We start from the raw sequence: 72089 nt of genomic DNA, 5'->3' as shown, positions 1-72089 counted from the left end.
AAAATTTGGAGAGACCTCAATCAAAGCATGTTAACAGACCTTTTCTATTTATTTATTCCTGTTTTCCCAACACTGAACAACACTTCTGCTTTGAAATGCACTTCACAGTAGTTATAATTTTAGAACATATTCTGCATTAGATTTTTGGCATGCATATCTTCATTCTCCCCTCAGTAGAATATCATGTGAGTAGCTATCTCTCATAAGAGGAATAATAAAAATTACCTGTTAGATCAATTCTCAGAATTATTTTTTGTTTGTGTTATTTCTCCAGTTTAGCGTATTTGAAAAGTTCCTAATCTGTGCAGAAGGAAAAAATCAATACACTGACTAGGATTTTCATGGGAAATAGAAAGGTGTGTAAGATTAGGTTCAGATGGCAAAGATTTTACTTTAGGGAGTTCAGATGGTCTTTGCAGAAAGATATTAATGTGTTCCTAGCAGTACCACAGTATTGTGTCCTGAAAGGGCTTTTGAGCTGACGTTGCTTTGGAGACACAAGCAGTAATGTGTGTGTGTGTATATATATATATATATATATACACACAATATCAATACCTGCCTCATTTTAATGAAAATTCCAATTTATTACAATTAGTTTATTTTGGATACAGATGACTCAGTAGGCTGTTAAATATATATACACTGCTGTTGTGAAAGGAGTAAACCATACAAGTGTATTATAAGGCAAAGCCATACTCTTGATGAGGAAAGGAGTATTTGTGTGATACCAGCATGAACTGACAGGAGACAGTGTTGCAGGGAGTTTACTGAGGTGAGTCTTTTTCAAAGTCTATGTTGCCCTCAATTACAATATGACTTCTGAAAAGACCTGGCTTCTGCTGTTACTTTGTGAAACCACCTGCAAAGTGGCGAAAATATTGTGCTCACTCTTGCACTTCTTTTCCACAGATAAATTAATCTGACCCTGCAAGGTGTCTTTGTTGTATTCATTAGTGGTTCAAACTTACTGCTCAGACCAGGTGCTGCCCCTCATGCTTATTTTAGTGACAAACAACAGATAAGGCATGATGTGCTACATGGCTCTCTTATCTCTGTTATCATGTAGGCAAACAGTCAGAAAAAATAATTTTGCTTTTACAAAGTCCTTGTCAGAGTCAACTGGAAATACTTTGTTAAAGTAACTTCCTAATAAGTGCAGATTTGTTGAGTTTCTACATTCAGACATGAAAGCTGCAGTGAAAACAAGAAAGCTCTTGGATACACATCAGGCTGTGGCTAGATTGGGAAACATCTATTTGCAGCCCAGGAAATCATTACTTTTGTGGTAGATAAACACAGTTTTGGTGGTGAGGACCCTCAGGGAGGCTTTCCGTAAGCCCATCCCTACTGCAGGCCCTCTCTGCTTTAAACTGTTACAGAGTTAGGACTAGGCAGCCTTTGGACAGGCAACTGAGTGAGACTGCGAAGAGCACCTCAACTGCATGTCTTTCCTTGCAGTTAAGACTTCTTAAACAATGCACCATTTATTCAAAGAGAACAAGAAAGGACAGAACTAAGGACTCCTCTTTGGGGTTTTTCCTTGCTTTTTGCCTATGCCATCCTTCCTAGAGCAAATTCTTTCCTGTTACTCCCTGTTTCTCTGAAGAATTGATTTTTTTCCCCCTGATCTTAAGGTTAGTGATGGAAAGAGCAATCATCATTACTCTGGCTGCGGTGAAGTAGCTGCTTCCAGATAAATGTTGCCAAGGTTGGCATGTATAATTTCAAAGACCTGGTGGTTATTTTGCTTGGTTGTGATTTTTTTCCCATCCAAACTACTTTTGATTCCAAGAAGTGGAGTATACTGAACAGCTCTAATTTAATATTCATTGGACCAAGGTGCTCTAGGAGGTTTACATAAACTTTATTTAAAATAATGTTATTATGTAAGAGCTTATTGCTGAATATAAACAGTTCCTGGAAACTTTTTCCCTTGCAAAATAGCAAAGCTCTATAAAAATCCTCATTTTGGAAAGCCTTCTCTTGTTATGAAAGAAAGAAATAAATCATCTAAGATGAAGCAATATTTAAAATAAGGGGGAAGGAAATGAAAAGCTTATTAGCAAGTCTATAATCGTACTTCTAGCACTTTGTAATTACACACTGCATAAATTTCTCAGGCATTTTCAATTACTTTTAATTTTTGTAAGCAGAGTTCCAAATATGTAGAAAATTCATTTTTAGCTGTAGTTTTCTACTTAGCATATTGTAGCTACTGTTCTACACATACAACATGCAATAGAAACACAAAACCTGACAATCAGATTTTTTTGTTTAATAATAAAATACTGCCCAGTTAAATTTTCTGTTAGAAAGTAAATTAGAATGGAGTAAAAAACTCTGTAATTTAAATTTGGAGCAACTGAATTAACATACTATGTTATAATACATATATAATGTACTATGAACAGTATTGAAGACACAGTTTTTGGACCCATTCATTGCAATAAAATTGCTGGGAAAGTGGTTGGAAATTATAATATTAAGATTTGTATGATTTTCATGAGTTTAGTAAATTATTTAGGTTGCTTGATTCCTTGTACATATTAGTATTATAGCTTGTAGTGCTTAGCCACATCTTTAGTTCATAGCATTCTTTTTTTTTCTCTGCAATTTTATAAAACAGAAATTATATGGTTAAGTTCATAATTTCTTCATCTAATGTCATAAATTGCTTCATTTATTTATGTGTTTAGTAGTGATTTATACATATAATTGCAAGTATAACATTGGTAATTTTACCATTGCATATTAAGGAGGTTCATAGCCCTTGTCGGAGAATTGCATTGGGTTCCTTAGACAGTGTGCAGCACCCCCAGCATGGAAGCATCTGAGAGCCATTCTTCTCCCCATTCCTATTAATATCAGCTAACTTTGGGTCAGATTCTCTTTTAACAAATTGCTGCAAGATGTTTTTCTGAGTACAAACACCTTTTAACAACAAAGGAAGCAGTTACTCATTTATGCCACATTTTCTTTTTACATCCTCTAAAAATTAACATTGCTGCTGCCTTGCTTTGCTTTGCTTTTCATCATGGCCCCTGACAGGTGTGAACTTCTTAGCAGGTGGATTGCAATTCCTAAAAGCTTTTGCAGCACGCCATAAATGACAAATTCCCCTTGCAGGAGCAGTGGGAGGAATTGTGCAGAGGATGCTGGAGTCTCCTAAAAGTAGACAAGAGAGGAACAGAAGAGCAGCTGACACTTCAATAAAGAACATGTTACTTCATTCCATTGTAGTGGTAGCATGAACTTGATTGAGGCAGTTCAGAAGACAAGAGGAAATGCACAGTGAAGCCTGACTCTCTGATAGGGACATGTTAAAGACCCTGAAAAGGTAGAAGAAATCAGTTTTGCAGAGCACCTGTGAACTTGTAAAGAGAGATTGATGGGATGACTGATAGGGCAGAGGAGGAAAAGAAAGTCTTGACTTAACATCTTCAGTGAGCAACGTCTGAATTTGAGAAAAAACAGTGGAACCTGGACTTCCCCAGAGCAGTACGTGAGATCTGTCCTAACTGTGGAGTTATTCTGAAGAGTTAATTTAATGTAGCATGTAGGTGCTGATAATAAAGTTACATATTGGATGAATACTGGCATTGTATATAACCCCATTTGTCTTTCACATGCTGTGATAAACTAGAATAGGTATTCATCCTTGCTTTAGGGATTTCCCTATCCTTGCCCTCTGAATCTGGTGAGTGGATGGAAAACATTCCCTCTCTGAGTAGATGTAACTGGTGAATGGAATTGGGCCCTGTTGACATGCAATATGTAGGGTCATCTGCTCACCTCTTGTAGATTGCTAGAGAGTTTCTGTCTTCTCTTTTGTTATTTTTCTTCTCAAATTTCAGTCCATGTTTTGGAAAGAAATCTAAGTTTATCCATAATTTGCTTTTCCTACCCTTTAGAACTTCTTCCTTTGTCCACTTATTTCTTTGCTTTAAAGAGACTAGTTTTAATTTTATTATGACCAAAATCTTTTCGTCAGTGTTTTGCAGAATGCCCAACCCAGGAGAATCCTATTGGCCCACTGTATGCTCTCATTGTACAAATAATAAAAAGAATTGTAAAAGGTTTCTATTTCTGCCTTGCCAGATTTAATTCTGACAGGTAACAATGTTTGCCACCTGCCCACACACATTAAGTAATAATGTCCTTGAAAACAGCTGTGCATCACCACATCAGGAAACATAATATAGGATCCATTAAAAATAGACTGATTGACATGAGAGACCATTGGTTTGATCCAGAATGGTAACTCTGAAATAGAGGATTTGTTTCAGCATTTTACAATGGATATTATTTTTCGTCTTGAATGCTTCTGGCTACAGTACTGTGACTCAGTAGTTATGGTCCTTGAAAACATGGAAAAAATTAACTGTGTATTATAGCCACTGAGAGCCACCTCATTTACTGCCTAGTCACAGAGGGATGGAGACTGGCCATCTCAGATTTAATCAACCTTGAATAAGAGTCCTGTAACTGATACAGGAAAAAGTTCAAAATATGTTTGCTAACTCCACTAGGGCCTGTTAGAGTGATTTCTGCATTGGTTCTCCTGTCATATATTCTGGTTTGACTTGGTTTATTTAATTGCGTGCTAAGTTATTTATACCAGGATTAATTTATCTAGATGACATTTCTTGATGTGTTTTTGATTTCAGAGGAGTTTAAGTAAGAGTCAGCAGAACTCTTTATCACACTGAAAAAGTTTGTCAAGGGAGTTGAAGTTTGTTCTGTGCTTTTTGGGAATAGCAGTTTTTGAGGAGATGTTTAGCATTTTATTATTCTCTTTACCACATATAGCCTCTGTGAATGAACAAGAACATCAGAGAAGTATCAAAACTTTAGAAGAAGGGAAAGATTACCATAATCTTTTGCATCTTTTCCTTTTAATACTTCAGTGCTCCTTAGAAGACAGGGGTTTTTTGGTTTTGGGTTTGGTTTTTCAAACTGGTCAAGGTATCTCCAAAAATGAGAGCTAGGTGCTTTCTCTCTTTATAATAAGTTTACATATTTTGTTGTCCAAATTTCTCATCACATGTTGCAGCACCACAAACCAACAATGATCTGTCACACAAACTCTTGCTGATAGTTGAGTAGCTTTAGCTCATCACAGAGAACAAATGCCAAACTCTAAGGCCCATCAAATATGAAGACAATAGCTTCCATAGGTACCTAATATAAATCACATGGTAGTTTTATATAGCATACTGCTGCTATGTCACTATGCCAACCAGAAATCAGCCTTGTTATTTCTTTAGCTGAAGATCCATTTTGTAACACAGATTCAGGGAGTGAGGCATAAAAGCCCATGCACAATTTTTCAGGTTCAGTTTTAAGGTGAATCTAATGCAGAAATGAAAAGTACACCTTGGGAAATACATGTCTCTCCTGACACAAGGAGGGAAGCAGGCTCATGGTCCTCTCAGTGTTCCAGGAGACCAGTGTCCCCAGAAAAGTAAGACAGTGTCTGTCTCTGTCAGGTTGCAAATTCTCTTGTGAAGCTCTTAATTTTCTGTACGTGGGTGAATGTCTACCACAACAACCCAGACTACTTAGGATCTCAGTGCAACCACAGTATCAGCAGAAAATAACAACAACCAACCAGCACCTCCACTATTCTAACATTTTCTTACTAATTTGGGTTGGCCTCATTAGGCAGGGATGTAATGCAGAAGAAAAGCACCTCAGAGCTAGAGCTGAGGAGTGCTAACCCACCAGGTGCCAGGTGGTGTAGCCCAGATTTCCTCCCACAGGAAAGGGATCTGCTGCCACACGGGCATGTTGTATGACTGCCATGCAACAAGAAACATAAATATACACTGGAATATTGAAGGGAACTGTAGCAACACCTGAGCCTGTAATATTCTATAAAGACACATTACACTGTTAGCTATTTATTTATGAAAATCACACTAACTGTATCCAAGCCCATTGCCCTTACAGCTCCTGAGAATTCTGCCAGATATTTAAATTATTAAGCTGCTTGCTCCTTACTAGAATCATACAGATTTTCTTTTACTTAATATACGCCTTAAAAAAATAAAATATTTTGGACATATTTTCTCTAAAGAAAATCCCCAGTTTTGTTTAAGGACTTGAGAGTTTTGGTTGAGAATCTGTTCCCTTACTGATCTGTCTAGTGTCTGGACTGAAAATTTGAATCTAGGAGCAAAAAGGAGTTTTAATCTAGGTTTAACCCAAACTACTCCTATGCTTTCAGCATACTTTATTCAACCAATACTTGTTAGAAAGTACTAATCTCCATTTAAAAAAAAATTGTATAAGAATTCATGATATTTTATATATATTTGGCAATAAAAAATTCAGTATATTTTTGTTTCCCCTTGCTAATTTTTATTATCCTCTAACACAGTGTCCTAATTAGTGCTCGGGAACATTTTATTTTAGTCTTTAACTCTGGTTTAGGAAAACAGTGATGGCTTGTCAGTGAAGAACCAGTGCCATCTCGGGGCTGAAAGCTGAAAGGAGGGGAAGTGTCCTAAACATTAAATACAGTGTGGGGATAATGGGAACCAGGGACAGCAAAAAGGCAAATGGGGAAAAAAATTCCAGTTAATGAAAATAGGGTGAAGCAGAGTACAGAGACACACAAATCCTTGCCTGGAGGCAGCTGGGGCTGCCCTTGTTTGAGGAATGGTGTGGAGGAGAGTTGGCCTCTGCCTGCTGACACAGGCTCTGCTTTATGTCAGTGACACCTGCCCAACACTCCCCCAAACCAGTCTCTCTGGGGGGCTGATTGAGTGGGAGTGGGAATGTGAGGACCTGCTGTGTCCTCAGCTGCATCCAGACATCATTCTTAGTGAGAATTGTTACTATATACTGGAAGAGGATGCTTACAAAGAAACAGAAAAATGGCAAGCAGCTTTGGGATCACGCCTCTACAAAATCCTGACCTTTATTAAAGCTATTTTGTTATAGTTCTGTTTATCATAGAATAATAAATTTGAATAAAATTTGAGGAAAATATGTCTTACATAGAAAAATGCATGCTAAGTGTCAGGCATGACAGCAGAAATTTGTTTCCATTCAGTACATTTGCTGAATAATTTGTCTTTGTACTCCCTCTGGTGGTATAAAGGTTTTGTAAGTAAAAAAAGATTCTGGAACCATTTGTGTAGCCTTCAGAGAGCAATAAGTTGGTGGTTTGTGCTTCTTCTTCATGCTTCCTAAAGATGAAAGTGAAAAAAGATGGGGAAAATGGAAAATACATAAAACCTATGCAGAGTTTAATTAATTTTTCTTTTACTTTGTAAAGCAGAAGAAGAGGTTGCCTCGTGTTGCAATCATGCTTTAAATTGGCAAAACAACGTAAAGAACTTGCTCTATTGAGAAAGAAAATTTTTCTATTGTCCACAAGGGAACTATTTTGAAGCAGAAAGAGGCCAAACAAGCTGAAGGGGCTGGGGACCACCGTAACTGGGTTGGGCTTTTCTGCAAGATCCTTACTGACACTGGTGAGCAATTAGCCCTCAGACAGGGTTAAGAACAGAAATATTTCCCTGTCATGACTGGGCTGCTCATATAAGCTGCTTACCAGAAAAAGAACCACAGTGTCTTTTAATACAAACTTGCCTCCTTTGCACATGTGAACATACAGGGGTTTTACCAGCTGCATGTTGTGCTGTGTGCATTAGACAACAATGTTGGTGTTAGACTAAATGTTGGTCTGTTAAATTCCAGCCTGTAAACTGCTCTTTCATCTGCTGTCTGCACTGGGTGAATAGAAGATCCTTTTTTCTCTTTGATTAATTAGAAATTAATTTAATTATGTTTTATTTTTAAAACTTTTGGATATCATGCCATTGAATTGGGCCTCATGGGAATAGTCTCTGGAAAAGGAATGTTTATTTTATTTCCAGGCCCTGAAAATTCCAGAACTTCTGAACTCATAGGGGGAAACTCCATCTGCTCAAACATAACTAGGCAAAATTAGTGTATTCTTCATTTAAGATAAAGTCCTTATGACAAAAATATTACTAAAAATAATAGACCTAAAAATAGAGTATTAATTTTCTTTAGAAATGGGAGTACTTATTTTGGAAAACTGTTGAAGATTTTGCTCACAAGCATTTTATTAGGAAAAAAGGATCATTTTCATTGATTAAAAGGAGCAGGCACTGGAAACGTTCTGGAACCAGAAATGTAGGAGTGGTGGTCAACATCAGCTTTGGGTTTAGGGCAGCTGGCTCAGGAATAGTCAGGCAACTCTGCTGTTGCTGGGAATGTATGCAGGGTGATTTTTAAACACAATTTATAGAAAACTCATGGTCCTGAAGGAATATTTGTTTGCCAGAGGTCTTTAACCAGAGCTCCCAGGATGTGTCTGAGCCACCAAGGGACACATGGACTCAGGTTCCTGGTTGAAGGGGGGCTTGACAGTCACACACAGGATTACCCTCGGGGTCTCTATAGCTTGCTATATAGAGACTACAGGGAGATGTTCATGAGAAGCAGTGCATGTCTTTTAGAAGTCAAGGTATTGAAAAGATTTGGTGCTGACAAGTCTGCCACAAGCTGGAGGCCTGGTTCTGTTTAATCACATTATTTTGGCACGTGGGAAGCTGAATACTGACTTAAACAGAAAAAAATGACACTGTTCTCTCCTGCCTTGACTTAAGAGGCTTTACTGCAATCAAACCAGCAAACACCTGTTGTCCTCCTTTGTGTTTATCCAAGGCTCAGACCCTTCTGTGTCCCAGAAGTTTTCCCATCCCTGCTTTCTGCAGAGCAAGGCATCAGGCATTATACAGGTGTATTCTCCTTGTGCTCTAACCAACCACAGTCCCGAGAATACAACCCTTCCTACCCCTTACACCTTGTTCCCCGCCAAAAATCCCCCTCACAGACAAAATTTGAGGCATGCTTTTGGGCAGTGGCCAACAGTTCAAAATGCTGAATTCAACACCAGTCAGAGGAGTATAAACAAGGGAAAGGATAAGGCATAAGTAGCCAGAAAATTTAATTCTATTCTATTTATTTATATAATCTGTTTTTCTATTTTCTCTGCTTTCCCTCTGGTAGTCTGTATCAAATATCTGCAATATCAGTTGCAAGTTATAGTTATGCTGTGGAAAAAATGAATTCATTTTTATTTTAATAATTTTCATACATATAAAATACTTCCATGTATATAAAATACTTCCTTACAGCAACTCTATTGTCTCCCAATGTGACACTCTTAAGTTTCATTATTGCTGGTTAAACATGGGCTGAACAGGAGCAAAAACTCCTCCTCCAGAAAAAAGAAAAACGAAATGCTTAAAGGGAGCAAATGTATTGTTATATTATCATCTATTGCTGCTCTGGGAGCCAAAGTTTAGCATCTATACAACACCAAGCCATCCTTGCTGACCAGCAGGATTGAAAATTGAACCTCTCCTGCTGAGTATTGGTTTGGGTTACATTTAGGCTCTGCCAGAATGTTCTGTCTCCCAAACAAAACAGGCATATGCTAAAGCAAGAACTAAGTATTGTGTTTTCATATTGAAGCTCTGCAAGGTGCCAGGAGGCCTTACTTAGCACTCAGGACCCTCCTCAGGCTCTCCAGACTCAACTTCCTCTGCAATTCCTACAGTGGGATAGGCTCCCAGACACGTCACAGACACTGCAGACAGCACAGCTGTGCAAGGTGGGGGCTGCCCAGTGCAGGAAACTGAGCTGAACACCCCTGTCAGAGCTGGGCATTGCTCAAGCCTCAGTCTGCTCTGTGACCAACAACCCTGGGAAAACTCCAGCATTTGGAGAAACAGTGAATTCTTCTCAGATGTTCACCCTACTGTGAAAATAGGTAAGATGTGGCTTCAGAATGAGAAGGAATTTAGGGAAGGATTGTGCTTACAACAGGTGGTATTCTGTTTGCATTTTTATGATTCTACTAGAAAAAAGACAAGCAATCCAAGTTACTTTGAAGTGAAATTTGCTAATAGATAATTCTTCTCATATTTTCCCTTTAGGAAAACAAAAAATGAGCATGGGGAAGACAATGAAATGAAACATTGGCTAAGAGAAAAGGCATACTTTAAAATGCTTTCCCATTTCCTGAGAAATACAAAGATTTTAAAGAACCCTCTCCACACTGATCTAGACTAGAAAGTTGTTTATTTATTTAAAAACTTGAACCAGATTATATTTTTCAGGAACAGTTACAATTTTGATATTCAAAGCTAGATAAAAATGGAATACAAATCTGACTGTTCTTATAACTTATTGTAACTATCAGTCGGCATCTCAGAGATGTGTTTGATGTATAGGAACAGAGTAGGTTTTTCAGAAGCACAACAAAGCTACCAAAGTTTCAGTAATATTTCTGGGGTAAAAAGAAGCCCTGACAGGTGATGAGACAAATGTAACTGCATAGCAGCATGACCAAAGCACTTAGGTGGTCACTATCACAAACAATGTTCAAATCTGTGCCACTATGGTCACTGTTTGACAGAGAATTTTATTTCACTGGCATTCATCAGTTTCCAGGGAAGGACCACCACCAAAGAGGGCACAACGGTGCTGCAAATGTCTTTTCGGAGAATAAAGATGCTTACTTTTTAAACTGCATGCAGTCTTTAAGCAAATAATGTTGTTGCGGACATGATGACTGAAGAATAAAAGAGAGGTGGTGTGTGTAGCAGCAGCCTAAACAAAGAGAGATTTTGCTACTTGGCCCATAAAGACTAAATTCTTTCTCCATGGCAAGTGACTGACCACCAGGCAGCTGGTGGGAAAACTTAATTACGCTTTGTTTCAGGCAGAAAGATAAAGTGTGGGACACTGGTTCTCGAAGCACATTTTTTTCTATGCAGTGTGGAGATGGGTGCTCCACACCTTTTGGGCTTGCTCTTCCAAAGGCCAGCTTCTGTGTGTGATGGAAGTCAAATCATCCACCCTCCAATGAAACAGAACAACACTGTCATTCCCGAAAGGAGTCCTTCCATTTCCATAAAAGCTAGCCTGGGTGTTGAACTTAGCATTGACTGTCCCAGGGAATATCAATGTCTTATAAGGAGAAATTATTTAAGTGTCAACCCAGTTATATGTTATTATAAAGTATCAGGGTGCATAATTGCTATAATCTGCAAGTAAAATTTTTATTTGGAGTTTCTGTGGAAGGATTTCACAAAGGAAACTTTCCATACGCTTATGGCAGATCTTTAAACTGCAGCAGTGGGAAAGGACCTGGTGCAAGGTCTCCCAGGAGCAACCTGCAAACTTGAGCATGTGCCATACAAATCCTTATGCACCTCCTGAAAACCATCATGCCCTCCTGTGTAAGTGGAAATGCAATTCCTTAGCCACATTCCCTATCTCTCTGTTTTCAGAGGAGGTGAAAATATGTAAAAAATTGTGCTACTTTGATTTAGCATCTGCTGCAGGAAGTGCAGTGAACACCTCTAAGAAGAGAAATGTTAAGTGATTGCAGATATTTCTCAGTCCTCAACATTTTTGTAGATTTCCTTAGAGGACTAAAAGAGGAGATGAGACAGGAGGAGAAAACCTCCTCATGCAGTGTTTGGACATATGAATTCTAGTGAAACTTTCACCCTCTCTCTCCTGCTTCAGGTAAAATTAAACCTTCTTTTGGGTATTTTTTTATATTTTTTTTTTCACTTCTCCTTCTTAAGAAAAATATTAATAAATCTTACCAAAAAGTGGAATACAAGTATGTGAGGGATAGTTTAAAAGTAGCCTAACCACTGCAAGTTATTTGTGATTTCTAAGGGAAGAAGTCAGGATATTCTCCATGTTTCAGAAGGATCTTTTCAAACCCTTAAAAGGTAACTGGTTCTGAAGATACCCTCTGATTCTGTTTTCTAGGACCACAAACTAAATATCTGTAAGTGCAATAGCCCATAAACACATGACAAATGATAAAGTATTCACCACTTCTGATATAAACAAAAGCTGCATTTTTTTGCAAACTATGACCAAGTGCACTGTTAAGCTATTTTCTGCAGCAAGTGGCTCCAAACCCACACCTGTGTATTTTATTCATTAGGGAGGACTTGCTCTTTTTTCCTTAAATCCAGACTGATAGCTCTGTTACATGTTATCATGGATTTTGACTACCTTATCTTAGTCCCCTGTAAAACGTAATGAGCTCAATACCTTGGTTTATTCCTTATCCTTTGGAGTTGTGCCTTTTCAATATTGCTAAGTTTGCAAGACTTTGGGTAAGCAGGTCCTGCAGGTACGGAAAGAGACTGAGGAATCATTAAGCAGGACAGTTGGTAACACACTTTTATTGAGCTTTACAAATCACCAGTGATTGAGACAGTCACGTGTCTTGAGTTCACAAAACAATGCCTTGAAAAAGGGAAAAGAGACCTGTGGCAGCTCCAAACCTAGGTCAGAAAGCACATTAGAGAGAAGGAATGTAAAAAACCCAACAACTAACTAACTAATTAACTAACTAACTAACTAACTAAGTAACCAACCAACCAAAAACACAGGGCAAGGAAAGCAGTGCTAAGGAAATGAGTGCAGGACAATTGAGAAAGACGCACCAGGCCCCAATTCGTGTCTTGGGTAGTGAGACAACCTGAAGCCCTGTGGGCCATCACAAGGAGACTGGAGAGAAAGCACTCTCTAGACTGGAGTCACCCAGGAGAAGCAGGTGACTCTAGGAGGGACACAGGACAGGGCAGAGGGTTGGGCTGGCTTTATGAGGCGGATCTGCAATCTATCAGTTTGCGAAAGTTCCTCCGGAAACTGTCATCCAGAAAGGCATACAGGAAAGGGTTAAAGCAGCTGTTGGCATAGCTTAGGCTGGTGATGAAGTAGGAAATCTCAATGACGAGTGGAGTTTGTGGGATGTCCATGATGAGGGCCACCACCGCACTAAGGTGAAAGGGCGTCCAGCAGAACAGGCACACAGCCAGGATAACAACCACCATCACTGTCACCTTCTTTTTGGCTTTGTCCAGGGCTTTTGCATTGCAGTGGAGCTGCAGATGTCTCAGTCTGCAGAGCATAGTGGTGTAGAGGGTGCAGATGGTGGACACTGGGATGACAAAGCCTAGAATAAGGGTGTAGATCCGACTGCCTTTCCACCAGACACTCTCGGGGTGGGGGAACACGAAGACGCACTGGGAGCGCCCCTGCTCCTTGTGTATCTTAGCAAAGACAGTAAAGGGCAGGATGATGACAGTGACAAAGGACCAGACGCAGAGGCTCACAATTTTGGCTGCTCGGTAGGTGCGGTAGGACATCTTCCTGGACTTGGTGGTGGCCACCACAACGAGGTAGCGGTCAATGCTCATGACAGTGAGGAAGTAGATGCTGGAGAAGGTGTTGTATTGGTCTATGGAGATGATGAGCTTGCACATGAACTCTCCGAAGGGCCACTGCAGGAGCAGGTAGTCAGCAATGTTGATGGGCAGCACCAAGGTAAAGAGCTCATCAGCAATGGCCAGGTTGAGGATGAAGATGTTGGTTACCGTTTTCATCTTTGGTGCTTTGAGGATTACATAGATGACAGCAGTGTTGCCTGTCAGTCCCACAGCACAGATGACTGAGTAGATGACAGGCACCATGATGTAGTACCTGGGGCTAAGTGGAGGAGTGGACATATTCAGACCCCTATGTCCTCTCCCAGTGCAGTCTGCACATGAGGAATTGATTTCAGGGAGGGAGGAACTCTCCATGGCTACAGGAGAGGATGGCTAGGATCAGTGGTGGTGAGGATGACCTGGAAGTGGGGAAAAATAGGTGAGACCTCTGCTCTTTGCAAGGCTGTCTCCTCTGGCACATCCAAAAGCCAAAATCTCACATAAACTGCCCACCACCACCCTGTTGGGAGCAAAGGAAGATTACCAAGGGCTTATCCAGTAACCAAGTGACCCAGAGGCTGCCCCTTCCCTCCTCCCACACAGGTGAGGGCTGTGCAGGGTCAGTGCTCAGCCTCGGGTTCCTCCGAAGTGACCGACCATCGCAGGGTGACAGCGCTCGCCTGGGAGCCCAGAGGTCCGACCCGGTCGCCTTCCACGCCGACCTCGGGGCGCCCACGGCAGGAGTCCTGCCCTCTGGGGGAGCCGGTGTCCTCGGTATGCTCCCCAAAAAGCAAAACCCACCCCGTTCCCGACTGCACAGAGCACTTTGAAAATGGAGCAAGGATGCACTGACCTGTTTCAGCCTGGCTGCGGCGGTGCGGCTCCCTGAGCGGCGGGATGCGGTGCTGGGTCCGTGCAGGACGGATGTGCCGGTGCCCCTCTTTGCTCGATCCTGAGAGTTACAGCCGTGTCCGTCTCGATCTGGGCAGCAAGAGACAGGTAACGCGAACAGCAGAGAGGATGGTTTAAAAGTCGGAAGCTGGGGCGCTGGAAAGAGACTTATGCGTTTGTTTACCGGAAGTCACATCTCTTCCCGAGGTCTGGCAGTGCAGCAATGGGGAGAAAAATCCCAGCTGCAGGTGGCATCTGCTGGTCTCGCTGTCTCTGAGACCTCAGTGCTCAGCGCCTGCCTGGCCCCGGGACCGTCCCGGCGCGGGGCGTGGGCAGCGTGATGCTGTACATCAGGCTCTAGCAACATGAACGAGAGGAAGATGCCCCTGCTTATTGAGGGGGGGTTGGACTAGATGGCCTTTAAAGTTCCCTTCTGACCGAAACTGATCTATGATTCTGGCATCTTGCCAGGAAAAGGTATTTTTCACGGGATTCAGAGGCAGGATGGATGAACAATAGACCCTATGCATCTGCCTGACACTTTGACTCCTTCATGCTGTGCTAGCAATAAACTGGAATATAACCCTGGGAAGCCAATCTTTTTCAAGAGGATAATTCAGCTTTCCTGATTATCATGTTTGGGGTTTTTTTTTCTGAAAAGTACATGGTATAAAATCTATCTAACTTTAGTTTCATTTTTGTTGCCTTTTCAATGACAGAATTCTATGGGCTTGCAATACATTTGACAAAATTTTTGCATCCCTAAAATCAGAAGTGCAAACAACTTCTTTTTTTTTCTTTTTTTTTTTTTTTAATGCTACAAGCAATACTGACCACATTCATTGTCAATAATTACTAAAAAATTACTAATAATGTAATATATGCATCTTTTGGCAAACTGGCATAACTGTTTATTATCTGTAAGCTAATACCATGGAGAGAGATAAACACAGCCTGGGTCTGATTGTCCCATATTCTGGTGCATAATTACCTAGATCAGCAGGATATCACCAATCTTAAAACCCAAGCAAATAAATTATTAAGTAAATACATGAAAAAGGACAAGAAAAGTACCTTCGATTCATTGTAACTATGATTTTTTGTAGCTGTCTTATTTTATTTCAGATTACTAGCTACATTGTATAGCAAATGATACTTCACCATACAGAGCACACTCTCTGCTCTGTGATTCTTTATTTCCTTTACAGAAATACTTGAGAATAAAAGGTGTTCACACTCTTGTGTGCTCCCATGAGAATGACATAAATACTGTGCTGCAGGCTCCTCATGGAGTTTTGCTTCCCTTTTTTGCCTATAGTTTCACAATCCAAGTAATGAAAATGTCACTTTTGCTATGGAGTTTATTAGAAGCTAGCATTTGAGTCAGGTTTTGTGACCTAAAGTCTTAGGCACAGTTGTCTGAAAGTGAATATAGCTTTGGAAACTCAACGTGCTTATTCCCCATACTGCAGCAGTAGTATGACAGAGGTGCCCTACCATGCTGACTACTGAGAAGTTTCTTGGGGAATTCTTCCATACTGGTCCTCTGTAGGCACTTTCTTGGTAACATGCAAGTGCTGGAGGTGACCTAACCTTAATGTGTGCAAAAATTTTTTCACAGTAGTGTTTGTACCCACCTTTCAGTTTATCATTGCCTGAACTGGGAATCTTCTTCTTCCCAGAAAAAGATCCCCTAACTTTAGCAATAACTTTACTCTGTGGAGTTAATGTCTGGGTTTTTTGACTGTGTCAGGTCAAAAATGCAATTCTAATAGAAAACTGACTAGGAGGAATCTGCATTTTTCCTCTCTCTTGGTAGCCAAAGAAATAGATTTTGGGCCTAATAAACCTCCGATGCTTATGTGGACTGCTGTCATTACTCAGGGAATTGTAGCTGTCTGTACAGCACACCTATAAACAATTTGCCTCTACTGTCATTGCTGATACTGATGTAATGTTTGAAGGCATCAAAAGACATCAGGTTTTATATACAGCCCTCAAAGTAATTATTTTCCCCTTTTATAACATCAGTTTCCCAGAAAGGCAGTCAAAGGGCTTTATAAGTTTATAGCTGACTACTATAAACCTAGAAATTCTATTTTTCTGTGAATATGTCCAAGCCACAGCATGTATCTCAATGTCTCAGCAGGTGCACAGACCATCTTCCTTTCAGCTGAAAGCAAAGAGAAATGAGAAATGTTAGGAATAACCTGATGACTTCTACAAGTTGAGACTGTCAGGATTGGGAAGTTTAGACTGATAGCCACAGCAGCTTCTCTAGGAGTCATTAAAAACTGTAGGCCAAATCCAGCTCTTGGCCAATTAACTATGACCCCATTACCTCTGGTGGAACTGTGCCTGCTGACAAAGTTGTACCAGATGGTCATTTGGCATGTTCACAGTATATGAGAAGACAGTGATTTGTAATCATCATCATATGTGTGTACAAAATATCTCTGACTGTGTTTCCTTCTGAATACTTTGAGCAGTTTATGCTGTCCTAGTTAGAAGAAGTCATATGTCATTTTCTTTGAGCAGTTTAAATCATAATTGGCTCTTTAATGTATTTAAGTATCGTTATCTGGTGACCTAGATGAGCAACAAACGAGAAAATGACTTCATGAATTGCCACTAAGAGCTGAGATTTCATCATAATGATGACGTACCTTCTCTGTTCATTTGATCCATGTTTGAATTTTAGAGTATATCCTTTTCTCCTGTGGGCTAAATGCATGTGAGAGAGATCCATTTTAGTGGTGAACTGGGTCAGTTTTGAAGAACTTCCATCATCTCAAGTGGGGAAAAAGGCGCCACATAATTTTCTTTGCAGGAGTGCCTCATCAATCAGTACAGAAAATAGCTCAGTAGTGGAGCTAGGGTGCAGCTTCTGCAATGCACTCATTTTCTGCCTTTGGCACTGACTTATTTGCCAACACAATGCACAGATGTGGAGGAGCTCAAAAATTTTCACATGAGAGTCTCCTTCTGTGACTCCTGCCCTTGAGGGAGAAAATATGTTGGATTAATAGAGCTATTCATTAGGTATAAAGGACTAAGCTTGCCAGGTGACATCAAGATCAGACTTCTCTACACCAATCTTCACAAATTCTATCAATCTTTTCAATCTTGCATGAATCCTTTCAAAAAACATCCAGTGATGGCAGAACCACAGCCTCTCCAGATAATTTGCTCTATAAAATCTGTTCTTCAAACCCTGACGTTTTGTTGTGATTGTAAACACTTTGGTTGTTTTCCTGCCCCAAATGGAAGCTCAGAACAGAACATTTTCTGTCCCCTGTGATGAGCTTTTCCATGTGTGAACACTGCAGTGTCTTTTCTCTAGAGCTGACAAACACAGTTCTTACTGTCTTTCCTTTTGCCTCATCTGTTTGAGATCAGAGGACCAGTTATTTTCATTTGGTCCATGGTTGGGTTTTTTTTTTTGTTTTGTTTTGGTTTTTTTTTTTGGTTTTTTTTTGTTTTGTTTTGTTTTTTGTTTTTTGTTTCGTGGTATGTTCTATTGGGTTTTTTTGGAATTTATTATATGCCCTTTGTCTGTGATAGTATCAAAGCAAAGTTTCGCATCAGTAAACAAGGCCTGTGGCAAAGCTTCAGATTGTTTTGATTTAGCCAGGGTTGGTAGGCTTCTGCAAACTCAGTATTTGGAGAAATAGAGAGTCCTGTGAGGTAGGACTGGAACACTGGGAAGCTGTTATGGGAGGATATGTGCATGGTGTCTTTTGCACTGCATTACTCAGCAAGTAATCAACCTGTGTCTATCACATCTTACTGGTTTCAATTCAATATCACCCCAGTAAGATGAGCTTGTGTCCCACAGACTGAACTAATCTCTCTGCCTGTGTTCCCCACAGCTGCATTCTGTGGGAGCAGCTGACTTCTGGCACTGCATCAGTGTGAATAAGTGTTAGACCTCAGTGTGCTGGAAGGGCACGCAGGTGGTGAGCAGCTGAACCATGCAGGCCTTAGAAATAAATTCTGAGCTCTTTTAAAATGTGATTGGTAGCAGTGAGTTTTTTAAAACAAAAGAAAACTAAACAGCTTGTTCTAAACCCAAGTGTGTGTGTGTATATATATATCTGTGTGCGTATATGTAGTTAATCAGTACAATATGAGTGAAGCATAACAAGGGTAATTGAAGAGAAGCAAAAGCAGTAGCTGAATAATAATAAAATAAAAATCCAACAAAAACCCCTATGTGCATGTTTTTGTTGCCTTTGGGGTTTGGGGTTTTTTGTAATAAAAAATTCACTAAACTTCAATGTATTCCTCACATGTCTTTGTCTTTGTTATCTATTTGTGAAAGAGAATGTCCTGCCTAAGTCAGATGAACTTAGCAATTCTTTTAAATCCATTCATTTCAATAGGTTCTTACAAACTTATTGATGGGCTTATATTAGACTCTGTGCTTGATGTAGTGGGAATCAGTTCCATAAATTCCTCATTGACTTTGCTATTCTAACATGAGAATTGGAAGGACATTTAAATTATCAGGGAAAAGGAATCCACTTGCAAGACAAAAAATTAGCAACAGAACAGAAGTAACTGCAATACAAAATGCAGCTGTCCAAACTTGATCAAAACTTCTGGAAGACTTGAGTGCTCTTCAGCCTACAAATGATGAAATAGAAATTCTGCTTTTTATCTTTGCTATTAAGGTCACTAACTTATGGAATTACTGTTCTCCAAGGCAGATCTTTAATAAAAACCCAACGAAACTGTAAGATATTTAAGATCCTCTGTACAAGCTCCAAAAAACTTGTTCGAATTTTTAGCTTTGCCGCAGTGAGACATCACAGCCAATCCTCTTACTGTTTTCAGCACACAATCAAGGCTCCCTGGGCAGGCTCTCCGGCATTTAAAGAACACTGTTGGGCACTATGAGGTTTCTTCTTATATACCAAGTCTATCATGATGCATCACCACTCCTCCTACCTGATGGAAACACAGTCAAATGAATTTGCTTTTTCCTTCTGCCAGACTTGTCAGTGCATGCAAACTCGCACTCTTAAACTGTTTCTCATGTGCAGCTGGGTTTCTTAGCTCGCTATTAAAGCTCTCAGATTATAGGACTGAATTAGTGTGTAACTGTCACATAACCTTTGTAATTCTCCTAAGAAGAATTTTGCTGCTGAAATGTGGCAGCTATTTGGTAAAACTACTCCAGAAAGGTCATAAACTTGTTAAAGATTGATCAGCAATTGCTGAAGTGCAGCTCCATAATTGATAGCATACCAGATCTTCTTTCTTAACATGCTGTTTAAATTTCCACAGCATGCACTTTGATTTGTCTGATATTATTCATAGCTGGTGTCTTCAGTCTAGAGTTTCACATACATCTTCTTGATTTTTATATTGGCTTTTATTCCAAGTATGTCTATATTAACTGAGTGTATAATAAGGCACAAGGACCAACAAAGTCAGTACATCGTATTAATGAAACCAGTGTGGTGTGTTTTGGATTAATCTTTTAAAAAGCAATCTGTAAAACTGAGGGTAAGAGGTAATAAAATCTCCATCTGTTAACCTTGGAATGCTGATGAAACATAGAGAATGGGACATCCTTTTATATATGGGTGTTACTACTACAAAGATTGTTCTAAGTTAATAAGTCATAAAAAGGAGTAAGAAAACATGTGGGAGAAACCTCAGGTTCAAGAACACCCTTTCAAAGACAAGGCATCAAAGAATACATTCAATGTAACCTTCACAATATTTTGAATTTCATTTTACTTATACAATTATAAAAAATTTTCTCAAATAAGGAACAAAGTATTTTTGGACTGGATTGGGAAAAAAAATCCATATATAGATATGTAAATCTTGTTGGAAAGGATAAATAGAATTTTGATATATCAAAAGGATATATGACAAGTGTGTCAAATGCAAATATTGAGCCAGAGTGGGGAGGGGAGTGGTTTTCTTTTTAGTAGGAGTACTAAACTGGGAAATACCATTCCTAAACCACAACATGTTATTGAGCCAAGTACTAATGTGGCTGCTATTATTGAACTTGTCCATGTATTTTGGAAACAGTTCTGATCTTAGGTTTATCACCTGTGTAAGGCCCATGTTTCCGTACTTGCTGCATTTAATGTCTGTTTTCTTGATGACTCCCCAGGCAGTCCAGTAGGTGCCAGCTTACACCCTCTCTCTGTGTTTTTTTGCTGTTCCAAGCATGACATTTAAACCTCAGTTTCCTGTGGGACAAGTACACAGCTGTCTATGAGGAAAGCCCTTCTTTCAAACTATCTAGAAACTATCCCTAAGTGTCTAAATAGTGTGTTGCACTTTATATAGGGAAGATTGCATCGATGTCCATACAGTCTCAAGAAGTGGTGCATTATCTCAAGGTCCACAGTGTGATGATGCTGCCTGCAGCAGGAAAGCCAGCCAGGAGGGTCTGCGAGCTTCTCTCTTTCATCCCTGTCTGTTCTGCAGCCATGGCTGCTGCTTTATCATTTGGTTTTTAAGTAAGCGAAGTTTCCCACAAGTTCCCACCACTGAGCTACATCATCTTCAAAGAAAACACCTAAATTAGACCTTTGGCAGCTGTGGTGTCCAACTTCACACTAAGACTAGCTGTTGGTGAGCCTTTGCTCTTAACCATTGGCTGGCTGCATTAAACACGACACAGGAGCAGGAAGACACCAGTACTTCATATCTCAATAAGTAATTTTGCAGGAGAACAATTTTGTTATTGCAGACATTTGTTTAAGAAATAGTGCAAATAATTAATAATATCTTTTAAATATACACATAATAAAGATATTTAAGTGTGAAAAAAAACATCAGTGGGACTGCTTGGGGCTGAAGGCGAATAAAAGCTTCCTACTGCAGAAAAGCTTGTTGAAATAAAAATCAGAGAGCTGGGCAGAGCAGCAAATACTGATTATTGGATATAATGATGAAACTACATGGTGTGGGTTTTTTCTTTACAACATTTATCGAGCCAAAGTTATCAGTCTCAGAGAGTTGAGTTTTCCTTCAAACCTTTTCTACCCCACTGCTCTCCCATTGCTTTCCCTTTAGTTAAGTGTTCAAATAAAATACTTCCAAGCTTTTTTTAGTCTGTGAACCACCGACATCTGGCACTTCGTGAGTTGTTTTACTCCCTTTCCAGAGGCAAAGACAGTCATCTCTGCTGGGGCAAAGCCAACTCTGGTCTTGGGGCTGATGCTTAGCTTTCATCTGCCTTAGCCATGATGTGTTTATCACCACTTTCAGGCTACAAAAAGCCTTCCCAGAATCAGGAACATTATCAGAAAGCCCATGCTATTCAAAGCATCACAAAGCATGAAGAACAAGTCTATGTACCTCTAAGGCAATGCTTTGGCAATACAATGTAGGAGAAGAAGACAAAAACTCTTGTAGGCTTTTAGCGAGAAAACCAACCTCAGAGATGCTTAAAAGCAATCCAGAGATTCCTTTTTTGAACTACCCCCCAAAGTAAAATAAAATTTAAAAAAAACACCAACCCCCCCAAACAAACAAACAAGAAACCTCCCAAAAAAACCAATTCATAGGCAGAGAGGACTGGAAAAAAACTAGAAGAAAAGAGGCCTATGAAAAGAAGTTATCACATACAGTCTGATTTTTGTGGGATGGGAAAGACAGAAGGTCAACTTTGTAAAAGACATCCTATTAAGAAATCATTTAAACAGTGAAATGAAGAAGCAGCATCTACATCTTAGACAAACATAAAACAGGAAAACAAAGAAGGAAGGAAATCATAGTGCCTTTATATATACAGAGGAACTTACAGATAGTCTCCATTTCCTGCCTAGATTACTGCTTAGATGCTGGTTAATTGCGGGGGTACAGGTGATTTCAACCACTGTCTCCTCAGGAAAACACAAGCAACCAGCTGTGGTGTTAGCAACCCACGTTTAGCACGTAACTTTCAATCATGGTGAGAACGCATGAGTCCCTTGTTTTGTCTTTTGCATATTTTCCCCTCATTGGTTAGTATTTTGCCTTCCTGTTTTATGTATGAAGTTATGTATATTCATGTTCCTTTTTTAATATGTATTAGTTCTAGAAAGTTCCTTGTTCCTCGACGCCCCATTGGATCCTTCCCTGAGTCCCTCCTATGTGTTGTCCCCATTGGTTCCCTTCCTGTCACCTGCTTGTCTCTATCCCATTGGCTGAGATCCCTTTCCCCGCCTATTCTGTACCCAGTATAAGATCCCTGGACCCTCCCACCAGTTGGCCTCTTCGTCCCTGTCGTTTCACTGGAGTAAACCTGCGTGGAGCACATACAGAGAGTCCCCTCTCTTTCTTGCCTTCACCTGTGTGCCTGCCTGACAGCAACAGGGAGATCCAGCCCCTTTGGGTGAGGAGCTCTGCCCCGTTTTCATCGTGTGCTGGGCACTGAGTGCCGCCTTCCAGAGGGGTTTCAGCGTTGACCTCCGGGCTTCTTTGTGTCGGCACACGAGGGGTAAAACCCCCTTCTGTCAGCTCCCAGTGGCTGGAAACCCCTATAGCTAATGAATGATTTCTGTATGTGAGCTGAAATGCAAGGACTTTCTAGCACTTCACTCAGAAAACTAAAATAATTTCTTCTAAACTCTTCATGTTACCATTAAACTTTGTGCCATGCAAATAGCAAGCACCATACTTGTTGTTTCATGCTTTGCTTGTGCATGCACTGTTGATTACTTACGTTTCCAAGACTCTGAAGTTTTGAAATACTGTTACCTATTTTGTGACGAGTGCCCTTGGCTGAAAACTTTTCATTACTTCTTGACTGCAATTCTGTTGTCTGTCTGTGGCTTCAGCCTGGCAGTCACAAGTTTAATTGCTCTGGTAAGTGACTCATGTATTTGTCGCCTGAGGCTGCTTGGTAACTAGGCCCACATCAATTTTCACTTCTTTGAACAGTTCTAGGTCTATGCCAAGCCTAGACACAGACTATTGTTCTTCAGTTTGCCATATAATCACTGGAACACTGGCATTCTCAGCTGCTGGGGGCTAGGCCAACGCAGCCTTGTGTGCACGACGGTGGTTTTAGGTAAACTGTGGTTTCTATGGGATACATTATTCCAACCTGCTGTTCTTCCCACCATGTGTAAACACAGAGCAATATGCTTGCTGATGGACTAATATACCTAAATTGCCAGCTGGACTGCCCTAGCCTAGGAATACTTCTATCCCCCCCCCCCGTCCTATCATTTGAGCAACATGGAAGGTGTCCCTGCCCATAACAAGGGGGTTGGAACTAGATGATCTTTAAGGTCCCTTCCAATATAAACCATTCTATAATTCTGTGATCAATTTTAAGTTGTGTTTCTTCTTGTGCTGCCTGTTTTAATGTCTAAATAAAAGTTAAAAATTTTCAAGGTAGAGTGGGGAGGGTTGCAGTTAATTGTGAAAACTAGTATATTGTAGAGAGCCAGAGGAGTAGATTTGGACCATTAGCATTTCTCAGAGACAGCTCAAACAGGAGGATCTGCCTCAGTCAACCTCTTGATACAGAAACAGGAGTATGTTCAACCTGTGTGCTGCCCTTTCTGCTGATGACTCTTTTTACAGGACAAGGAATGAGACAGTTCAAGCACTTCCATCTCTAATCATGGTAGCACTAACACAGATGGAGCTTCCCAAAATAGTTGGCTTTTTCCTCTCTTAGTAAAAAAATGAGAAATTCATGACATCCTCAACTCAATCTGGATAGCGCCAGGCAGCCAGGAATTCTTCTGGAAAGAATATCTCAGGGCTAGCAAGCACAGAATTGATTTAAATCTGTCCTTAGGACCCATAATGTTGCCAGCCAGTATAAGGAGGCAAAAAAGTCAGGCTTGTGGCCAAGACTGTGAAAAATGGGTACATCATTAACTATTCTGATTTGCAGTAGAACCCAGCATCCAGCTATTTCTGCCTCATATTGAATACTCAGGTTTTGAATACTCCCTTTCTTTTTTTCCCTAAGTACTAAAATATAAAACTTTAAATTGCAGAATGCAGTAATTGGCATGCAAGCAAACCTAATGTGGGACTTGCAATGTGTAATTTTTGTGTCTGCATGAGGAAAATGAACTGTTATCTGGAGTTATTTATTACTTTTCAGACACTGAGGCCTGTAGGAGTGAACAGTGAGTATCCTTAGTGCTAAATCCTGTCTCCAAATCATTGGCTTGAGGAGTGCTGCCCACTAAGAATGGTCCTTGGCCTCTTCTGAGCAGTGCCAGGGAATTGCTTTGGAAAAGTGGCTGGCCCAAGTGGACAAAACATCAGGGAAAGTTCATAATGATGCATCACATCAGGGAAACTTCAGATTGAAAAAATAATGTTGTTGGTGGAACTATTTCCCTTTCTAAAAGGAATAATTAATTTTGGTGAGATTACTGTTTTTCTGGGTGCTGTTTAGCTTACATGTGTCCATGTGTGTGGAGCCATAGGCCTGGAGTCCATGTCTGTCAGCAATGAACCCAAGTGAGAAATCTGACAGTTCTGTCTCTTTGCCAGCCGAACTTGTTCCTTGCAAATTCTGATCTGTCATTTATTTCAGTCACAGGAAGTGGGATTCTTATATGCCTGGAATATGTCCACATCATATTTTAGCATTGTAAAGTAGGTAACATGAACTTTTCTTTCCTTTTTCTATAGTGAACAGTATGATAACTATAATACTCTAGAGCACATCAATGGTGCCTTGTTTAGTCAACTGCAATAGCAGAAGTTTTTTTGAGGTTACTTGAGAGTGCTTATGTGAACAGCTTAAAAACAGCTTGAAAATTGTATAGGGAGTAGGTAATGGGAGCAGCTTGAACTCTGAAGACCCAGGCTGATCACAGTTGGGATTGTGGAGGAGGTGGTCTGAAAGCTTTCTCATGCCAAAAGAATCTGTTCGCACCTTTTTTTTTGGTTGCAAATGAAGCAAGTTGAAGGCAGAAGAGGTGCCAGAGTGTCTCAGAGTGGGAAGTGGGGATATAGGTCAGGGAGGAACATGACTGAGCAGGCGGGAGTATTTGCTCCAGATCTTTCTCTCCAACATGTCCATGGCTGTTCTTGGTCTCACCTTCTTAACCTGCTGCATGAAACTTAGATCAAAAGTCAGTGAGAACAGTAAGTCAGGTTTCTCTGTGAGTCTGAGGCTCCTTGGAAAAGCTACCTTCACTCTGACAGTCCTTGAAATCTGCTTATCTTCCTTTCTGGTTCTCATTTTAGCACTTTCTTTTTTTCATGTATTTTCACGTGTTCCGTGTTACCAAGTCTCAAGTTTTTCATGATTTCTAAAACTTTGCTTCAGCCCCCTCCAAGTAATCCTAAAGAGGATATTCCCTACTCGATGCCCACAACATTGCCATAAGAAACTCTTAATTTTCTCTGGCTGCTAATTCTAACCAGTAAGACATACTTACAGTCTTTGGAACTTCACCAGGAGCATAAAAGAACCTTACAGACCTCTCAGATTTGTCTCACCAGAGGGGAAAGGATATATTTACATATATTTAAAAAATCATTACCTTATTTCTGCCACTTTTTAGCCATGTTTCCAGTGAGCCAGAGTTCCACAGGAATGCTCAGCTCTCAGTTCTGATGGAATTTGATATGAAAATTCATAAAGAAGCCCTTTGTTGCCATGTAGCTTTGGAGACATGGAGTACACTGCCCACAAGGGCTGCTACGTTGGCTTGGCTGGTGCCCAGCGCAGCATCAGTGCTCTGGCACTGCAGGGTGTGGTCTACCCAATTCACTGGGGCAGGCAAGACTCGTGGCTTTGCACAGGTGCTGATAACCAGGGGCCTGTCCCACAGAGCTGCTCATCAAATGGTATCCTGTGAACTTGAGGAAGTGAAGGAAGATGGCAGGAGACTTGGGTGAAGGCACAGAGGGAAAATGGGGAATATGTTCAGTTTAGCTGAAGCTGGGGATTTATTCTTAGAATAAATTACGTCTTAGAAGGGGAAAATTAAGCTAAGGTGGTAAATGCCAAGAGTTTTCTTCATTCCAAGATCATGTATTTTTCCCGTGGTCAGGATGCCAATTCTCAAGGAATCTTCAAAAAGTGTTGCTACTTAACATGTCCACTGGGGCATCAAATGTATCACACAGAAGCAGATGAAAAAATCCAGCATTTTTTTTACTTTTTGCCAGATTCAATATGAAGAGACATCTGTTCCATTAGTACCATTATCAGCAACTACACATTTCATATGTTCACATTTGCCAGCTGCAGAATGAGAATACCAGTGAATAATCATTTTTGTTGCTTGAGTGTGTCCGTGGCATCTTAAATTTTAGCTCCTTTGGAGTGTGTGAAGGTAGGGAGAAAAAAAATCATGCTTAAATTTAGCTTAATGAAAAAAATTACTAATGTCTGTGACTTCAATGAGGCACAGATGATCAGGTAAAAGTATTTACCCTGCACTTCAGCAACTAGGAAAATTCATGATTTGTTTAATCTATCAACCAAACCAGCGTTTCCAACATAGGCTGGTAGTGACTTTAAGGCCAACATAGACTCTTCCAGAGGACTTCTTGATAATAAATTATTATTATTATTATTTTTATCTGATAAAAATAAATCCATAAACAGCTGAAAAAATATTGACAAGCACCGGCCAGTACATCTTTACATAAAATGTGAAGATATGTGAAGGCATAATATTGTGCCTTTTGAGTCTCAGTCCTTATAGACTGCAGTTGTTCAAAGCTGTTTAAAAAGCTTACCCTAAATCCATTCTTACTTTTCCCAAGAACCCATCCTTGTGCTTGCCAATCTTTGGGAACAAATACCAGAACAGACTTATACAATCCTCAGGGAAGGGGAGTAAGGATGTAGCCTTTAATACTTGTATGATTATTGAATGGTGGTTAAAGCTAGACAGTCTCTAGTTTTATGCTTTTGGTTAAATAATGCTGTGAAATGCAGCAAGACAGTGCCTAAGAAATAAATCCACAAATATATATTGATCTTTGTTTATAATACAGTAAGATATCTTTTGAGACAGAACTGTTAAGGTGTGATTTCTCTGGCTTAGTGTGTTCTAGAGGTAGAAATACTAAACTGTGGATCTGCACATTGACTGTCAGTTTCAGATATTGCACTAATTCCAGATAACAGTTAACTTTCCTTCTGCAGATGAAATGATTACACACTGCTTATCCCAAATCAGTTTTGCTTGCATGCCAATTTCTGCATTCTGCAAGTCATAGATTTTAGTACTTAGGGGGAAAAAAGTCCTGAGCCAAGTAGGAATTAGCTACTTGCTGTGAAGCCCCACTTCCATCAGTACCATTTCATGCCTGGGGACAGGGCAATGGACTGCAGTGCTGAAAAGCCCCAGGATGCAGTTCTTGTTTCTCTTGAACAATACCCGTTCCTAAGGTTAATAATAGTAATGACAACCCTAACTGCACTAGGTGGTGAGCACATCTAATTTGGACTAGAAAATCCATGAGATTTCAGGAAATATGGGAAGAACTGTGCAGTTCTGCAAACATTTCTACATCAGGAAAGTAGCATGCATTGTACCATGCTGGCTCCTGTCAGTAAAACTGTGAAGGAAGACATTAGACCCCCTTAGCTTCACTAGCAAAGCTACATCTCTTCTGAAGCTAGCCTTTCTGTTAACTAATTAGACATTTCTTACTAGTTCTGAAGGTATTGATTTTCATTTCTTAACCAAATCAAACCAAAAAACCTTGACATCTTCAAAGGAGAAACTATTTTAAAAATACCTTGTTTAGGAATTTGTTTCATATTTTGAAACCACAAAGAAATAAATAATCTTTCAAAACATTCTTTTTTGCACCATTCAAAACAACACAAAGCCTTAACAAACAAAACTCAAGAACTTTATTATGGGGACAGACATTCTATACACCTGTAAAAATCTCCAGTGAACTTCACTGAGCTTCACATGCCCACTGAATCTCAGTGTACCCTACTTGGATTGAGGCAAAAGGAAATCAGTGGGATCCATTCTTCAACCAGCTTTTTTTTAATCCATTGTCCCCCAGTGCAGTGACTGTGTGCACTCTGTCATTGTCCATCCTTATCACCTTGCATGTGGACTGATGGAGTGCTTCCACAGTTGCCTCCTAGTACACCATTAATCCAGGGTGAGAACAGTCAGATGCAATGTCCCTCATGTAAAGTGATTGATAGTGACATTTGTTTACCACATTGCCAAGCTCTTTTTAATATTCTGCAATTTGATTTTCTCTGTGGTTTTTATTGTCTTCCACTCTGATTTATTAATTAATACTTTTGATAATGCTCCTTCATGTTAGTCTTCCACAGAGTGAAATAAACAATAATGGAAACTTTAAGGGTTTCAGTGAGTCTTGAGGAGGATTAGCCTTAGATACAGAATATCAGAGAGCCACATTCTGGGACTATTTCAGACTTGGCCCCATTCATGTCTTATTCACCTTGCACAGATGCTCCCCATGTACACTTTCTTTTCTACACCAATTATGATGGAAGTGAAGTTTGCTTGCCTTGGAATGCACTGTGATGTAAAAGACCGTACACAGCTGGTAAAGCAGATAAGGTGGCCTGTGTAAATCCATTTGAATGTCACAGTTACCCATGCCATGCATGCTGGGATTCGTATTTCCAGGATTGGAAACAGCAAAAGTCCTGGAATTAGCTAAGTCAGTGTGTGTAAAAACACATTGCAGAACTCATCCTTGGCTCAAGGCAGCACGAGACCTACATTTAAAAATTCACTTTAGAGTGTGTTGTACCTTCTCTTGTCTTTAATACATCTATTTTTTTTCCCTTTTATGAATAAAATAAGGAGGGATTCATGGCATTAATCATGCCCAAACACAGTGCTGTTTGCTCATCACTAACAGGTTCTACTTTTTCAGTTGGATGATTTACACTAGAAATAAATAATCCTCTTGTCCTGAAAAGATTGCAAAGGAAACTGTCATGTGCTAAAACCAACATTATTCTTTAGCAAGAAGCAAAGTAGTCCATAACTACTTGCTGTTGGATGGGACATGGCTGTGCTTACTTTTTTGTCTTTGGAATTTTCTTTTCCTGCTGGAAAATTTGCCTTCTCTCATGTCCAATTATTTTAACATAAAATCACCTTTTAAAATATAAAATATTATAGTCTAGGAAAATCTAGAACTCTTCATAGGGAGTGTTTCTGTTTCTAGAACATCTAGATTGACCTTACCCAAAAGCAGCAATACTTAGCTCTGTTAGTATGGTAATTGCATACCACTGGAATTTTTAATCTAAAAAAAAAGTCAAATGATTGAAAAATCTTGAAATCCTACCCACCCGCCCCATACATCTCAGAGTTTTTCCACTCACCATGTTGTGAAAAATAATTTATTCTTGGTTTCTTGAGGCTTAGGGAGATGTTAAAATTTTGCCTTCTTTTCCACCAAAGAAAAGCATCTTATCAGAAAATTTACACTTTTTCCTCAAAGGGAGTACCATAAAAGTATTGTCAAGGGAGCATGTATCCGTGATGATCAGCAATTTACCATCTTTTGTTCTCAGTTTTCCCTTCAAAGAAAGTAAAATAATTGTTTTGCCTAATAGCTAACTTTTTCATGAGACAAAGATAAACTGCAATATATTAAAACCAGGTTTTTAAAATACTTAAATTACTTAATTAATACCATAAATGACTTGTTAAAAGTATTAGCTAAACTCATTTCTGGCAAACCAACATCTTCAATGGAATCATGTTATTGATAACATATTTTCATTCTAAATGCAAACAAGAAATTGCGAAGTATTTTATAGGGAGAGGTAAGTTACCGATATCTTTATTTGTTCTTTTTTTGGCTTGTTTTAAATTAAGAAATTAAAAGCTAAAAATTAAGAAATCTGTCAAGACTGAATTTCACAATCTGCACGGGATTAAGGAATACTCACATTAATATCTGCAGTTTCCTCCTTTTAGCTGCAGAGTGGTTGCAAATTCTGAAGATGACAGTGCTGAATCATCCTTTCAAGTCCACATTAATTTTGTGGTCCTATTGGAATTATATTCATGCAAAGATTATTTTAAACCTTTGGTTTTTGTTGTGTGAGAACCACAGGATGTCATTTCTTTACTGTAACTATGGCCATGCTGAAGACACGTTACCAGGCTGAATGGGCCTCCGAGCAGACCCAGACCAGCTGCACTTACACTCCTTGTTCCTAAATATCCAGTTATGCAAATAAACATCTCTTCAGCAAAGCAACAGAAACGAGGTGTTCTTCAGAATTATATAACCCTATTAATATTTTTTTCATTAATCATAGATTAATGTTCAACTATGGGTTCATAGCATGAATATCTAAAAAGGATGGTGGTGGTTGTGAAGTTTATGTATTTTCAAGGGAAGCGAAACTTCTGCCTTTTACATTTTCTCACTCATTATTATACAACCAAAAATAGCTTAGAATTTGAGTAGAAGAAAGTATTTCATGCTGCAATTTTGAAGTATTCTAAAAAGGGGAATTTAGAATAGGTAATTTTATTATTATTCTTACAAAAATAGAGATCAGTATTGATACTAGTTAATGAGAAATTGTCACTTTTACATCAGTGGATGTTGAGAAAATAAAGATATGGCTATACTTTTTGCTATTTTATTCTTCCATAATTACAGATGATGTTGCAGTGAAATAGAGCAGTTTTCAATAGCAATTGAAATGTCCTTTTATTTATTAATTTATTAATCCAGAATTTAAACAAGCTTTTCTGTAAAATAAAAATGCAAAAGTGAGGAACAAATACTGTTGCCCTTGATGAAGCCTAGACACAGGACTGTGTTTTTGAGTCTTATTAGTCTTGCAGGCTGACCACTCCAATTTAATCAGCCTCCTGAGTACAAAGAGTAGATTGCTGCCAAGCAAAGGTTGTTAAATCTGCACTGTCTGGCTTGCAACTCTGAATTCAATGTCTGTGTCTAGATAAACAGGGCTATTTGAACCTGACAAATTTATCACCACCCAGCTACATATGTTTCTAGCAAGCTGTACCTTGATAACTAGAGCCCTTTTAAATCACTTTTCAAATCAAATGAATGATTTTCTATCTCCAAAACGAAGATAAAAAGGTAAAGATTGGTAAAATACAGACATCAGTCTTTTAGTGTAGGATCTCTCTGTCTGCACTTAGATTACCTTTTTTTCCCTAGTCTTTTGTTATAGGATATTTTAGTGTGGTTTTGATTAAAAGTAATTTGCTTCCTTGCTCATTCTATCTGTGCAGCAAATGAATGGTCCTCTGAAACTTTTCATATGCTCTACAGTGAAGTATTTTGCAGATATTCTCAATTTCTTTACAATAGCTCTCAAATAGCATTTCATGGAGAAGTTGTGATGCTGGAGATGCCCGAATAGGCAGCTGGGTGATGACAGTTCTTCAGACTTTCAATGTTTTTCTCTCACAGTGATATTCTCTAGTAGCATTACAAATTATTTTCCAAAATAGCATTTGCCACAGTTGTGTTTTCTGGCATTACTTATAGCTGGATTTTACTCAGAGCAAGTTGAAAAGCAAGGAAAGCAAAGCTTTGTTTGAATGTTCTTTGTAGTGCCCATAGCTGTTCCACAGGCTGCAAGTTATCAACACCACTATGGAGCTGTATGGGAAACCAAACCCTTCTTATCCGTATGCCCCAGAGAACAATTGCTCAGCAATCAACTGTGGATAGAAAATAGTTAAAATGGAAACCTGGTAAATAAAAAAGAGTTTGAAAGTCAAATACACAAACCACTCTATGGTTAAAAATGAAGGCTTTTTCCTTTCAGGCTATTATACTGTTATAGAACTGAAACCAAGAACCCATCATTCAAGGTGTCATCATTTCAGTTTGGTTTGCTCTTTTCCAGATATGCAAAATGTCCAGAGTCCAACAGCAGCACCTAGAGTGGGGTTGTTGGAGGAAATTTTTCTTCCACACCTTTACCTGCACACTGGTGCAATGTGTAGGCATTCAAGTGATGCTGGAGCCTACTCTAGACTGCTTGGCCAACACTTTAAACAGTGTGCTCATTCTTCCTCTTCATGGCCTCAGAGGGAAAAAAAAAGTAGGTCATAAAAAAGTCACTAGAAGACATCTTCCCAAAGTATTTTGACAAAGAAAAGAAGTCTTATCTGGTTTGATACTTCTGGGAAGAGTATTGGGATATCTATAGAGAATGAATGGCATATTTTTGTCCTCAGGCCTCAGAACCAGAATAATAGGACAGTGACTCATTTTTAGAACAACAGCTTGTCATATCTAGCCTTCCTATTGTTGAAACAAACTACTGTTTTGTTATATGATTAAAAATGAAGAACACTTGCCAGAAAAGAATATTAGTTTATCATACTAAATACCAGAGCTTTAGAATCACGGAAATAGGTTTCTTTCTTTAATTATGAAGCTAAACTTGACACTGAGGGATTACTCTGAGTCCTGTGAGGTGACCAGTAGCAGGTGTTTTCTAGCAGGAAGATGCAGAATTCTTCCTTCAACTTCAACAGATTAGTTGCCTGAGTGTTTTTTTCTGAGGAGCATCATATCTGTAGCTAGGTGAAAGTAGTACCCAGGTACTCGTATGGGTCTGGAAAAGACTGGCAGTCTGGATTTTCTACAAGCAATTATATTAAATCCTGGAAACTCCAGTCGGAGTCAGTAAGTCTGGCTGTTTTGGTAGGACTTGCAGCCAACCTGGTTGTTGGGAGGCCTCTTACACAGAACCAGTCAATAAACCAGTGCTGCTGTTTTTAAGCTGGAATAGTTCATTGACATCTTCCTGGATGTTCTGAATTCTCAGTGAGTATCCATCACCAAAGCAGGAGTTCCTCTGAATGTTAGCATTACTTTTCTCAAAGGATCACCTGAGTTTTCAGCATAAAATACTTGCAATATTTTTAGTGTGGCAAGAATATAACACCATAATTTAGTCAGATACATATTTGTCTATTGCTACATTTATGTGTCTTTCTATTCTCTTTATTGCCCAGCTATAAATCTTTATATTTACACTTTTTCTTTGTATCAAAAATGAAATTTAATGGGACTTCCTGTGAAACAGAACACCTCACTGTGGCTGGGGCTTTCATGAACATTCTGCTTTTGCTGTGGAACAATTCCTATGAACAGATTTTTCAATATGACTTGCAGGAACAGATTGTACTATGTTGTTTGAGGAAAAAAGAAATTCTCATTAGAAGCCGAAGTAGTTCATGGGATAAAATTTAAAAGGTGAAAAGCATCACTGGGTGCAATGCTGAGATCTATTGCACTCTCCTCAGCTAATGTGAAAGTTACTCTGATGTGCTCATCTCAGCACTCAGAGCTCAGGCACCAAACCATCATTTGGTTTAATTTCTCCACAGCCCCCATCTGTCACAGCCCACTCTAAGGCTGAACAGCACAGTCACACCATCTCCTGCTCCACAGGTCAATAAAGTACTGCCTACAGGCAGTGATTTACCATGTTGTTATTCTTCAGTAATTCAAAAGATTCAGTCATGTTTTCATAGGCAAACAGATCTGTTGCCAGAGTTTCATACTGTTTTCTAAGCCCTGTGCTCCTGTGAAGCATAAACTCAGCTCGGCTTTAAATGTTTGCTCTTCAAGCCTTTCTCCCTTCTGGGACTGGAGTGTCATTGGGGGGAGACTTGCACAGTTTTGAAATGGCTGTATGATATAAATTGGCATAAATTGAGCTGGTGGCTTGAAAGAAATATTTGTGAATAATGTAGCATGCTTTACTCAGTATTTTGAAAGTTCTGGAGTGTTTCTTATTCTGACACAAGAAATAGAACTAGATACATAATTTTCACGAGCCTCAATTACTTTAGGGGCGTTGTTGAGGGTGTAGTGGTATTAGATAACCACATTGGGAAGTAACTTTTGTTCATTATATGTCAATATTAAAATCACAGAATAAGAATTACGAGGTATCTAATGGGACAAATGTTGGAATAAGTTTCTCATTATTTCTATTTAATTTCTTTTCAAATTTAGTTAAAATTAAAGTACAATAAATCTGTACAACGCACACTAATGTAATTTTAATTTCCTTACAGTATTGTGTCTATCTGTGTATCTAATATAGGCACATGTAACTCACTAAATACTTTGAGACTGTGTAAAACCGGTGATCTTTTGATCTAGGCTGTAGATACAATATGTCTTTATTTTCTACTCACTTAAAATCTGAAACTTTGAATGTGTGTTAGCTTGCATGTTTGCTAGGCATATATCCTGAATTTCTTGGGACTCGATTACTGTGGCTGGACATCAGGAGCCAAGGTCTAAGTCTCACTGATCTATGCTGCTGCATCAGTGGTTGTACACTAATCTGTGCAATCAGTGTCACAGCAACAAGCTCTTTCACTACACGTCAAAGAATTACTTCACCAGGCTAAAAACTTAGGGGGGTTAGAGGGGCATCTCAGAACCTTTGTCTTCTTCTGGGTTCCACAGTCTGCTGGACTTCAAAAAAACCCGTGGTAAATAGATAACATAAACTCTCTGGAGTTAAACAGTCAACATTTGAAACGCCAATTTCTACTCACATCTCTCTTGTTGGTAGCTACCCAATTGTGTGTGTATGGTCCCACCAGGGAGCAAATGAGGAAACATGCAATTATCATCTGTGCCCTCAAACCAGTTCTCTGCCTCTTTTCTCTCTATTTTTATTAAAACCTTTCTCAACTGTTATCACAGGTTTAGCAGCAGTAGAGCAGAGAGCCCTGAAGGATTTTTGAAACTAGGACATGCAGGAATTTCAGTCTCTTAATCATCATTTGCAGGAAAGGAAATTCCTGATGCGTTCAAGAAAAAATATTTTGGCAATGAGATAGGACAATCACTGGAGCAGGTGACCAGAGAGATTGTACAACCTTCATCCACTGGGGATGCTTAAACTTGCTTGGACATGGCCCTGATCAACTTGATATAAATTGGAAGTTTGATTTACTTTTAAAGTTATCCCTTATATATAACCTTATATAAGGTTTTGAATGGGGAGTTCTAGTGAAATCCTCATTTTTCTTTAATGAGGTAATCAACTTCTGCATTGAAACCTCACAGTTCTGCAACAAGTTTTGAAGAATATAATGAATTATTGAGAAGCTTCATAGAAAATGGCATGCTCCATTCAGGTGCCTTTGTAATTATATGCTATGTTTAGGAATATTTAACTTTTTGTGTGTCCCAGTTTTCATAGTTTCCATAGTAGAGGAGTAAATGGTGGTAAATTGTCCTCTTACCCTTTTCAAAAGATCATAATAAAAGGTCCAACTTTTTCATAAATGTAGTATCTGGAAAATTCTGGGGCTCCACAAGCACAAAGTTCATTCCTCCACCTAATAACTGGGTCACAGTTGTGTAGGGTATCACATGGTTGTGTCTGTCTGCTCTGAAATTCATGTGGTCCAGTTCACATCCTGTTTTTCTCTGGGATAATTTAATCATAGTGAAAATCCTCTTACATGTATGGCAGCATAAAACCAAAACCAGAATTTAAAAACCAGACAACTTTTTGACCTTAAATATTGATTCTTACTCCCAAAACACTATTCAAGCATACAACTCACTCTTTTAGTAACAATTGAGAATATTCACTCTACTGGCAATACTTTGTTTACAGGAAAATTACGGTGTGAAGACAGAATCAGGAACATAACTGAAAATGGAAAATATGTATGAACTATATATATATAGTATATTCTCTCTATATATAAAGGATGCTATAAAATACAGGGTTCTTAAGTGTTGGGAATTATTAAAGGATCAGGGACATGGATCATTCATAGAATTATGGGATCAATAAAAGAACTGTAGCAAGAGCCTGCAAGCAGAAGGCCTGTGTGTGAGAAAAACTCTCCATGAGAAAAATCTCTGTGAGAACCAAGCTGGGAACAAGAAGGGAGTTTTGAGAAGGTACAGCTGTGTAGATAAGACCGAGAGAGAAGGAAGATAAACTTTGAATTCTTTTAATCATAACATAACTGTAGAAGCTTGCCAATGTAAGTCCAATTATGTAGAAATAGAAATTTGCTTTAATAAGTTTTAAGCCACTTAAGAGTTAACAAGCTGGTACACTATATAAGTGCCTCTGGATTGCTGATAAACGGAGTTTTGCTCTTATCAACCATATTGGCTGGTCTGCAAGTAACTCTCCCCGCTGGAGTCGCCGGGCCTCTCATCTTTTTACAATTCCAACACTTAAGGTTCTCACAAGGTTTTTTTGGTTGGGTTTTTTTATTTCATTTTTTTTCCCCCATTTGTTAGTTTTTTCTTTTTTTGTTTCCCTATCCCCTGCACCCTGAGCTAATTAACTGAATTCTAAGACGAGGGCATTGAAATCCAACGAGGACAGCTAATACTTGACAAACACAATGCATTAATCTGGAGACTGGGAGAACCACAGACACACTCAGACAAAATGATAATGACAAATAGACTTGGCCATCTCTTGTGGCTCAAGTCAGAATATGTGAAGACCTAACAGACAGTAAAAGGTTGCTAATTACTTTTATTTAGTTTTGACTGTAATTTTGAGGCAAAGTTTATCCCCGGAGTCTTTACAAATTTATCTTCCAAAAAAGCCACTGGAGAGCCCATAGGAAGAATTTTGTATCTACAGTATAATAGCATTGATGAAAACCTTGACTTAAGATCATTAACAGCAAAAATAGCATAATTGCCTTTGAATTTTTTTTTTTTTTTGATAGAGAGTAATAACTTTGACTTTTATGTGACTGCAGTTTCCTTACAGACTGAAATTCCATAAACCAGAGAGGGCCAAATGATGAAAACAAGCAGGACTAGCTTTCTGTTTGGGGAACCACTGTGGAGTGGAGAAAATAAGTTGTTTCAATGCTTTGGCCAAGGAATAATTAGCATAAAAACATTTGAAAAATGGAAAATATAGGAATTTATTGAGGAAAAAAAGTACAGATCCTGTGTCCTCTCATGTTTTTAAATAGCTGGTCTTATAATTCAGCCTCTTAAGCTGCAGGTGCCAACAGCAACAATGCCAGTATACCAAAAGCACTGAATTCATAGAGGCAGAATAATGAGGCCAAGCTTTATTATGTTGATTAAAAAATGGTTTTTGAGTTCTGTTCCTGGTCCTGGGAGAGAAATTCTCTGCATCTGAACAAATTGCAAAACTATTCATTATTGATTTTGCCACTCTGTTTTTTTCCCCCCACATTGGAGGAGGTACACAGTGCAGGAGAAAATGTGAGCTTTTAATTTTCATGTTGTGTAAGACAGCTTTTCAGGCAATCAGTCATGGGTCTGAGCCTCAGAGTAGGACCATGTCCAGTGAGAAGGATTACTTGCAAGAGAAGTAAGGGTAATGGTACTGTTGAAGGCTAATCACACACATTTAAAGGAGGGAGTGTAGATGATGGAGAAACAGACAAAAAATCTGGAATACACAAAAGACTGTCTAATCTTTGTAAAGTGAGGTTTTGAGAGCTTTTCCTAGGAATGTGAGCAGAAGAACTGGTTTAAAAGAGACTCAGCATAAAAGAAACCAGTCAATTTTTTGACTGCATACAGATAAGGAAACAGGTAAGGACATATATAGTCGTGAGAAATGGAAATGCTGAAGGATGTTGAGACAGACAACCTTTTTGTAGGAGATGTGATGTGTTTCAACACGTTGGATGATGCTCTCCACCTTTTCTCTCCTCCATTGACTTTTAATGTACTTTGTAACAAACAGGGAAACAAGCGCATGTGCTCCGCTCCATCAGCCTCTGCCATCTCCAGACATTTTTGGTCAGTTTTCACATTTGTTACTGTAATAATCTGTCACCTAAATAAAGCAAGGAGGCTCTCATTCAGTCTGTACTATGACCAGAAGTAGAGATGGCTTCAGACCCAGAAAATCACAAACTTAAATAACCATTTTTTTCTCTTTTGTTTGTTTATACAAAACATTTGCTAGGAAAATATCAGGAGAAATATTTTGAAGATATCCTTATAGTTGATTTTGCATCCTTGTCGGTTTGCTCACAGTTTTTCCTTTATTGCAGATACTAATTGAAATCAGTCCTATCTTACAGAATACCTGGGCATGAAGTAGGTTATTCAATAAAATTTTTCCAATCCTAGGGGCTTTGATTTATGTATTCAATCTAATGAAACGCTATTAAACCGCCATTCAGAGTATGTATGGAAGTGGGTTCACCAGTCATCAGTCACAGGCTGGCTTGCCTAAATTAAAGTTTGAGGTTTAACACCAACAGAGTTAATATTAATGTAACTTTCATATTGTCACATATACTAAGGGGCAAAGGAAATATTGCCTTCAGAAGAAAGGAGCAGGTGCAGGCCAGGGTTTCCATTCTCCAATCCAATGCAGTAGGTCAAACAAGACTTCAAAATAACATTTGAATCAGTTATCTGAACTTCAGGTTCTCTAGTGAATCACAGGTCATTTATTACAGAGTTTCTTTACAAGTGGAATGGTGTAACATCTTGTCATATTACTAGGATGAAATAATTTTTTTTAGATTATCTATAAAGCTTATTTCAGCTGGTTACAATTCTTCTCACAAATGTTTTCATCATTTCAGACATGAACATGACCCATGGAATCACTGCCTACTGGAGCAAACAAACTCCAGCTCCAGTAGGAGCTCTAATTTGTTGTGATTAGGCCAGATCTGGGTGATCAGAAGCTGACAAAATTACATTTGAATGCTGCTTTGTTACAGTGAGATATTACAGGGTAAGATCTGAACATCTCTCCTAGTCTCATACACCTGAAAAACTAGTTTGAAGTGGATTCAGCTCATTGAAAAATCATAAACTTTACTTACTACCTTGGTTTCTGTTGATCAGACTATGGCAAAAGAAAATATTTTGGAAAGACTGTTTCTAGACACATAAAAAAAAAGAAATGTGAAAGGCAAGAAAAAGACTTATTTGTTGGGTCTCATATGTTGAATATAGGTTTGGATTCCTTGGAAATAAGTTCATTAACTCCAACTGCCTGAAAAATTGCATGGGAGTATTAGAGAAATCAATAAACAATTTGTATGCAGGTGTATTTGGAATTACTTGTAGTTTCAGAAAAACGTCTTCAAAGCTAAGGTCTGCCACTAAAACTTCATTGACACTTTTGGGGTTTTTTTTGCACCAGTACACAGTTGGAAATCGCACAGGACTATGCTTAAGACTGAGGTAGACTTGGGGATTCAAGCACTACAGAGAAACAAGTGAAAATGGAGGATTTGTCTGAACTATTGCTTAATGTTTGTCAGAGAGTCACAGATTTTAAAGTTGTTATGGTGAAATGAGAATAGTGAAGGAAAGGAGCCCAAGAATACAAACTGGATTAGCGTGTAACAACTGGAGGAAGTGTTGTCTCATATCTTCTTTGATATCCAAGATACATCCTACCTATTCTGGGATGACATTAGATGTCCAGACTTTCTTTATGTTGGAATTGGGCCAATTGCCAAATTCAAATCTGTTGCACAAATTTTTCCACATGATATTCTTCTAAAAAAGATGAATCAAATGCTTAAAATCAAATTGATATTGCTTTAATGAGTTTCCTTTGCTTATTTTAAAATGGTGGGAATAGAGAGCCTGTGTTGGAATAGATGACATCTGGGAAACTTTGTATTACAATGGCTCAGGGAAGCCATTACACAGTGAAATCCAGTTTTGTGATTTTCACAGTGTAGCTCTGAGCTCAGACCCATTCCTGCCTCAAAGGTTTTGTTCCCCACCTGATGTTATTGAATATTAGAAGAATTTCTGACAGAATGTTTCCCAAAGGCAACAAATTTCTATAATATACCATTGTTCAAAAAACACGCAATACCTTAGTTTTCTTTCCTCATATAACTCCAAATAAATTAATATGTTCCAGGGAATGTAATTTTGCAATACTGTGGGCAACAATAAAATTCCAACATATAATGTTCTGTATAGTAACAGGTCTCAGGAAGTGGTTTCTTAGCTGCCTACTGAAAACTTGCACTTCATGTTTCCTACAGTCTCTGCTTTCAAACAACAACCCCCAGCAGACAATAAATAAAAAATTCCCCCAGAAAAATCCAGCTTTGATTTGCTTGTGATTCTTTTTTCTTTTTCAGCTTAATCCTGCTCAGTGATGGCCTGAACTGTAACTTGAATTTTTGCCTCAAAAGTGTTTCCAAAATTTTTCTGGGAACAGGTATGGAAATAGTATCTTCAATATATTAGCTCCTCACTCTACATTTGGAAGTTTTTATTTCTCATCATTTGGCCACACAAATTATGAGAGGTTTTGTGGCTTTTAATAGGTCTCATATTTTTAAATTTCAATTAATTCAATAATTTGAATTTATATGATCTCATTGTATGTAATAATTTGAATGCACATCACATGTTGAACTTCATGACTGAGTCTTTGGAAGCAACTCAGAATAACATCTGTCTTTTTTCACAGGTTGATCATAATACTGACTTGTGGTTGGAAATTGCCTGCCATATCCAGGTTATTCTCAGTTACCTCAAACTTGTGGGCATTTATAACATTAACAAAAATGTAATTAAATATCAAGTCCCCTTAATTTTTCCTATGGAATATTTTCATTTTCATCTGTATTGACAGTGCTCCTAGCATAGGTTTATCAGCAAATATCACTGACATCAACATGGTGCATGTCTTATGCAAAAAATACAGATGAAAATATTCAGATCCATCCCAATTCCCACCCTTCAGGAGCTGTGATAGAGAAGTCTCTTCAGGCAGATGTTTTTCTTTTCAGTGTTGTCCTTCATCCCACCAAATAATTCACTGTTAAATACCAGTCATTGCCAATCCATACTTTTTCTGGTTTCCTACATATTTTACATTTCTTCCACATTCTATTATCTTTTTTTTTCTTTGGGAAATCTGCCTTTCATTTAAAATATTTACTCTCTTCCAGAAAACAAATAAGACAAATATTTTCCATTGGAAACAAGGACATGGTTTCCCAGTTGGCTCCTGTTACTACTATTAAGTCACTACCCCTTTTTGGAACTCTGAAAGTGCACATAACCCTTTGAAATAAGCTTAAGTGAGAGAAGTCTTGTGTTCATTTTGACAGAAAAGGTAAATATTACTCTTTCATTTTTTTTAGCATATGTTTATTTTGATTAGTAACCTATTTCAAAGATTTTGAGATAGTAAACATTCTGTCTCTGTTCCCAGAAAAGTTAAGATCTTGAGTAAATACTGGAAAGCTTGAACGGTCTCACAGGTAAATATTGACAGAATAAAATAAATTACTTGCGAAATGTGGCATAATGCTGCAATCAACAGAAAACTGAGAGGTGGTTAAGAGGCCAGCTTGATGGAAAACAAATATTCAGAAATTCTAATGGGAAGATTCATCTGCTCATAGATGAAGCCCCCTCTCAATGTCTGAATAATTCTGAAGGACAACATTGATTTTATACTTTGAAGCACAGAATCAAGTTTAAAGGTTTGTGTTTAAACAATGCGTAATGTAGTCAGATTAATCTTGAAAGAAATAATTTTCAGATACAAGTGTGTGAAAGATATAGATGTCAACAGGACAGATGGAGAGATATTGCAGCTTATCATTCTTAGATGAAGGAATGTGTTCAAATGATTTATCCTAATTGTATTTTTATGCTTCCTACAGTAGATCACTTATAAAGGCACTATCTATAATTTGTCAGTCTAGCATAGCTTGCTTTTGCTGAGAAAAAATAGAGAAGGCATGAAGAAAGCTGTGATATTCTTTAATATTTGTTGAATAAAGTGCCAGAAGGAAGATTTAACATTTTTGCATGCATCTGTTTTAAAACAAAAAATCATTTTGCTAGACATTGATTTCCAGAAGCTTGATTAAAGACTAAGAGTTTGGTTATTGAAAGCAGAATGAGACATGAAAATAAGAACATAATAGGATAAAAATATACATGATTTGAAGTTTTAAATGGAATGTCTGTGCCAGGTTGTCTCTGACTATGTGATAACAAAATTCTGGCTTACAGGCAAAAACCACATCTATTTGTTTACTTTAAACACCTCTTTTCTGACCATTGGACTCACAGTTGCATATCTAATTTTTTTTGTTTTTTAAGACTGTTGTGAAGTTGCCAAATGCCTACTGAAGCTGTGGCACACTAAAGTGATTCCATATTGATCACAAACTTCAAAACATGGATCAAGCTTTTGATTACAATTGGTCCCAAATATTGAACACTTGGCCTTTTTTTTTTTTGTAAGAGATGATGAGATGACATCTAATACAACTGCTGCCAGTTTGAAAGCTGAATTTCAGGACTGTGTTTTGAAGCAAACTTAGAGATTTTTTTTTTTATTTGCAGTATTTCTGTAAATCATCTAGAACAGAATTTTCTTAGCAAGTCCTAAGGCCTCCAGCTTCTCTGATTATTAAAGGCAAGTAAAGAGTTCTTAAGCTTCCTTCCTTAAAGTCTACTCTTTTCTTCCACTTTCTTATGGTGATGGTACAAGTTGACAGGTTATTGGTAAGGTATCTGTAAGCATGATTTTGTAGCTTACAAAAATACGCCTTCCTTGCACAGTGTAGTGCAGATAAATACCTCTACTGAGGACCCTGGTTGTTACAGCTTATTTGAATAAAGAGTAGGTAACAGGGTCTGAGAGGTGTGTAGAGGGAGAAAGGGAAGAGTGGCATTTTCCCTCCTCTTGTACAAGAGCTATTGGCCTTTACAAATAAAATATAAATATTGTTTCCTTTATAAACAAGGAAACAATAGTTGGTGTCAAGGACAGGACAAAGCTATCCAGCCTTTTCACTGCTTGAAGTCTTCTACAAGATGGATGGGATTTCTTCATCAGAGGAGAGTCTTTCATGTGGAAAGCTGTGTCGTGTGTACTCATATCAGGTCATACACATCTAATTGTTCACTTCCTAGAACAATGAGTAAGCATTATTAGGACCCCTCTTTGTGAAGGCTAATTACCTCCATATTGCTCTGCCGTCCTGGCAGCATGGTTTTTCATTCAATACTGACTTGGTAGAAATGGTTTGTCTGGAAATTCAATTTGACTTTGGCTACAGCTCAGAAAAAAAGCTCAGCACTCATTAAGATTACTAATGATGAAGTTTATATTTTATGAATTTCTCAATACTGTCTTTTTAGATGGAAGTGCCATTTTTCTGGAGTAAAAAACACAGTAGTTCATATCATCTTGTAGGTAATTTCAGCCTACAGGCTCTCTGCCTCCCAGATAGATGAGAGTTATTACCCTGTGAGGCTTTTCTCAGGAAACAGACAGAAAATAATTTATTGAGTTGCTTTTTAGTGATGCCTTTTAAATTCGTCATTAAATTTCTGCATTTTTCTCTGTGCATGGAAAACTCTAGTATAGTTTTTCAAAATTCTATCTATAGGGTATAAAGAGAGCCTTTTTAAAAAATTTTTGTTGTCTTTTTTTTCTTTTTAAGTGATTAAACATTTTGTGTACTTGATGGATTTCCTTTATTGTTCTTAATGTCAATATTTCAACAAATAAAATGGTTATTGTTGTCTTTTATAACACTCTGTGCAATAGTTTTTAACTTCAATTAGGCATATCAACTCAAAAGTAAAGATTTCATAAGTTTTAAGTAGCATCTGCTATAATAACTATCCATTAAATTCAGAATATAATTACAGACATGCACAATGCAGGTCTGAGGCCTGATTAAACTGATGTTGAATCTTCAATTGTTTAGATTTTAGCATTTGGGCTGTCAATTAAACTACGTTAATTACAGTGCTTAAAATATTTTTCCCAGCTATTGTGAGTGTTAAAGTAAAAAAACCTAGCTGTTGGATAGCAGTAATTATTTCCAGTCCAGGGAAATAGATTATCAGTAGCAGCATCAGACACAAAACTTAAATCTACTTCAGGACTCCAAGATAGAAAACCGCTGTATGCAGCTGCAATTTATCAGGGACTTCCAAACATCATGCTGTTTACTTAAAAGTTGATAAATGTGGCACTTCAGCTCTCTCTTCTGCAAGGTGTCCACCTTCTTCTCCTCATCTTCCCTGCTCGGGAGACCTTCACTCAACTACAAGATAAAACTCCTGCAGACTTGATCCCAAAGTGAGCCACTCTGAGTTAATTCCCATGATTTAAATGCAGTTCCTGAGCTTTTTGGTATTAGGAGTGAATGTCATAATGGAAGATTTGGTTCAATAATTACAGCCTGTTGAAGTCAGTGGGATTTCTGATAGAGCAAAGAGTTACTGAGCATTATGCAAATGAGCCCAAATCATTACACAGCTATTAAATGACTGTGTGCACCAGGAAGGAAGAAAAACTGTTGGTGGCTATAAACACTTGTAATTAACACTGATGGAAAGAAATGAAGCAAAGGGCAATCTAGGCTGAATGCTAGAAAAAATGCTTAATGGTAAGGTCTATCGAACTGCATGAAATTTCACTGACTAATGGAAGCAACTTTCAGTTATAACACTGAACTGGACAAAGAAATGTGTTCTAGGAACTTTTTCTGACATAGGGAGCTGAATAGTGTCTTTTCAGAATATATGAATAATTATTTTCTTCAAAAATTTTGTTATCCAGGCTGTAGGTTTTGGCAGTAGATTCCTTTCTGCTTGAAGTTAGGGAAATACATTTAAATTTGAAAATATAATTCTGGTGGTGTGACAGGTACAAATTTTCCAGTTGCCTTTAGAAAATAAAACCAAGGAGAGTTCAGGACTTTCATGAGAAATCTAGACTGAAATGTTTCCTGCAGAATTGAGAAATGGGAGAATGGCCACAGGCTAAACAAAACTGTATTTAATTCTTTAATGGTTCCCACAATCACAGAATGGTTGAGATTGGAAGGGACCTCTAGAAAGCTTCTGGTCCAATCTCTGACTGAAACAGGGTGACCTAGAATCAGACTGTGTCCAGTCAGCTTTTGATTCTCTCCAGGGATGGAATCTCCAAAACCTCCCTGATCAACCTGTGACTCTCCTTGGTCATCCTCACAGTCAAATAGTGTTTGTTGTTGTTCAGAAGGAACCTCCTGAGTTTCAATTTGTGTCCATTGCCTCTAATCCTGTCACTAGGAGAGCAAATTACCTGGTTACTAGCCAACATACATTTTTGGTTTTTGGATGCTGTTTACTAAAATGGCCAAAACCTGCCCAGACTATTTTTTTCCCCTTATTTATTACCAGTTCCAGTTGCCAGCAGAGAACTCCTTAGGAAGAGTTAATTCTGTAGCTGCATTTTCAAACTCTAGTTGTCTGATTTGTGAGAAGGTGAGAAAATGTAGACTGTGCATGAATTTCAAATCATCTCTGTGAGGTGATGCAGTGAAGCTTGAGAAGGATTCTGAAAAAGCTGAATTTGTAGGCCTGAAAACTGAGTTGTTCAATCATGTGTTGTTCAATCCTTAAGAAACTGCAAAATACAATTCACCCCACCTTAAAAAATAGACTGGTAGTACCCATACCTTCTGCTTTTATGATTAATGCTTAAATTGGAAGCATCCAACCTCTCTTAGATGGTGATATAAAGAACAAGAAGCTGGGATAAGAAATCTGCTACTACCCTAAGCAAATGCATCTTAGAAGGAAGTTTCACATGACACTATTATTGGTATAGACCTGGCAAAAGTTTGTCCTAGGTTTTTATGAGATTCAGAAGAACCAGTTCAGTCCAGTATCTACATAGACATGTCTCTGTTCATATACAGTGTGAGAGGCCTTATGTACAAACTTTGGCTTTACCATAATTACCAAGAGAAAAATTAATCACCAGAGAAATACCTTGAGAAATTCAGTAATCACTGATTTCATAGTAAGCATTTTATATATAAAACGAAGTACTTATTTGTGAATAAGTATGGAGAAACTGTTCCACTTAAAAGCTCTGATTTCCTATGCATAACAAATAAAAGAACTTGACAGTAATAAAAATACAGAATAATACAAAATAATTTTTTTTTTCAAAATCAATGACAGATGATTTTTGGTTTAAGGTGATATAAAATATTGGAACATGGCTTTGGTACCTAACATATAGCTGCAAAGATTTAATGTTGCTGAGCAGCTTGCTTGGATGCCTTTCCAATGATTTGCAAAGCCTTGAGGATTTCACAGTGATTAACTCTACCATATGTTTTTTTGCAAAGGCCAGTTTTGCCAGGCCATCAGTTTATATGCAGATTAAATTGGCAAGTGTGATCAAACTTTCAGAATCAAGTAAAGTAAATATTAATTGCTTGTAACTGCTTTTGGTTTTCTTACTGCAATTGGAAAGTTACAAAATAAAGAAGATAATGTAATAAATGAAATTCCCATTTGAGATGGCATCTGGAGTAGCAGAAAATTCTCCTGTTGTCATGGGCTATAGCTACCAGTTATGTTACATATAAATCATTTCACTCATCACTGGTTGGCAGATTTTCTTGGCACCACCAACATTCACAGTGGTTGATTCTCTAAGAAAAGGCTGAGAAATATTTTCTTCTTTAACTGTTTATGAATGACTTGTGTTTGGTACTTGAAAAAAAGGCAGATTTCTAAGTATGTGTTAGAGGTTTTGGGCCCTGGGAATGGGCAGGAACAGGCAGGTATGAATAGATACACCATGAGATTAGCTCAGCTGGTTAGAGCACAGAAATAACACCAGGCTCATGGGTTTCATCCCTATATGGGCCAATCACTTAAGAGTAGGACTTGATGATCCTTGTGGGTCCCTGCCATCTTGAATATTCTGTGACTTAGCTAGCAAGGAAGGGATCAGAGAAACACTCCTTCTGCAGCAACTGTTTGTCCAATGAAAGCATAATGAAAGTATTGCTCCTCTGGCCATAGACAATGAAGTGAAACAGATTAGATACTGTTTTGTAGGAAAATGTGAGGTGTCTGCCATAGAAGGCTTCAAACCAGGGTCAGGAAGTCATCAGTCCAAAAATGCATTTTATTACTATTGTCCATTGCTCAATTTAAAAAAATCCATATAATCTCATAAACAAATAAATAAATAAATATATGTATATATTTATGTATATATATATGCATGTAACAGATTTACAATTTATAAATAGATTGGTGGATAACCACGTGCTTTTGTCCTGAGAGCTCAGTCTCTGTCTGCCAGGAGGGAAAAAACATTTTGCTCTCAGAAGATTGATGAACTGCTTATATCTAGTTATAGATGGCTTCACTTAGACAATAATGTTTTCTTAATTTTTGGGTATGTGAGGATGTTTTCCCAAGGAAAAGTCAAGTTCAAAGTCCTGGCTGGTTTATGTTCTCAGAAATCTTGATGCTGGGAAAAGGGAAAAATATGAAAAAAAATGCAGTGAGAGATGTAGGTTTAGAATTTACCTGTGTCCTCAGATTGCAGTGCTGTTTTAGCATGTCAGTCCTAAGGTTTATGTAAGAGCAGACACAGAGCTGAGCTTGTGGTTAGAAGACAAGAAGGGGGAGATCTAACACTGATACTGATGAAAACTTGCAGATTGTTTTATTTCTGTGAACCTATTCGTTAAACCTTTGCAACTTTATTGTCTAATTCTGGATGTGAAAATGAATTCCTAATATTTGCTTATCCTATGTTCTTTGCAAACACTAAAGCATGTAGATAACTACTCAGTACAACTTCTAAGGGTCTTAAGAGAGAAAAGGGACATGTTCTTGTTTAGAGGAGCTAAAGTATCTTGTATTTGTAATACAGCTTCTCTGTGGTGGGAATACCTTCATGTGCAGAGACTCAACAGTGACTCCCTGATGATGGGAGAAGCCACCAGAAATTCAAGGGTTTACAGTATGTTTATAGTAAGCTTCCTGCTCTTTTAGACTGGAGACACCTAGAAGAGGTACTGAAAGCTAGGTAGTGAAATCAGGCCTGGTTTACATTAATAGATCCTAGCCCTAATTGTTATGTCCCAGGAAAAGGTTTTTATGCTGAACTGGTCATGCACACTGAGAATTAGGGGAAGAATAATTTTATTCCCCTTAACCATATTAGTAGCTACCATGGTAAAAAAAGTTAGCAGGTTCCTAAAAAAGCACAACAGGTATTCAGTAGGATGAAGTTTTGTCTGGAGGGGGGAGGTGGGAATATTGAAGACTAAAATAGATATCATAGCTTAGAGGTGGTCAAAAATTTAAATTAGGGGAGCAAATGAACATGGAACAAAAAAGAGGAAATGAAGATGACAATTTAATGGATAGCAAGGAAATGGAAGTATTAGCTGTAATTAAACACTTATCAGGGGGAGACAGAAAATTAAGAAAGGCTGAATAAGGAAATAAGTGATTTGCTAATCAAAGCATCTAGGGGAAATCAATAAATGCATCAGGGTGGTACATCCTAGAAAGAAGAAACTGCACCACCATGAATATAAATGACTCAATAAGAAAGAAGACTATGCATAAATATTGAGAGTCTAAATAAAGAGGAGGTGAATTATATCTCATTAAAGGGAAGGTGTTGGAGTACTTGGAAACATTGCCCATATTGATCATTTGAGACAATATACACTTCCTATGATACTGGTAAACAAAATCCATTAGGAATGAAATTTGACATAGGGATGAACCAAATTTTAAACCAGGTTAAATAATAAAGTTAGAATAATTTAGATGTCACGTCATGTTTAGAGGTACATATCTTAAGTATGTAATTAACTTAGCTAAAAGTTGTAAACTTTGCTTTGTCTTAAGAAAATATGCTGTTAAGTGTAAGAAATTGCCAGACCTCAAGAAGATTGCAGTACTGCCTTTTTTATTTTTAAAGATATTTTTTTTCTGTGAATATAAAAATAGAGAATTTTAAGAGACCAGTCCTAGAAAAAAAATAGGTTTATTAGACTAAAACAGAGTCCTTTCTTAGATCATTGATAAATAATAAAACTGAATAAAATGAATAAAATATGTCAGTAATTCTTTCTTTGTTGGACCACAGGAGATTTCTTGGATGACCAGGAGGTGGAGAAGGAAGGTCACTAACTCTGAAGAAACCTTTATTGTATGAAGGAATTGACCAACAGAGAAGGAAGGTATCCCAAAGCTCTTTTCTTGGAGACAATGTAGAAGAAAACATGAGGGATGTGGGAAATTGAATTGCTGATCTCAAGATTTCCATGTTAGTTATGGTAGCTATCAAGGAAAATGGAAGAGTTCTAAAACCTTTGGAAAGCTTTTCCCTTCCCACTATGTGTACACATGTATGCAAACAAAGAACATGACATTTGGAAATATAGTAGCAAGGAGTAAAGGAGGAAATAGAAAGAAAATGGCAATAAAGAAGAAAAATATGTGTCACAAAATGCCAAGGCTCATGGACATAGTAAGGAAATAGCTGACTTGTATTTCATTAGTTTCGTGATGTTAGCCCTTGTGTTAGAAGAGTAAGTTTTACGGGTATAACAGACTGAAATACTGCCTTTATTTTCAGCTGTCATCTTCAGAATAAGGGTTAGAAAATTCTCTTTGTTCCCCCTCTCTCTCTCTCTGTGCCCCCACAGGACAGGTAACCCAAGAGCACAAGCTAATGCTTACTGGGTCCTCTTTAAGGGATACACAGGAGAAAATCCTCCATTCACACTGAGACACACTTCGGTGGAAAATGAGTGATGTATATAGATCCTGGTGTAACCCACATTTAATTTACCATCTGCTTGGTGTTGCAAATTAATCTTAAATTAATCAGTCTGCACCTCGAAAACGTGGATGTGTCTGAAATAAAATTCATGTATACATTGATTGTAGGCTAGATAACAGGAAGTCATTCAGAGAGCCAAACACAAATGGTTGGATGAAAGGCATCTATTTGCACTCTAACTCTATGAAGGCAAGACAGGTGTGACTGCTACAAAACAGAAGAAAAATTTTGATTCACTTTAACAGTGACCCCAATAAGTTGTTTGGTGTTCTGGAGGTATATTTATGAACAAACCTCCTTATGATTTCTGATACCATGGCATGGCAGGTCATCTTGATGTGGAAGTTAAAACCACATCTTCCTATTGCAAAACATGGAGATAATCTTCAAACCAGAGGCCTGAATCTAGGTCTTCTCTATTTTGCAAGCCCCAAATGGCTGAGCTGGGAGGGAGCTCTGGAGACAACCCAGCCCCCAGTTCAAAGCCAGGTCAGCCAGGGCAGGATTCTCAGTGCAATGGGTGGGTCCCTAAACCCAGAGGTTACAAAGAATGTTCAATTTCTTTTTTCAAAGTCCCTCAGCTGAAGAAAGAGTAGTGATGTGTTGTTAGAGAAACAACATTATTACAGCTGGCGGTGGTGTCCGAGGCTGTGACCCAGGAAGAGATGACCGGTCCGGGGAGATGGTCCTGAAAGGAATCGCGTTCCCGAGGTCCGGTGTCTTCCTCTCAGCCGCTGGCAGAGGCACCCTTGCAGAAGCTGTCAGCTCTTTAGTGATTATCAGCTTGCAGGCCCGCATCGCAGGGCCAGCCTCCAGGCCAAGCCAGACCAGAGAGAGAGACGAGAGGACCCGTATGGCTGGTTCCGCACGAAGGGAGCTTTATTGTGGGTTCCCTCCGGCGAAGGGAAGGCCAGGGACGAGCTCTCTCCCTACAGAGGCGAATTGGTCTTCTTTTATAGGGATACAGGGGATCAGCAAGGGGACCAATGGGTTACAGAGGGTCTGGGACAGACCAGTGGGTTACAGAATGATCTGCATAGGGTCTCCCAAAGGACTGTGGGTCTACTTTTCCTCACCATGACTCAAAAGTAGTCACCTTTCCAGGGAGTCCTGCTGGGCGATTGTGAAATCTTTTATCTCAGCAGACATCCCTCCAGGGCAGTGGCTGGGCATATCCCACACAACATATCATATAATCACTTTGTTTAGGTTTGTGCTGGGAATTTGGGAGATGTAACAGTAAATCAAGCAGAGAAGGTAAAGAGACATTTTTTGGATTAGTGTTCCAACAAATATGTTACAGTTTGAGGCAGGCTATTCTAGACAGAACCCTTCTGGGGGAGAAAAGACCCCTTAGTGGATCTCCAACTTGTTTAAATATGCTAGTTACTTGTTCAGCAATGTTACTGCTGAATACTGTTACATATACCAGAGAGGTATAAGGTGAACTTTAGAGGCAGAACTCCCTCTCACTTTCAGTGCATTTGAGCTGGTTTCTGGAATACAGTTAGGTAGATGGCAACATAATCAGCTGTAAAGTTTTTCTTTTCTGCCCTTTAAAAGGAAATTTAAAATAGTGGATAAACTGAATTCTTAAGTAATTACAATGACCTGTTAATTGCCACAGTGCAGGTTGCCACTCCAGCTGATTTGCTGATGAGGTACTCAGGGACAATCTTCTGACATTTTCTAAGGGCCCTGAGAAACGTGTGGCTGAGCACCCAGCTGACCTCCCTGCTGCACTGGGTAAACTACAGGTTGCCTGAATGGTTTGTGATCCCACATCTCACTGCACCATTTAAATGCCTGCTCAATTAGATTTGCCACTGGTGAAGGTGGATGAAATGAAGCTGCTGAGCCATCAACTAGGGAAGCAAGGTAGAAGCACATGTTCCCTTTTCTTGTGTCACTACAAGGATATTTGCTCAGGGATAGGACAGAGAAGATTGTCGTCATTTCTGAGTTGCTGAAGGATATCTTCATATATATGTGCAGAATAAGAATTAGAATCAACTAGTAAAAATTTCATCTGTCTCTCTTAAAAGTAAACGGATATTAGTACTGAAGGAAGAAATGGAGTCTTCCTGTTAGTGTATCAGGTCTGAAACTGAAATATTCAGAAGTGGGAATACTTTCCTGCTGTTTTCTAGACAAGGTTAAAAGCCTTAGTTGGGGAAGAGGATTTGATGACTTCAGACTCCTGCAGACCAAAGTGAAAAGTGACACTCACACTGAGGTCAAAGTAGGTGAAGGATCAGGGTAAGATTTGTTCAAACCCCTGGGTGCAGACTGTGATAGATCAGTAACAATGAGCAGTGCCTTTCGTTATGCACTATTCTATTAGGCAGTGGGCTGGAGGTGAGGTAAGTTAAAAAGCTGATTGATGTGATTGTCCTGAAATCTCAGTGTGTGTGGGAGGAAATACATAAAACAATCCTCTTGTCAAGCATTCCTCTTTACTCAAAGTAGAAGAGTATGTAATTTAAATTGAATAGATGTTTTTTTCTACTTGCCACTGTCATAGGATGAAAAGAATGAAAACTGTAGAGCAGCAGTCATATAGAAAGTACAGAAATAGCACAAGGAGGGAATGGTTTTAACTGCAAAGAGAAGAGATTTAGATTAGATGTTGGGAAGAAATTCTTTACTGTGAGTGTGGTGAAACACTGCCACATGTTGCTCAGAGAAGCTGTGGATGCCCCAGCCCTGAAAGTGTTCAAGGCCCGTTTGGATGGGGCTTTGAGGGTCTAGTGGGATCACTGCCCATAATGGGGGGAGTTGGAACTCGATGATCAGTTAAGTCCCTTCCAACCCAAACCATTCATTACCATGATTTTATGAAGTGTTTTGATTCAGGATGAAAAGAAGTTTAAACACAATTTGGGAGGAGGAAGGAGGGAAAAGAAAACCATTGATTTTGGATAAATTTTAGTTTAGTTTAGGTATATTTGATAGAATCTACTGTCTTTTCAACTTGATGATTTGAAATTAAATTTTGAAAAGATTTTTCAATTTGGAAAACAATTTCCAAAACCACTTTCAAATAGCCTTTTCAGAAAAGCAGAATTCCAGTTTAATGAAAAAAAGTGATGTTCCAACTCTTGGTTTTCTTCTACAAGAAGAAAAGTAACATCAAGAGTTAAGTTTATTCAAAAGAAGACAAAAGCCTTTTATTTAGACACAGATTTAGATCCCAAGTCTCTCTTGCTCTCAAATACTGCATTCTGAACAAGAGAAAACATGTTTCACTGCTGTCATTATTTCAATGATAGACTTCCACAATAAGTTTGTTTAGAAATTTGATTTTTTTTAATTACTCATATATCCATCAAATGAGTGCCATGGTAATATAGCATATGTTTAATTTGAAATCCTAATTATGCCAGATGTTTATGGAAATTCAATTCTCTGTTTTGTTGGTCTATTTCTTACACACATATATAACATATTTCCGAGCACAGCAGGACTGCATAAAATAAAAGGGCTGGGTACTGGTTAATATGGAAGGCAGTCATTAGTGAAAATTAAATTAATTGTATTATGCATTATATGCTCTTGGTTTTTATGAAAATACTAGAACAAAACAGCAGGATTTCTTGAGAACAGAGAAATCCTGTAAACAAAGCATCAAATACCTCACCAGGAAGCATTAAACTTCTGAAAACTAGAAAGAAATGAACCATAATTTCTAGCCTAATGGGGAGGTTAGAATCAGAGTCTCTAAAATACTGTCTGTACTTTCAATTCACATCAATGACTTTGCTTAGTCTTTTTAGCCTGTTGCTGGTAAATTCAGGTAGTCTTCAGAGTAATTCATTTCACACCACAGAAAGATTCTTCAGACTCTGGTCAACTGGATAGGACTGGATCACATTTAAACACAACATCCTTATTTGTCATTTACTTCATTGTGCTTGAGAAATTCTTGGAAATTTTTAAAATCAGTTTTTGTTTTCAAATGATAGAGAAAAAATCTGCCAAGACTAGATTACAAAAATCTGGCAGAAAGAGTTGTTCTCCATCCAAATGACCTTTTAAAATTTTCCTTTTTTTTGTCTGTGTATGTAATTTTGTATTGATTACACATATACTGAATTGATCCATGAACTTTTAACAAGCTAATTGCTGTGATATCTTGAATGTCCAATAAATAAACAGAGGTTAGCCAAGCATGATGTTATCCACCAAAACATCTGCAGACATTGAAACATATCCCAGTTGGGTTTTTCAGTGTAAAGGCATGGATTTAGTGGATTCAATTTGTGCAGTGCCAAAATGGAGCCACTAAAAGTCTTTTTAATTGATCACAAGACCTTGCGGCCTGTTCTAATCTGGAGCCTGAAAGCTACATAGGCTATAAATCTCTTCTGAGTATTTACAAATTCACTCCTATTTTAAAAAGTCACCAGAAGGAAAATTACCCCATCGGAACACTTTTCCAAATAGAAGAGAGCCTGAAGCATCTATTAAAATTTCTCATTGTTTTTTTGTGAAAACCTTTAATACAATATTGATAAGTAATCACTAAAATGTGAAAGTTTAAATACCTAGGCTGTATACAGTGAGGTATATAATTCAAATGGACATTAAGAAATCTAAAGTACTCCATTACTGCAGTAATCTGTAACTGTTGTTTACTTGCTTTGCTAGTTTCCTTTTTCTTTACAGGTGAGAATTTATGTAAACCATAAATAATTTTTTAGTAATTTTTTTCTCAGGTATTTAATTTGGTGCTTCATTTTATTAGCTCTTCAGCTGCAAATTGCACTGCAGATCAGTATGACACAAAACAATATATTTTAATGGAATAAGAAGATGACCAAGAGTTGTTCAAATGGAAAAACAAGAAAATAGTTGGAGCAGAAAAAGAGAAGGGCTCCGAGGAGTGTCAGTGATGCAGATGGAAAACAGGAATCTGTAAAACAAACCTTTTGACTTGCATCTGTGGAGTGAGCTTGGAATAAGAGCGCTATCCAAGACACACTGCCTAACATGATGAAAGGTAGGACAGCTGGCCAAGGCCTTAGTCGTCATGTAGGGACTGATATTTCAAACAAAGAAAAAAAAGAAAAAAGAGCCTATTATAGAAACAGCCAAATCACTGACAAAATGTTGTTAGAAAGCATTAAATCCTACAGAATTCAACAGAATTGTTTGATTTCTTTTTTTTTTTTTTTCACAAGTGACTAAACTGGAATGAGCAAAACAAAACTTCGAAAAAGCAAAGTGAAAAATATTTCTTTTCTGGAATTGATGATCACCAAAAGAGGTGTAACATAAAACTTTTTAAAGCTTTTGAAGATTATTAGGTCTCTGGTGTTTGTGGGAGTGCTTTTAAAACTGTTTTGAGGCTGATCTATCAGTGACTAACACAGAAAAATGGGATGCCGTGACACATGCTTTTCAGGGATACCACAACTAAAAAAGGGAAAAGCCACAAAACATGACAAATCTTATATCTGATTTTTATGGTCTTTCTAGGGAAAAAATATTCAAACTAAATAATTCAATTCCTGCAATATCTGTTTCCTTCTCTTTTCCTTAAATTTTGTTGCTTGGGGTCAAGGGACCTTTTTTTTGCATTCAGACCAGTGTTAGTAAAAACTTAAGAGGTGATTTGAGATATGCAGGTTTAAATCAGGCTTAAAAAGTTGCATTTATGCATTTGTATTATTTCCAATACTGTGCATCATATGGTAACAAACATTTAAAAATGTGCTAGGCAGTGCTATGCACAGCTTAAGGGTTGGCTTAAGCAACATCCAAAGCATCAGACTTATCTGAAGATAAGTCAGAACTTCTGACTTTTTCTTTGCCTTTAGTAGGTGCTAAAGAAGGGTTCGTTAAGATACACTTCTAACTTCCTCATATAATGACCCTTAATTTTAAAATTAAAGGAATGCTGTAATGTCTCAGGTCTATAAATGTGTATTTAAGTGGTGGCATTGACTTTGTCTTTGGCAGGGTACACATGTAGTATTGTGCCTAAATGCTCTCTGTAAAATACCAGCCAGCTTGCCTAAAGGTGGCATCTGAGTGAAGCAGATGAGTAATGAAATATCCCTTGTAAGGCTCAGAATTAAAACTGCTCTGTGAGAAGAGGACTGCTGGGGCATTTTCAACATTTTCATAGGAACAGTAGGATAGTGCAACACTACTTCGGTAACATTAATTCAGACCCAGTGAGACCATGCCTTGTGGCAGATGGTAAGACACTGTTTTGCACAGAAGCATGGACCCCTCAGACATCTTAGGTATTTTTCTCTCCATTTCTTACCATTGTAACTCTCATATTTTTTCAGCATCTCTTATCCTATTTTGAATTTTGTTAAGCTTTCTTCTTCACTACTATTTGTGACTGTTAATGAGAGCACACAGGACATTTGCTTACTCTGTGAAAATTACTGTTTTCTGTTGTGAAATGTAGATTTGGTGCTTCTGGTTTCATGCACTGGCTAGGGACCCTCACCTTGGCTTTTCAGGCTCATCTACCTTTCTTTGGGTGTGTTCAAAAACTCAGTGTACATGGTTTTATAACTACCCCACATACAGACAAAATTTCTATATGTATATTGCCTTTGTCAACTAACTTGATGTGCATCCGTAATTTGCTCCCTCTAGAGGGGGTTAGTTTACAAAGCCTTTGCAAGAAAGAGGCAAGATTCAGTCCTGAAACACTGCATGTGTTTAAGTGCATTCGATCCATGCCTAACTCAAATAATAAAATGCTGTGGCTTTGGCTTGGAAAATGCTAATGGACAAGGATCATTAAACAAGGCAATAGTCACACAAAGGTAATTGTCACAGTACTCTTCTATTGCATTTTCATGCCTACATAAAGATAATTTTATAAAAAATTTCAGTTACATTGAAGCGTAATTTCATTTAGAAATTACATCTTCATTCGATTATAATATATATATGTATAATATACAAATGCATTTACGTTCAGTTTCCTTTATTATCTTTTGTGTAGATCTGAAAAGCTGACTTGCCATTCCTTGAGGCCATTTTTTGAGGCCGATTCCCTCCTCATGCTCATGGTGACAGCACTACACTTATTCACAGATATAATAGTACTTCACCAGATGGATGAAAGCAGATGGGCTGGTTTCTTCTTTTTTCCTCCCTCTTAGTCTCTAAGGCTAAATTTCTTGCATCTAGTAAATTGCCACTACTTTTGCATGGGAAAAAATAATAAAATTCTTTCATAAAGTAATTCCTTAGCCAGAACTAGAAATTCATGCGTGAAAGTTTAAAAATATTTAGAAGGACATTCACAAAAAACTATGCAAAATCCATAAGTTAATACAATTCCTCCACTGAACGGTAAGAAGCAATTCAAATGCAAATTCTTTTATTATTAACCTTTTGTTTAAACTTCTAGCTTATAGTATCACTGATGCATTTCAGCAATTCAACTGAGTACTTAATTTTATTAATTCCTCTTAACAATACTGTTAAAAAGGTTGGTTGTACAAAACTGTGTGAAACCTAACACTTTTGTTGCCTTTAAATTCAGGTTTGTGCCTATGAGAATCTCCTTTGGTCCTCATTTTATTCTTCAGAGAGAAAATAAAATCAATAACTTCTTCATCAAAGACATTTCATGCAGCAGTGAAAAGCTAACCGTTTATGTACAGTTTCAGACATTTTAGCTGTCTGCTTCACAGAAAGCACCATCTTCTAAAGAGAAATTTGACTGCTTTCCCCAGCCAGCCCAGACAACTGATGTGTTTGGTACAGGGAAGATGTGGGCAGAGCTGCAGGGAGGGCAGTCACTGGCACAGGCTGCCCCTGCCACAGTCTCTCTGTGTGAAAATGCAGTTCAGCTTCTTGTGGAACAAGACAGCTGAGCCTGAAAGAGCTGTGACCTCGGGTAAGATCTGCCTAAGAAAACAACTATGCAAGCAAAAAGAAGCTTTAATAGGAAGACTGAAGGTAAACACAATTTTTTGTTTGTTTTGATGTGTTTTTGTTTCAGCAGCAGCATGTTTGCAACAAGCAGCAAAGTCTTGCAAAAGAATGTGTAGAAAGGGTTTCTGGCTACAGAAAAATTCCATCCCCCACTCCATAGCAAGTAATAAAACACAAAGCCTTTTGGGAAGATTTATAGAATCATAGAACCATAGAACGGCTTGGGTTGAAAAGGACCTTTAGATGTAGTCTAGTCCAACCCCTCTGCAATGAGTGAGGACATCTTCAACTAGATCAGGTTGCTCAAAGCCTGTGCCACCTGACCTTGAAGTCTACATTTGTTACCTCTAATGTGCTCTCTTTGGGAGAAGCACAGGGAACAAGACTTAGACTTGGCAGGCATTTGTCACAATCCTTCACTGAGGCAGTTGGACACATCTGGACAGTCGACACCTGTAGACTGAGGATCTTGTACCTTTTTGGGTGTCAGAAGGTACTGAGAGGAAGCAAAAAGTGCACATTTGCTGTGGTATGTAGTGTTCCTCTCCAGGGAGGTTTCAGATTATCTGAAGCTATGACTGGAAAGTTAGTTCTGCTGAGAAGCACTCGAGAAAGGCTTGAAATGAAACTAAGCCTACTCAGTCCTTGCTGAACAAGTTTTATGTTTTAATAATAATACCCCTCCCCCAAATCCTTTGCTAACATTTTGTTCTCTTTTTCCTTTTGGAGAAACTCACAAGACATCAAATATGTCTTAATGATGGGACTTGGGAGGATGACACTATGAATGAGACTAAGTTATAAATGAACACTCTTATGCAATGTGAATGTTCACATCAAAAATGGAATACTATCCATCAAAAATGGAATAATGACTTTTGATCATCCTTCTGCCTGCCAATGGTGGATTTAAATTCCATTTTAAAAGTGTGCAGTTTTTTGGCACAGGCAAGAGACATGGTCTGTGACTGTTCTTTGAGCTTTCCAAGTGTGGGATGGGTGTTGAATGATGCATCAGCACTATCATGAATTCAGCTTTCACTGAGCCTTGTAAAACATGCTCATGTGAAACCTGTCCAAGTTTCATAGCAGATGTCTTAGAAAGATATGGTACCATCAACATGCAATAGTAATAAGATTTTATAAGTAATTGTAATTAAGAGAGAAAAAAAGTCATGTTTGTCCAATTTTAGATGGAAAACAGCATGAACTGCAGGAAGGATTCTCTCATAAAAGCACATGCTATAACCTAAAATTGTTCCTAGGACTAAGGAAAGAGACAGTAAATACAGGAATTTTATTTGAAGGCCAGAGAAGAAATAGAAGCCTCATAGCCATTTCATGACAGGACAGCATCTGGTTAAGCTGCAGAAGATAATGGGTCTACTTCAGAAATGAATGGGATGATGGAAGTTCTGGTTAAGTGGAATTTTAATAGCACTGGGAATTTTCATTGCAATTCTATTGCACTATTGCAGCCTTGTGTTTTCAGAAACACTCAGTTATCTTTTAAAAAGGTCTCTAGGGATAAAATAGATCCTGATTCCTCTGACATATCAAGTCAATCTATTCCTACCAATATTAAAATCCCTAAAACCATGCTATGGGGAAAGCTCTTGTAGTCAGAATCATTGCAAGAAAAGTTCTCAAGGGTACACAAACGTATAGTTGTGCCTTCACCTGTTTTCTCAAGCACATTGAAAACTGTTCTGATTCTTGCCAGGACAGGATTAATGTTTGCAGCAGCAAGGAGGGGACATGGCTGGGACACAAAGGTTATTCTATACCAGTTTATGTTACTTTCCTGGATGGAGAAGGGCTCCCTTCTGGGTGGTGTAGTGTGGTGGAGGGAGAGGTCAGGTATTGTGGGGGTTTCTGTGAGAATCATTTGCCTCTTTCTTATACCCTCTTCATTAGTATTGGTGCTGTTACTGTTTGTTTTCTTATCTCATTGTTTCCAGTAAATTGTTCTTATCTCAACCCCTGATCTTTGTGCCTCCAATTCCCCTCTCCAGCTCACTTCAGGGAGAGAGAGGGGGAGTGGGGTGCAAGTGGGGGGCACATGGTTTGGAGAGTCTCAGGGGAAGCACTAAATTGGGGGGTACCATTCCTAAACCACATCAGCCTTATTTGTAAGTTAACCCTGTCCTGGCTGGAACCAGGACAAAGAGCTACTCCAACTACCCTACATAAAGCTCCTTCTTCAAATGTAGTTGTGGTGGTGCCAACTCTATTGAAACTGTACTACAATTGGACTCTAGTGTTTTTAAAATATTAAAAAATACCTTATTCTTGACCTTCCTGGGCATAATTTTCATGTATTTCTCTTTGTAACTGTCAACTTTATTTGCATTTCATTGTTATCAGTTTGAATTTCTTGCCTCTATTTCCCATGTGCTGTGTATTGGAGTTTTGTTTTCTCATAGTTTTCTTTTCAACTCAGCAAGTACAGATTTTAATTAAAAGCACTTTCCTTCTCTGGAACATGCTAAAATATTTTAAAATAATTCCCCTTTTTCAGTCACATTTATATAATTTTATTTTCCTCCTCTTCAGTCTTGTACACTTCTGTGGTAAATTAAAAAAAAAAAAAAATCATTCACCTTGAGTTGTGGCTTGTCTTTCTAAATTAAAAATTAACCATCTTTTCACTTTTTACTGACCATATTGAAAAACAGTTTTCAGCTTCCAGATCCAGCAGCAGCATGTCGACATTTGGGTATTGGAGTAATTGTTTAACAGCAAGTGGTCATTAATTTTATCATGAAAATATGCAGGACAATGTAAACAGTTTTTTAGAAATGCAAAATATATATATGAGGGAGAACTAAAGGATTAACCCACCTGTCTGCAACTGTTAATAAAACTGCTAATCTGCTACTTGCTCAGAAAACAAAAATCAGATCTGATAGACTGAAGCATTTTCATCCCCACAATTTTCAGTGACAGACAAAAAGTTACAGGGAAGCAAAGCCTACAACAATCCTAACTTGGTTTAGTGCATACAATTTATCTCTCTACCCACACTCAATTAGACAATATGGTGTGAGACTCATCTAATTTTCTTGTTCCAACACACAGACACCCACCATTGAAGTTAATGGGTTTTATATTATTTTAAAGAGATATCCTAACTAAGTTAAATTAACAAGAACATTTTATTCAGCACTTGCAGTGGATAGTCTCTTGCCAATCTCAGGGGCATTACAGCTTGGTTCACACAGAGAGTGTGTCTGGTTAAACACATCCACGCACTGATATGTTCTCAACTCATCAGACAGATTGGCTGAATTGTATTACATGATCAGAGCTCTAAGAAGCTGAAGTTAATGTCAACATTATGTTTCTTGCTTATGCACAATCTGCAGAATGAAATTACAACTGGAGTATTTGGAAAAACACATATATTATTAACCTTTAGAAAGTTATGGATTGAGCAGTGGTAAAGCCAAGCCTGAAATGAAGGCACCTTCTTTAGGGTCTAGGAAACAAGTCTTACATGGAACAGCTCAAGGAACTGGGGTTGTTTAAGCTGGAGAAGCAAAGGCTTAGGAGTGCCCTCGTTACTCTCTACAACCACCTGAAAGGAGATTGCAATGACGTGGGGGTTGGTCTCTTCTGCCATGTCTCAAGTGAAAGGGTGACAGGAAATGGCCTCAAATTGTCCCATGGGAGGTTCAGATTACATAGTACAAAAAAGCCCATTTCACTGAAAGAGTTGTCAAGCACTGGAATAAGTTGCCCAGGGCAGTGGTGAGCTCACCATCTCTGGAAATGTTCAAGAGGCGCCTGGATGCGGCAGTTGGGGATATGGTTTAGGGGTGATTGTGGTGGTGCTGGGTTGACAGCTGGATTAGGTGATCTTGAAGGTCTCTTTCAACCGTGATGAGTCTAAGGTTCTTGCCTTGCTGTACTTCCTCCAGCATGGAGGTGTAGTTTAATTCTCAATTGTACATTGTGAAACATTTGTTGTTTACTTTTTTGGTAACTTTTAGGAACGTTACCTCAATAAAACATCTAATCTTAACGTTCACTTGTTCAGTAGGAGTATTCTTGTGAGACCTGTTGTACTTTCCTGTATCACCTCTCATCAAAGATGAAGTAGAAGAGGTTTAACAGCATTCCTTACTGAAAATAAACTTGACTTAAGCGAGCTTAGTCTGAAGTCTTAAGTTATTTAACAAATAGCACTATATATCTAACAGTAGGCAAGTCTGTTTTGGTCCCCTGGAAATAACAGAATTACTATTTGCTATGTATTCCTAGTCTTCTTCAAAAATTGCACCATCATCAAAAATCACAGGAAATGTGATTGCATTAACCATATGTACAATAAAACCAGTACATTTTCACACTAACAACAAATAGAGAAAAAATTCTTTACTTTCACACATAATACCCAAGATACCATCCCAAGAAGACAGAGACTGGTTCTTCATAATGGAGAAGTGGGAGTACGAGAGAGTATAGGCACAATGTGAAACAAGAGAGGTGCTGCCTGGATATACAGGAGTACTTTTCCCCATGGAGACATTGTCAGTCACTTACATGGACCTGGTAAAGCATATCCTGTTCAGCTCCACCACAGGAGCCTTGCATATGGTTTATAGACATAAAATCAGGATAGGTAAAGATTCAAGCTGTCCTTTGGAGGGTTTCAGTTCTTCCTGAAGAACTCTGAAAGACTTATAGGAAAAGTAGTTCAAACTCAAAAACATCTGAATGATGCTTTAGATAGCTAAAGCAGATAGTAGAGCTTATGTGCAAACATTCTATTTATGCATTTTGAAAGGGATTCAAAAAAATCAAATAAAAACAAGAAGAGAGATAATGTAACTTCTTTACCATAAGATCTCTGCTAATTTCTTACTTAATAATTTCCCCTCTTCATTAATAATAGCAATAAAGTTTCATATGGAAAAAAACCCCAAAATGTTTCAGTGGCATTCCTCTTAAGAAATGACACAAATGTTGCATTGTACTGACTCAAAATGTAGTCTGAATTTTATATTTTATCAATATTAATCAATATATCCAGGTCACTTGCTATTGTATTTAATGAAAATTGTTGTTCATTCACACATTCAGTCTTCCAAGAGATCAATTTGTCCCAGCTTGCCAAGTATCAAATGCAGCTCCTCAGTGTACCATGACCTTTTCCCTCTGGTTGAGCTAGGGTAGGATTTGATGCAGAGCAAAAGTAAAAGTAATTAATTTTGGAATTTTCTGCAGAATGGGATTTCCATTTTTCAGTTCCCTATAAACCCAGTCACTGTGTCCTCTGTAATTCTCCCTGGTCATGTTCTGAGAGGGTAAATGGTTTGATCAAGTTGTATAGGCAGATCTCAAGGGGTGAAAAATACTAGTGGAGAAAATTAGCAACCTGAAAACATTTTTACCAGGTTCCCAAGCAGAAGAATTGAAGCTGTGTTTCAAACAGGAATTCCCATGTCTTGTACATTCCATATGCCAAATTGTGCCAAACCTCCAAGGACAGTTACCAGCATATTAAGTTATTTCTTGCAATAAAAGAATAGGCTGCTTCCAGCCCTGATCCCTGCTCTTGTCCCACAGTCTTATTAATATGTTGTGATCAACTGGAAGAGAAAATTCATGGCTGAAAATTAAACCAGTAGTGAAAACAGGCTATTTTTAATTTGTCCCTGTTCTTTGCCTATCACCCAGCTCCATGTCGTGGTGCAAATGAAGCAATGAACTGGAGCAACAGCTGACATGACCGTTCAAAGATATGTAAGTATAAGCTCACGATTTTCCTTCATCATGATGAGCGTATAAGTGCTTGTGAATCTCCCCTTCTGAAATTATCCTTTGAGAGCTGTGAACTGTGAATTAATTTTAATGGAACACCAACACTGAAATTTGAAGATGTTAAGGTTCATACTGCACATTGCTTTGTCACTTATCATCCTAGAAGAAGCAGCCAGCTAATGGGATCTTCTCCTGATTCTGCATTTCCATTTCAAATATTTGGAAAACCAAATGCACATAAAAGGTTCAACAAAATTATCGAAGAATTCTTAGGTTCCTGCTCCCTCACTCCATTTCTTTCCAGACTTCATGGGTGTATCTTTTACTGAACAACTGAAACTATGACTTTCCTAAATACATATATATATATGGTGAAATGGATATTAATATTAATTCATGCTGTCTTCTTCCCTGAGCATATTTTTGTGCAAAGATTAATATGGAGTAGATATTGTGCCATCTTTACTTTGCAGAACTATATAACTCCTAATAACATTCTTTTCTCTTGCTTAAAGTTGTACTTTGATTTAGTCTCAGTTTTTCTGCACGTTTCATTTTTCCTGCTGTTTGATATGATTATTGAATTGTCTTGAAGACTGCATATCTCAAAATAGCAGGAATCTCCTGGCAACAAGTAAAAGATGGACAATCTAAGATGATTTATTTCTGCTCACATTAACGTGCAGTTCTAAGGTCCTCTCAAGCCAGTATGAAACAATCACTGAACATATTCACCAGATACTGAGAAAGCATGTGAACGCCTCACTAAAATCATGTAGCATACCTTTCTGTTATGAAGACATATTTCTTATTAATAATGTAAATGTTGTTCCTTAAAGAAATCCTTAAATACTTCCACTGTGAAATATAGTTCTACTTGTAAATGGATAAAATAAAGTTTTCTCTTCAGTAATCTTTTGTAACTCTAAAAGTCATTCAACTGACTTTTTGTTGTAAAATTTAACTTTAGGTAAATGGTCAGGTTTTTAGCTCTTTTAGATCAAATACATGCAGAAGTAGGACGCAGATTTTTAATTGGTTTTGGTCACCTATTTAGTTCTGAGTGAAAGAGGTCTGGTTTGCTCACACAATATGTATGTAACCATAAATCTGTATTTAGTCATGACTTGTGACAGTAGCACATACTCAGTTTATATTTCAGCCATAGCTATACAGAGCAATGCTGTTTCTTCCACTTTTGTCTCTCCTATCTGTGCTCCTTTCTGCAAACTCTATGTTACTACAGTATATTCCCCTTATTTCTCAAAAATGATCTTCAATTTAAGTGTTTGTTTTGTTTTTAAAGAATGGGTTTGAAAATGCTGTTTCAGAACATTTCTTTAAGGCTAGAATTTGAAGGGGTATAATTACAGTTTTCAGTCTTGTTTACCTTTAATAGTTAGAGATATTTAAATAAATATCTCTAAGTATATAATTTAATAAATCCCTTGTGAAGGTTGGAACAAGAAGGTATGCAAATAATTTTATCTGTTAGTTAGAATCATCAAAGAAAGATTTTTTTAAATTAATTTTCCCCCTTTAATATTTTTTTGTCTGTATCCAGTCTGTTTCCCATTATGTATGTGGGAAGACAAAATTTTTTTAGACAATTATTTCTCAGATATCCCTTATTTTGACATCTTTAAATCATCTCGAGCATGACTTTCCATACTAAGAAGTTATTTTTCACTGAGTTGAACTTCTTTCACCTTTACTAGCAGCAGGGTGAATTTCTGGAGGGCAGGAAAAACATACTTTAAAATAGATTTTATACTCAGGGAGGGAATAACAAAGATAACAAGTTGTCACAGTTACAGTACAACTTTTTCATTTCTCATGATGTGGCTGCTTTTGAACCTTCAGGCTAGCTTTAGGTGCTTCCATGTAGGCAGCAATTTGGAAAGAATTAACTATGGGCTTGAGTGAATTTATTGGCCTGATACCACTAGGAAGAATTTCATGTGCTAGTTGCTCTAGCACTGAAACTGTTGCTGTTCCTTCCCCAAAATTTTAGGTGTTTCAGTAACTCAAGCAAATTTTTCAACTTTTACACATTTTGCCAAGTCAAACCTATGGATCTAATCAGTGCAAGTGCCTTTCCTTCATACGTGCACATCACATATTTTGGTTTTCCATTACCATGGTCTCATCTAGTGCAGAAAAGCAGCTTTTTCTCACTGTCCCAGTTTCAAGGTGCTGCTGTTTGAATGGGAGATTATCCAGGTTCCTGAACACTTGCTGCTATACCAACCCAGCTGATGGCACAGCCTTATTGCTGAGCAGCTGGCTTGATACAAATTGGGGTTTTACAAGCAAAACCACAAACACATGGCTTGGTACAAATAAAGGTTTTACAGTACAATCTACAAGCTCCTGCCATCTGAATTAACACATTTGCTGAACTATGAAGCAAGTGGTTAGAAATGGCTTTCAGCTGTAACTTTAAAACTGTAAGTTTTCATTTAAATAGTGCAATTTCTATTTTCCTGAAAAACAAGCTGTATTTATGAAATCTAGTTAACAAAATATGTGTTCTGTAACAAAGCTTCCTACTGTCATTGATCTCCATGATCTGTCAAGACACTGAAATTAAAATTAGAGAATTTTCAAATATAATCTGGAGAAAAAATCTGATTTGCTCTTGCAAAATTCTCTGCTCTTTTATCACCCAGAAAATTATTTGATAAAGTCTCAGTAAAAGAATGAGGCAGTATTTTGGAATCTCAACTAGAGCTGATTTACTTAAAAAAATGTAAAGTTTTTTTATTATCTTATTTCTTAATCAACTAGTGTGCTTTATTACCTCTATGTAATAAAGGATGTGCAGTCCCAAATAAGTCAGGAATAGAGGTTAGGCTGTGGCTGACTGGGGATTAGTCTTGCAGAAAATAGCCTGGGATGATGTTAGACAAGAATTTAGGTGAAATTACAGTGTGCCCCTTTAGTGATGATGTGGCTGCATTAGCAAGAAGTCAAGGGAAGGGATTATTGCTTTAAAGTCAGTATTTGCAAGGGTAAGTCTGTCCTCTTCTGTGTCCCCCCTCCTCCCCAGTACAAAAGAGAGTCTGAGACACCAGAAAAAGTCCAGCAGAAAAGTTCTAACATGGCTGGGGTGCTGTAGCACACTTCTGAGTCTGGAGAAGAGAAGACTGAAAGTATAACTAGTCTTCAGCTACGTAACAGCAGGCTGCAGAAGATTTTCACTCCAACTTCTCTATGAAGTGCACAGAATGACAGGCAACAGCCACAAAGCTGGAGCGTGGGAAATTCTGACAGGTACAAGGAAAAACAAAAAGTAAAAATGATTTAGGAACCCAGAGTGCCGAGAATATTTTTCTGCCTGTTTTTAAGGGTTCTTACCCCCCTGAAGAACACTGTTTTAGCCTCAAATCTTGGAAAAAATTACCAACAGTCAAACAAGAACTAAAAAATACAGTGGTGTGAATTAGGTGATAGACTACTATGTAAGATTGTCACAGGGTGAAAAATTTAGAGGTTTTGGGCTTCTCTTTGTAGTAAATAGATAAGAGTAAAAAATATCAAAATGGAGGATTGTTGTTGTTCTCTAAACCTTCTTCTCCTTCTTCTACTACTCCATATTCTGCAGTAAAAGTAGTTTGGGATGATTGGATAGAATATTCTGCATTTCCTGGCCGTGTTACTGAATAATTGGTAGGAAAGTGAAAATAATGTACGTTTTTAGTAACTATTGGTTAAAATATCTTTAAAAGGCTGTGTAAATCTTGATAATTAGGCCTCACTCCTGCTTTTCTGTGCTCTATGCTGTACCTGGGTCACGCTAGTGGCTCTGTTCCTCTGATAAGACTTAATAAACAACTGTCTGGAAGCATTGAAACTCAAGGAAACGTCTCGGTTTATCTTTGAAGCTCCTTGCAAGGACTTTCAGTAAATTCTCTCCCATCAGGAGGGACTTGACTTACGGCACAGTACAGTGTCAAATGAGAGTGGTTAAGCACTGAAATATGTTTACCAAAGATGTGAAATCCCCATCCTTGAAGATACCTAAAAGATGACTGGTCAAGGCAAGAAATCCCTTCTAGACTAAATTATTCTGTGATTCTAAGGTCAAGTTAAGCAGAGAGGGTATCTGTTCTTTCCCAGGAAAGTAATAAATGGCTACATTTAATCACTCTGATAAGATCAGTGAAAGCAATAAATGCCTCCCTAGAATAAATGCTGAAAATAGATTAAACACTGCCTTCAGCTAACCCAACAACAGAGCCATCACAATCTGTCTACTCTTTGCCACTCATTGTCCAGTGACACATTTTGGCTGTGATGATTTATCAGATAAATGTAACAACTGCAAAGCTGAAACTTACTTTGTTTAGTCCGTCCCTGAACATCTATATCATCTGTTTGCGAATGTCCTATTGGCACTCCACTCCACTATGCTTACAACTAGTCTGCCTCAGAGTTGAAGGGCTCTGTGTACTGTCTATCTTTTTAAAACTATGACACAGGCACTACTGTACTGCATTACACTGATATTTATGAATATAGGTCTTCATAAAAATGTAATCTTGACCTTATTGAAATGAGTGGTTAATCCCCACTGAGTGTAGTAAGGAATGCACCCCAGACCCTCTTCATGGAAATGGTGTATGGGGAAGAGTCTGGAGAGAAACACCCACAATTATTTCCAACACCCAAAATGGAGGAACAAATGATGCTTTTCCCAGACATTTATTCAACAGTAGTAGCTGCAGCAGTTTTATAAATCAGACTCAGAATGTCTCTCTGAGAATATATGTCATAAAAAATGCCACTGGAGACAGCATTACTGTACCACATATTAGAGGTCAGAAAGCTCTGCTATTTACCACAAGAGTATAGAAATGAAAGGTTATATGTCCATGCAATAGTAAGTTTCCTGTTCTGTCAAAAGATACTTTAAGCTTTAAAAAGTTTGCATTAAAAAGTTTTGAGTTTGTCACTATTTTATGGATTATCTATGAAACATTTCTTTTTCTGTATCTAACTTGCTTCTATGCCTACAACAACATTATGTCAGGCGAATTTGAATCTTTTCCAAATGATGACACAAACCATCTGGAGTATTTTCATTTCCCAGGAATACTTCCTGGCCCAAAGCATGACTCTGTTTAACAGTTTTATCTTTTTTAAGCCTGTGATATGAAACTTGAGCAAAAGGTAATTATTCCCAGGCAAAAATCCCTGACACACATTATTTGCTATCTGGACAGTGACTGGCTGTCTGTAGCCCTGGAGCAATGTCATTTCATCATTTTCAGGTTACCTCTGAACACAGACAGACTTTTGACACTCCTTAAGCAGACTTCTGTAAGGACTCCTCACTGACTTGCAAAATAGTATGTGGCTTGGAAAGGTATCTCTGTGTTTGTTTAGTTTCACTTACTTTTCAGAGAGAGAAATGTGGAGCAACACTGGTTTAGCATGCTTCATTCTGCTTTAAAGTTTCCTTGACTGAAAATAATCAGTCCTCTCTTCAGTGTTTTTTTAGCTGCCTTTTAAAATCAGCATTTTTATCAGCATTTACCATTAAACTTACCTGAGTGTGACAGTAAGAAAGCAATTCACCCATCACTTTCAGATTATTTGTTGTGCTACAGTAAGAGCTTCTTGCCAGGTATGAGGAGCTCTTTGTACTATCAAGACAACTCACACTGCTCGATTGTACTCAATATACTACTCCACTATCCTGAAACCAATTAAACAATGTGGTATGCTAAAGAGAAGACATACTTTCATCTACATATTGATTTAGATTCACTGAAGAAATCAGTGAATAATAAGATAATTCTGTTTGTCATTTTCTCTAGAACATGTTTCATAAAAACCTCAATATTCTTGAAATATATCTTGGGTGTAAAGCTGTCACTTTTTAATAAGACAGGAAATAGTCTTTTCTAGTTTCCCCTCTACAGTCTAGACCTGCCTCTCCAGAGGCAGTCTGGATCTCATATCAGAACACTCCAAAGTGTTCTGAGACCTGGAAAAGGCTTTGTGATCAAACCTCTGGAGAAGGCTCTTTTTTCAGTGCCACCTATATGTTTGTAACAAAGATCGTTAACTAGTACTTTCAATTTAACTTTCCAAAACATACTGTCTCCATTTACTAAAAGGCATCATGATTTTTAAATTAAGTTCTGGTAGGCTATCTCATCCATCTAAAATGCAGTGTCCTGGGACCCATTCTCATATATTTATATAACTTTTCAATTTTTACTGTGAAAAGCATGTTTCTTTTATGTCTGCCCTATTACTTTTTCTTCTTTTCCTTTGAAACAGAAATATATTGCCAGTTCCTTGTCTTTTCCACATGTTTAACTATTTTGACTGTCTGTATTTTGCTCTTGCCAAAGGTGCTTATTAAAAAGTGTGGTTTTATTCATCTATTATTACACTGGATTTATTATGGATAGCAGGAAAATTCAGATGAATGCTTTTTCAGACTGCAGGGCTTTACTGCATTTGAATTTGTAGACAAAGTACCTCTTTTAATCGAGTTTTCCAAGTCCTTAATGATGAGACTGTCATTGATATGAAATTTCATTTTCTTTCCTTACAATGGAATATTTTTTTTGATCTAATAAAGAAGTCAAAAGCAGACTTTTTACCAGACTATACTTCAAATTTATCTGGCTCTCTCTTAGCTGTGGCTGTGAGCTGGATGCAGGAAAAAGGAACTTGGAAATAATTGAATAGGATACCAGGAGTTGACATAGACATTCAACATCTAAGGTTTTGGATACTGGATTATTTTTCAGATATGGACATCTAGTTTTAAAATGACTGTGAGCCAAAGCACAAGCTCATTTCACCCAGAAGCTGTGATTTTCAGAAATAGTCACTGAGTATAAGAAAAAAATCTTTGGCCTTATCAAGATCCGGTAATTAGAAATAAAAAGATTGTTTCTTTATTGTACATACTTTTACTTTTATTTTTTTTCCCTGTTATCAACCTCTTCTCTCAAGTCTAATAGGAAATGAAAGTGCAGTATGGGTCCTGTCCTTCTGTTGTAGAAGTTTGGCTCTCAGTTGTGTCACAAAACCAGTAATCCCATTTATCTTTGAATTAAACATGCCACAACTTTCTAAGAAAATAAATAAAATTAGGTCATTAGCATTCTAAATACCAAAACAAAAACATAGTTAAGCAAAACTGACAACATAGATAATATTCCTTTTTATATGCAAAATATCTAATACCATAAATAACATCAGTGATCATAGCACATAAACTTACAGAATAAGTGTTTCCAGTGATCAGTTATCAAAATCTTGTTTGCAATTACTATCTTTCACTGTCATCTAGTGTGTGCAAAAATACTTTCTGCAAGTGCTTGGTGAAAGAGAAGAATGCAAGAATGCACAGGAGAATGAAAAACTAATTTTTCCCAACTTGATTTGAAAACTTTTAATCAGAAAGTGACTCCTAAAGTCGGATATTCAAGGGCTACTTCTCTCCATCTAAGTAGCTCAGTCTTGAAAAGCCTATGCTGATGAACATGCCTGACCAGCAAGGAAATATGAAATGGAGAGGAAATATGGAGCTTTAAAGACCAACATCATTACAGAAAATAGTGGAACAAAATTTCGGGACTCAGCTGTGTCAGGGCTTTAAGGGATTTGTGAGCTAGAAGAAAGTACAGTCAAAATATGTCTGTCCATTTGAACAGAAGAAATAAGTTACTAGTGAAGAAAATCATTAGAATATATTGCTAAAGAAACCACCCCCTCAAACAACTAAAAATGTAATTGCCCAAACAAGAACATGTATTAAATATGTTTCATATGTTCCCATGAATTGTTCATCTTTTCTACATAAAGTAGCAAGAAAACAAACATGGCAGGTTTGAGTCAAGCTCTCTTAGGGCATTTGTGAGGTATTGCAGGGAGCAGTGTTTCAGTTTGCACAGTGAAGAACAGAGCCATATTCATAGCTTATATGTTTGAGCCTTACTCTTCATAAACACCCATGTTTATAATTTTAATTAACAATATTGCACTGAAAATATCTGATCACCTTTTCAAGGAAATATTTTTTAGTTTTCAAAATGAAAGATCCTATGAAACTATTGTTTCTACATCCATGTTCTTGCCACACACATCACCAAATTTAGTTTTCATTTCACAACATTCAAATACTGCAGAAGTTATTCTGAGTAAAGTGTGGACTACATTCACACATCTGAAAGGAAACAGGATTAAAAATAAACATAAATAACCTGAGATGTTGTTAGTCTATTTAGTCCTGGTAAAATTAGCCTCAAGGAACCATGGCACCAGATACTTAGAATGACAAACTTAATGTAGAGCATTAATATCTGTTCTTGAATATAAGTTTGGTGCCAAATGTTCATTACCTGTTCCCTTCATAAACGTTACTCGAAGGGCAAAAGGCAGTATAGTGAAGCTAAGTGATCCAAATTTACATAAGGGCAATTTATTAACATGGAAAATATTAATAAAAGGGTGATTTCTAAAAATCATATGTAAAAAAGTTGCCTTTGCAACAAAAAAACCCAACCCAAGAGACCAACCAAAAAGCACATAACAACAAGAACCCACTAATTATTCTTTGAATAATAATAATGATAATTGAAGAACAGGTAAACGTTGCACTGATT

General features: G+C 37.9%; 1 protein-coding gene and 2 long non-coding RNA genes across 7 annotated transcripts; 2 read left to right on the top strand and 1 right to left on the bottom strand.

The window, feature by feature from the left end:
• Nucleotides 1-12238: 12238 nt before the first annotated feature.
• Nucleotides 12239-22095, bottom strand: NPBWR1 (neuropeptides B/W receptor 1). Of its 3 annotated transcripts, none has more exons than XM_017727453.1 (3): nt 21968-22095; nt 14149-14276; nt 12239-13714 (listed from the first exon to the last, which is right to left on the bottom strand). In XM_017727453.1, the coding sequence occupies exon 3, from the start codon at nt 13668-13670 to the stop codon at nt 12687-12689; it is 984 nt and encodes a 327-aa protein (XP_017582942.1). In that variant the 5' UTR covers nt 13671-13714; nt 14149-14276; nt 21968-22095; the 3' UTR covers nt 12239-12686. The 3 variants fall into 3 exon arrangements, with proteins under 3 accessions (XP_017582942.1, XP_017582941.1, XP_008643143.1); XM_017727452.1 differs by lacking the exon at nt 21968-22095 and adding an exon at nt 14371-14604; XM_008644921.2 differs by lacking the exon at nt 21968-22095 and having other exon boundaries at nt 14149-14604.
• Nucleotides 14211-42559, top strand: LOC108444986. Of its 3 annotated transcripts, XR_001859712.1 has the most exons (6): nt 14211-14294; nt 38720-38874; nt 40253-40332; nt 40588-40635; nt 41072-41238; nt 42486-42559. It is a non-coding gene; the product is annotated as an uncharacterized LOC108444986 (long non-coding RNA). The 3 variants fall into 3 exon arrangements; XR_001859711.1 differs by lacking the exon at nt 38720-38874 and having other exon boundaries at nt 14216-14294; XR_001859713.1 differs by lacking the exons at nt 38720-38874; nt 40588-40635 and having other exon boundaries at nt 14216-14294.
• Nucleotides 42560-49072: 6513 nt separating this feature from the next.
• On the top strand, nt 49073-60204 carry LOC108444987. Its single transcript, XR_001859714.1, has 3 exons — nt 49073-49162; nt 54515-54769; nt 57290-60204. It is a non-coding gene; the product is annotated as an uncharacterized LOC108444987 (long non-coding RNA).
• The last annotated feature ends 11885 nt before the right edge of the window (nt 60205-72089 follow it).

Source organism: Corvus brachyrhynchos, unplaced genomic scaffold (genome assembly GCF_000691975.1).
Source record: "Corvus brachyrhynchos isolate BGI_N302 unplaced genomic scaffold, ASM69197v1 scaffold60, whole genome shotgun sequence".
NCBI classification, from domain to species: Eukaryota; Metazoa; Chordata; class Aves; order Passeriformes; family Corvidae; genus Corvus; species Corvus brachyrhynchos.
Note: the sequence above shows the minus strand (reverse complement) of the source record. Positions and strands in the feature narration are given on the sequence as shown.

What these genes read in the sequence shown, in the direction of transcription:
- NPBWR1 (XM_017727453.1), bottom strand. Translation starts at nt 13,670, where the DNA reads ATGGAGAGTTCCTCCCTCCCTGAAATCAATTCCTCATGTGCAGACTGC.